The 72,089-nt window shown below is 37.4% G+C and overlaps 1 pseudogene; it reads left to right on the top strand.

Annotated features, from left to right (window-relative positions):
* The first annotated feature begins 37,122 nt into the window (after positions 1-37,122).
* Positions 37,123-49,954, top strand: LOC139362246 (histone-lysine N-methyltransferase SETMAR-like; annotated as a pseudogene).
* Positions 49,955-72,089: the final 22,135 nt, after the last annotated feature.

Below are 72,089 nucleotides of genomic sequence, written 5' to 3' on the forward strand. Positions count from 1 at the left end.
TTCTAATAATTCAAGCTACAATGAAGGAAGACTCCAAACCTCGCTGTTCTTTATGTACCTTTTAAGGAGATGAAAGTAACATCTTAAAGTCTCAGGCAGTCAGAAGAAGAGTTTGAGGTGTGCTGTCACCACATCACCTCAGCTTTTTTCAGTCAAGAGCTGTTTCAGATCTCTTCGCGGTATGTTTGGCAATACACTTAAAGGATTACTACTTAAGCTACTGATAATCTGGCTTCAAGCGATTGTCTGTCTGTCCATCCAGTGGCTTATTATTTCTTTGGTTTTCAAAAACCCAAAAATGAGTGGCCAGAAACACAACAACAATGAAAAAGGAAGAACCATAATCTCGTTTAGAGTTTTCCTCCCAACTTTCAGACAGCTATGGCATTAAGAGAAAGCTAATGTACTCTGGTTCAGTTTCGCAACACTAATTTTTAAGGTTTTTTTTCCAGGGGGATGAGGTGGGGTGAGATAGAGTGAGTGACAGGAGGTAATATGGAATGGAGTAATTTTTTTTTTTCTTTTTTAAGTATCACTCTGTCACCTAGGCTTGGGTGCAATGGCATGATCTCAGCTCACTGCAACCTCTGCCTCCCTGGTTAAAGCGATTCTTCTGCCTCAGTCTCCTGAGTAGCTGGAATTGCAGGAAACTGCCACCATGCCCAGCTAATTTTTTGTATTTTTAGTAGAGATGGGGTTTCTCATGTTGGCTAGGCTGGTCTCGAACGCCTGACCTCGTGATCCGCCTGCCTCGGCCTCCCAAAGTGCTGGGGTTACAGGTGTGGGCCACCGTGCCCGGCCAGAATGCAATAATTTTGAAATCTCCATACCCTCTTTCATGTTTTAATCTGTTCCTTTCAGTGTTTTATTTTAGGAAAGATAAATCTCTTTTTTCCAAACTTCACTTTTGAAGTTTGGTTTTGGTGGATTATCTTGATGGAACATTTCTCTCATGAGTCCAGCTAAAGACAAAACTAATTTGGATTTCTGTAAAGGTGGAGGTAATTCAAAGTAACAAACATCTTGTTGCCTTTGACTTCTTCTTCCCAAATTTCATATTTTATCTAGAATCTTATATTCTGAGGACTCGGACATTATTTTATATATATACACACAGTTTATATATAAAGTTCAGTTGACATTTATTTGAAAGTTATTTGGTCTTAAAAAAGAACTATAACATTCATTACAAATTTTAAAAATAGAAAATAAAAACAAAGAATAATTGTTCAATTCTATCATATCTAAATTTCATTTATATAGGCAGTGATACAAATATTTATTTTTCCTATTAATACTGTTAACAATTATTAAATATGTCAATACCCTAGAATTTTCTGATGCATGTTAAAATATTCTTATATTGCTATTTATACTTATATCTAATGGAGTTTTCCTATTTTTGTTTTTATAGCATTTTTGGTTGCTCTTAAGTGACTATGCACTGTATATCATATAGTTAATACATAGAACTAAATATATATGTGTATATGTTTATATATTATTAATGGTTATACATATTTTTCAATCCTAAATATTAAATATGTAAGGCAGATTCTTTATATTAGTCACTTTTTCTCCCTTTCTCAGTGCCTTAAACACAGAAGAGACTTTCAGTTATATTTGATTGATTGATTGAGCTTTTGTCTCCAGTGAGCTGTGTGGCCTTGAGTAAGTCAAGTTTCTTTTGCAGTAAAATGAAGCCAGGTCTAAAGAATTCCTAGGATTCTTTCTTGTTATTGGATTTTCTGTGGTCTGGCCTCAATTAAGGACTCAAAGTAATATAAGCCAGTTTCTGAAAAATGTATATAAATGAAATATTTCCCTAGCTAAAGATGTGGTATTTAGAAACTATAGAATATGATCCATACAGCAAAAGACAGTAGAATACAGTCTAGACCGTCAAGAAAGACTATGGAGTGTGGTGGGTTTTTTTGCACTTCAGTCACTTCCTTTCTCATTGTCCTGTATCCCCTGATAGATGTTCCCCCCAAGGTAATGACTTTTCTCCTGCTCTGCTCTGGCTCATAGGAATTGCGCATTTCCGAGCTCCTTTCAGGTGGGCCAACCCTGAGAGTGAGAGCGTCCCTCCTTTGCCACATACCTGGCCATCTGCTACTGTGTTTCATTGTGGACCTGTTCTTTGTCATGAAGCTGGGGATTTGATAATCAGAGGCGTGTCTGGGTTTTGTGGCACTGGAAGTTTATACAATTTGAGAGGCTCTCATTTAGAAAAATAATACAAAATTGGGTACAAAGGAAAACATTTATTGAAAATGAAAAAAATCTTAAATCACAAATTTTCAAAAGTTAACAAATATGGCAAACATTACAAAATCTAGAAAAATAATATAATTATTTTAATTGACTGTCACACATTTTAAATATCTTTTCCCTATACATTTGTCAGCATATTTGTTGATTGCCTCTTCATTATGATGACAATATTATGTAGAGAAAATGTAAAGATATTTTCTTTAGAGAAAATGAAAATGTAGAGAAAATGAAAAGATAATTTTGTCTTTCCTCTTGCATAATGAATCAAATTTTCTACTACTGATATTTTAGAAAAGTTTCTTTTTCACTTCACTATTTGTAATTGCTCTTATGTAAACTTATGTAAATGTTTATGGTTATGATAAACTTTTAGGCTTTTGAAATTTTCTTGTGTAGGGAGCAATCTTAAATCTCTTTGGATTGACTTTTTTTTTGGACAGGGTCTCTCTCTGTTACCCAGGCTAGAGTGCAGTAGGACAATCACGATTCACTGCAGCCTCAACCTCATGGTGATCTTCCCACCTCAGCCTACAGAGTAACTGGGACTACAAGTGTGCATCATGACGCCCAGCTGATTTTCTGTTGAGATGGGATTTCCCTATGTTGCCTAGGCTGGTCTTGAGCTCCTGGGCTCAAGCAATCCCAGGCTGCCCACCTCAGCCTCTCAAAGGCTGACATTACAGGAATGAGACAGCCTTATGTCATTCTTTATCCACATTGCTTAGAACCTCCTAAGGTAATGGGGAGGATCTCATGTGGTTAAGGGGTCCTGAAGCTTAAGCATTGTTTAGTTGTGGCAAATCCATACCTAGTGGTAACTGGCCAAGAAAAGTCTTTAGAGTTAGTTCTATGCTCAAGTTTGAACTTCACTACATTTTAGCTATATGACTTTAGAAAAATCATTTGGTTCTCTGAGCTTCAGTTTCCCCAATTCTAAAATGAGACTATTAATAGCATTAACCTTATTGGATTGTTTTGAGGATTAAAAATAATAGTGTGGGCCGGGCGCGGTGGCTCAAGCCTGTAATCCCAGCACTTTGGGAGGCCGAGACGGGCAGATCACGAGGTCAGGAGATCGAGACCATCCTGGCTAACACAGTGAAACCCCGTCTCTACTAAAAATACAAAAACTTAGCCGGGCGAGGTGGCAGGTGCCTGTAGTCCCAGCTACTCGGGAGGCTGAGGCAGGAGAATGGCGTGAACCCGGGAGGCGGAGCTTGCAGTGAGCTGAGATCCGGCCACTGCACTCCAGCCTGGGTGACAGAGCGAGACTCCGTCTCAAAAAAAAAAAAAAAAAAAAAAAAAAAAAAAAAAAATAATAATAATAATAGTGTGTCTTCCCAAACGATTAGTTTCTTCCATCATCTTCTTCACAGTATTTTCTAATCTGAATTTTAAAAAGGCTTTTTTGGAACCAGGTCTTCATGTCAAAATTAGATGGTGATTTTTAAAAGAATTATCTCATGTAGCTATTTGTGAAAAAATTTGGGGACAAAATTGAGAAGATAAAATACGTATGTTTTGCATTCCTAATATGTTCCTATAGCTTTCTCATGTATTACTTCAGCTGAAATATCGTGAGTCTCCTTGTCTACTCAATCGTAGATACACATATGAATCACTCTCAAATGATCCTATCTTTTCTTCTCACAACCAAGGTCTAACACCAACTTTAAACATAGTTAAAGCTCAGTAAGAATTCATGAATAAATGAATGAATTGTCTCCTACAATCCTGCAATAACTCTGATAGGGAGACTGACCTTGCTTTACAAGAAAGGGCTCTGATAGATCAATTCACCTGTCAATGGTAGCACAGCCAATAAGACCCAATCCAACCAAAGTCTAAGTTCATCCTCTTTCTTTTACACTTTGCATTCTTCACATTTCTTGACGCTCCTCAAGTCACTCCTTGTAGGTAGATACCTAATCCACACACTTTGGATTGGTGACTTTGAAATGCTTTTTAAATCTTTAAGGATCTCTGTCTGATATATTTCATTTATTTACAAGTCAATTATAACATAACCATAACATAAGAAAAAAACATGCATTTATATTGTGAAGATTTAGTGTGGTTTTTATAAAAACATTATCACCATTAATTTTCATTGTTAAACTGTTTTATTTAAATATCTTTCTATATATATTACTCTGCAAATTTATTTACATGAGAATTTTAATTTCTCACTTACCTCTATTGATTGAGGAATGGGCATTTTTGTTAATTGAGTATTTTGTTAATGTAGGAGTTATAATTCTACAGTTCATGCATTGCTACTTTTCTTAAAAGTATAAAGCACATTGCAATTATAGTGAATGTAAATTTGCTTTGATAATTCAGATGACTCATTGAGTTCTCTTGTATCACAGAATTTTCAGGATGAACATTGAATGCTATTGTTCTTCATATACAGAAGGTGTAGGAGATAGAGCTGACAGGAATCAAGATTGAGTTTGTGATCCAGCCTGGATTTTTTTTTTAATCACTCATGTCAGCTTGTTTATTTTTCATTTACATCCTTATCCATTAGAGAGAGAGGAGAGTAAAATTACATTTTATATATCCCTTTGGATTTTGGATAAATATGAATTACATCATTATTTTATAATTAATCTTGGTACATTCATAGGTATCTGAGGAAGTCATTAAGAAACCCAGATGCATGGAGAGTATGAGCTCCTCTGTCTCTTCGTTTCCATATATCACAGTGTCTTTGAGGGTTCCCACTCACTCCCCAACCTCCAAACATTAGGTTGCCTCTTACTTCTTCCCTTTTCTATGTACACATACTGCCCAGGTAGGCTCTTTTAATATTAACTGTGCTCTGACAAAGCTCAACTTTATCTCTTTATCTCTTTAGCTATACCCTCTCCTTGAAATGCAAACTCAATATCAAACCGTCTACTCTAGAAATCAAGTTTGGAGGTGTATCTTAAGCATTTGAAACTTAAACTGAACCCCTGATTTCTCACCTCTACTCTCCCACCCCTAATCCTCTAGAGGTCTTTCCTGTTTCAGCAAATAACAACTGCAAATATTCAGTTGCTCAAGCCCCAAATTATCTTTTGGTTTTCTTTTTCTTTCATAACCCAAATCTAGTCCACCTCTTATCCTGTGGGGCCACTTTTTGCTACAGACACCATTACCGCACTGGTCCACATGACCACCATCTGTGCCAAGATGATTGTGGTTGTCTCTCTTTTTATTTATTTTCTATTTTATTTTTTTGAGAGTCTTGCTCTGTCACCCAGACTGGCGTGCAGTGGTGCGATCATGGCTCACTGGACCCTCTACCTCCTGGGCTCAAAAGATCCTCCCACCTCAGCCTCCCAAAGTGTTGGGATTATAGTCATGAGCCACAGTTCCTGATCAGTCTCACATTTTAAAGTGTAAATCAGGTCATGCCACTCTTCTGCTCCAAACCCTCCAGAGGTTCCACCACTTGGCTCCATCTCTCATTATGCTCCAGGAATGCTGGCCCCTTACTGTTCTTTCAGTCTGTCAAGCACACTTCCTACGGGCACTTATGGTTTCCTCCGTCTGAAATTGTCTTTCCTCAGATAATAACATGGTAGGCTGGGTGCGGTGGCTCACGCCTGTAATCTCAACACTTTGGGAGGCTGAGGCGGGCAGATCGCGAGGTCAGGAGTTCTAGACCAACCTAACCAACATGGTGAAACCCCGTCTCTACTAAAAATACAAAAATTAGCCGGGTGTGGTGGTGCGCGTCTGTAATCCCAGCTACTCAGGAGGCTGAGGCAGGAGAATAGCTTGAACCCGGGAGGCGGAGGTTGTGGTGAGTCAAGATCGCACCACTGCACTCCAGCCTGAGTGACAGAGCAAGACATCACCTCAAAGAAAAAAAATAAAAAAGATAATAACATGGTGTGCTTCCTTCTTTCCTTCACTTCTCTGTTCAAATGTCACTTTATCAAGGAGGACTTAATTATCTTATACAAAACAGCAACTCCCCCAGCCTCCCAGCGAATTGTCTATGCTCCTTTCTTGTTTTACTGTCCTTTCCACTCATCAGTATCTGACATATCTATGCTTTAATTCTTTGTTTATCATTTGACTTCCCTAAGTAGAATATAAGTGGCATAAGGACAGGGACTTTATCTGCTTCTTTAGCTATAAGCTCTATCGCAAACAGTTCCAGCTATAAAGTAGACACTCAATAAACATTTATTGAATAATGGCCATCTCCCTGAATGAATTAGTAGTAAGTGACTATAAATTATGTTTTCATACTAGCATGGATATATGGGTTTTATATATTTGACTCATATAGTATCCCATAATTTAAGTTAAAATTAAAGTACAATTTAATAAGATATGAAATATAAAGGCTATAAACTTATAAAAGCCATAATTTTAAAGTTTAGTTATGGAAATTAAAATCATTTTATTTTATTACCATTACTTGAAGAGTTGTATTTAAATATCTCTTTCTGAATAAAATACCTAGGAATCCAACTTACAAGGGATGTAAAGGACCTCTTCAAGGAGAACTACAAGCCACTGCTCAATGAAATAAAAGAGGACACAAACAAATGGAATGAATGGAAGAACATTCTATGCTCATGGATAGGAAAAATCAATATCATGAAAATGGCCATACTGCCCAAGGTAGTTTCTAGATTCAATGCTATCCCCATCAAGCTACCAATGACTTTCTTCACAGAATTGGAAAAAACTACTTTAAATTTCATATGGAACCAAAAAAGAGCCCGCAGAGCCAAGACAATCCTAGGCAAAAAAACCAAAAAAACCAAAAAAACCAAAAAAACAAAAAAAAACAAAACAAAAAAAACCAAAAACGAAGCTGGAGGCATCACGCTACCTGACTTCAAACTATTCTACAATGCTACAGTAATCAAAACATCATGATACTGGGACCAAAACTGAAGTATAGACCAATGGAACAGAACAGAGGCCTCAGAAATAATACCACACATCTGCAACCATCTGATCTTTGACAAATGTGACACAAACAAGAAATGGGGGAAGGATTTCCTATTTAATAAATGGTGCTGGGAAAACTGGCTAGCCACATGTAAAGCTGAAACTGGATCCCTTCCTTAGACCTTATACAAAAATTAACTCAAGATATATTAAAGACTTAAATGTAAGACCTAAAACCATAAAAACCCTAGAAGAAAACCTAGGCAATACTATTCAGGACATAGGCATGGGCAAAGACTTCATGTCTAAAACACTAAAAGCAATGGCAACAAAAGACAAAATTGACAAATGGAATCTAATTAAAGAGCTTCTGCACAGCAAAAGAAACTATCATCAGAGTGAACAGGCAACCTACAGAATGGGAGAAAATTTTGCAATCTATCCATCTGATAAAGAGCTAATATCCAGAATCTACAAGGGAGTTAAACAAATTTACAAGAAAAAACAAACAACTCCATCAAAAAGTGGGTGAAGGATATGAACAGACACTTCTCAAAATAAGACATTTATGCAACCACTGTACATATGAAAAAATGCTCATCATCACTGGTCATCAGAGAAATGCTAATCAAAACCACAATGAGATACCATCTCACGCCAATAAGAATGGAGATCATTAAAAAGTCAGGAAACAACAGATGCTGGAGAGGATATGGAGAAACAGGAACACCTTCACACTGTTGATGGGAGTGTAAATTAGTTCAACCATTGTGGAAGACAGTGTGGTGGTCCCTCAAGGATCTAGAACTAGAAATATCATTTGACCCAGCAATCCCATTACTGCATATATACCCAAAGGATTATAAATCATGCTACTATAAAGACACATGCACACGTATATTTATTGAGGGACTATTCACAATAGCAAAGACTTGGAACTAACCCAAATGTCCATCAATAATAGACTGGATTAAGAAAATGTGGCACATATACACCATGGAATACTATGCAGCCATAAAAAAGGATGAGTTCATGTCCTTTGCAGGGACATGGATGAAGCTGAAAACCATAATTCTCAGCAAAATATCACAAGGACAGAAAACCAAACACCACATGTTCTCACTCGCAAGTGGGAGTTGAACAATGAGAACACATGGACACAGGGAGGGGAACATCACACACCGGGGCCTGTTGGGGGGTGGGGGTCTGGGGGAGGGATAGCATTAGTAGAAATACCTAATGTAAATGACGAGTTGATGGGTGCAGCAAACCAACATGGTACATGTATACATATGTAAGAAATCTGCACGTACCTTAGAACCTAAAGTATAATAATTAAAAAAATGTAAATTAATTCCTTCCTTCCTCCCTTCCTTCCTTCCTTCCCTCCCTCCCTCCCTCCCTCCCTCCCTCCTTTCCTTCCTTCCTTCCTTCCTTCCTTCCTTCCTTCCTTCCTTCCTTCCTTCCTTCCTTCCTTCCTTCCTTCCTTCCTTCCTTCTTTCCTTCCTTCCTTCTCTTCCTTTCTCTCTCTCTTTCTCTCTCTCTTTCTCTCTTTCTCTTTCTCTCTTTCTCTTTCTCTCTCTCTCTCTTTCTCTCTTTCTCTCTTTCTTTCTTTCTTTCTTTCTCTCTCTCTCTCTCTCTCTCTCTTTCTTTCTTTCTTTCTTTCTTTCTTTCTTTCTTTCTTTCTTTCTTTCTTTCTGTCTGTCTGTCTTTCGAGTTTCGCTCTTGTTGCCTAGGCTGGAGTGCAGAGGCGTGATCTCAGCTCACCCAAACCTCTGCCTCCCGGGTTCAAGCGATTCTCCTGCCTCAGCCTCTTGAGTAGCTGGGATTACAGGCATGCGCCACTACGTCCGGCTAATTTTTGTATTTTTAGTAGAGATGGAGTTTCCCCTTGTTGGCCAGGCTTGTGTTGAACTTCTGACCTCAGGTGATCCGCCCACCTTGGCCTCCCAAAGTGCTGGGATTACAGGTGTGAGCCACCTTGCCTGGCCTTAAATATGTCTTTCTATATATTTCTCCCTGCAAGGTTAGTTAAATTAAAATTGCCATTTCCTGTTTACCTGAAATGGCTGAGGATTAGTTGTTTTTGTTCATTGAATATCTCTTTGATGTAAGAATTACAATCAATCAATTCGCAGACTGCTACTTTTCTTAAGTGTATATTTGCACGTCACAGTTACAGCAAATGAAAATTTAATTTGATAATTTGGAAAATAACTTGAGCCCTCCTATTCTTCTCAATATTCATCTTAAACATGAAATGTTATTTACTTTAGGTACAACAGCAGATTGTTGAAGTAACAACATCAGTAAATAAAGTAAATATTAAAAGTAAGTTTTTTATTTAATTTTTTTTCATGCCACTTTCTGGTACAGAAAGTCCTCTTCCTTGGCCACCTCACTAAACTGATCTTTCTCCATTAAACTCTTGTGGTGTCACATTACAACTACTGTATATGATTCAATACCTCATTCTTTGGATATATTAAAGCTCAAATTACAAATGCAATGCCTCTGTTTCTGCAAAGTTTGAATATTGAATATAGCAATATGTAGCACAAGAGAGTGGTTTTGTTAAACTGGAACAAGAAACATGACAATATTTTAAAAATTTAATTAACCTTCCAAGTGTTTTTTTGGTAAATGTGTGTAGCATTATACTTCTGAAGTTTTTAAAGTTTAAACCTATACAAAGGGCCGGGAACAGTGGCTCACGCCTGTAATCCCAGCACTTTGGGAGGCAAGGCAGGCGGATCACCTGAGGTCATGAGTTCGAGACCAGCCTGGCCAGGGTGGTGAAACCTCGTCTCTACTAAAAATATAAAAATTAGCCGGGCGTTGTGGTGGGTGCCTGTAATCCTGGGAGGTGGGTGTCTCCCAGCTACTCGGGAGGCTGAGGCAGGAGAATCACTTGAACCTAGGAAGTGGAGGTTGCAGTGAGCAGAGATCGCACCACTGCACTCCAGCCTAGGCGACAAGAGTGAAACTCCATCTCAAAAAAGAAAAACAAAACAAAAACCTATACAAAGACCTTTGGGACTTTCATACCAGATAATAATGTTGTATGCTTCAGTTAAGTCTTGCATGATACCCAAATTTGGTCAATTAACAAAATTACCTGAAAAGTTTACTAAAAACACAAATTTCTGGGCTTCCCATAATGTCCTCCTCATCTCCACCAGAAATTCTGAGTCTGTCAGTCTTAATGGAGCCTACAGTCTATCTCTATATATTTCTATCTCTATCTGTACTAGGAGATATCTCTGTGTGATTTTGATGATAAACCAGATATGGTAACTCCTGACATGGAAGAGCATTTCTGGAAGTGTGTATGAAAGAACATTAGTCTCCCAAAGAGCTTTGCAGTGAATGGAGTCTGTAGTGAGATAAGATCAAGAAATGCTGTGTTCTACACATCTGGAATATTCATAGTGCATACTAACATAGCATAGGCTCTGACAAGTCCTGTAGTTTATGAAACACAAGCTTTTGCTTAACCCATAGTTTATAAAACTATGTGAACAGGGAATCCCATTTCCCCCCACAGCAGCTGTTACCCTCCTTGAAACGGAGGAGCTGGCATGCTGCTTTCAAACTTCGTTTGTTAGACAACTGACATTCATCAGGCTGTTCCCAAATAAAAGATAAATGTTTTTTATTCTTTATAGAAAATAGAAGTTTTTGAAATATTTTAATTTCTCATCCAAGCCCAAGTTTATTTGTATACTCTCTAAGGTAAAGTTCAATCATTATTATTTTCTTAAAGATTTTCAGATAATTTTTATACTTAAAAAAGGTAAGATTATTGCACTAAAGTGATCAAAATATATTTGTAATACTATATCTAGGGAATTGGCATTTTATAAGATTTTGGGGGTGAAATCCTTTCCTAGTATTTCCACTATTGGATTTACTATGAGCTCTGCAGCCTTACTCATTGTAACTTTGTTTGCTAACAGCACACTGGGCCTTACTCTACAGTCTGTTTTACATTTGTCAGCTATTCCAATAGCTTCTATGTCTTGTCTGCTGATTGCCACAAGTGTGGCAAGATGAATCCTAGGAGTATGATCCAAACCCTTCCCTGTCACTATCCTTATATTTCAAAGAAAACTGGTTTCTTTCTCTGTAGAAGAATGTTTCCAGTTTATCTGAAAGTCTGCTACTTTCACAACAAAGAGTCCAGAGATAACAGGAAGGCAATACTTAATTATTTTGGTTATTTCCTAAAGGGAGCACTCTTTCTCTCTTTCTGTTTTTCTTCCCTAGCCCCTTGGTTTTCCATTTTGGTCTTTGGCCTGGTTTCCTTTTTGGTCTGTCTTACCATCATTGTTCCTCCAAAGCCACTCTCTTGTTTTGTTTATTTACTCTTATTTCCATTTCCATTTTACATTCCCCCTTTTTTATGGGCAATCATTCTACTATATTTAATGTATATCCTTCTGAACATATGTATACTTTTAAATGTATTTTGTGGTTAATGTGTATATTTTTAAAAATTTACATAAGTGGCATTGTACTATAGTCATTCTTCTTTGCAGATGTTTTTCAGCACTCTATTTGGTGTGTCTCTTTTAGCTTCATAATGGTCACCATATTGTATGTGTTCACTCCCCCAAAGAAATACATCCACTCCCCATCATTATCAGCAACACCGTAATAAACATCCTCATGCTTTCCCACCTAGATATCTGTTGGAATTTCGGTGTGACACATACCCAAGAAAATACGTAACTCCATTGGATACTGCCAGTGCACTCTACTCCAGGCTGGCTGATGATCTCCCACCAGTAGTGCCCACCATGCATAGCCTATATCATCACATTCCTATCAACATTTGGCTTTTTATTGCTTTATGGCTTTTGCTAGTCTATAGAGTATAGATTGAAATTTCAGTGTGGTTTTAATTTGTACTTCTGATTAATAATGAGCCTGAACATCTCTTCATTTTCTTATTAGCCTTTTGGGTTTCCTCTTCTCTAAATTGCCCATGCACTGATAGCTCTTTATCCTTTTTCTATGGGATGCAGTTGATTAAATTTGAAGACTTATCTGTAGCAAAAATTAATTTCTTTATGTTGTTTATTTTTTTTCAGATTGTTGATCTTATCACTGCATTTTGCCCATTTTTATGTCAGTTTTTTTTGTTGCAACATCAATTTTTTTGCCTTAAATTTTAAAATGCCTATTTTTGTTGTCTCTTTATCTATAAATGATAATGACACAGATCTTTCCTTTTTCCCTAGTCCATAATGAAAATATCTATAGTACAACAAAAATTCTCTGTAGACACAGCAATATAAGTGAAAATATCAATGGAGATATGTTGTAGAGATCTTACGCTCTCTTTACTCTCTGCCGATCAATGGTATTAATACTAACATTCGTCCTAAAAGGAAAATAATGTAATAGAAAACCAAGGCAAGTTTTGCCTGCTCTTGCAGTGTCCATAGTGGGCATTCCATATGCGCTTGTTGAAACGGAGACCGTATAATAGTTATTTCTCTAGAAAGGTTCAGAAAGAAGAGTTGATATTCTCCCCTAAGGGAGCTGAGAGGCACCTGTGATTAGGCTCTAAGGATAACTCCTTCACCTCTCCTAAGTCATTGTGATGTATGACTGAGCAAGGCTCACAGAAATGGGATTCAAAGATGGAGAAGAAAGAAAATCAGTAATACCAGGAGCCAGCCCGCTATGATCCCATGTCTGCTTTTCTGATGTGGCAGTGCTGAAGGGAAGCATGTTCAGAGGGATTCTTCAACACTGAATCTTTCACTTCACACATGTTATTAAATTTTTGTAGAGACAGCATTTCACATAAAGTCTGTCTGGTTAGACCACACATCTACACAGAACAACTCTGAACAATCTTTAGCATTTGAGCGTCTGTGAGGATTTCTGGGGCTCATGGTATTAGCACTAATTGTTTTGTTGTTTGTTTGCTCTTAATTGTGTGAAAGATTAAGTATACAGCTTCTGTTATTCAAGGTGTTTATATATAATTGTTAGGGAAATTGAGAGGCAGAAAGATGAAGTATTTGGCAAGATTAAAAGGTGTTCATCACAAACATATCAAAGAGTAAAGGCCACAATTCCTGAACCTCACCTCTTGTTCTATTAACTAGAGGCTGCTTTCTCAGTAAGGATGAGAAGTCAGCAAGACCTTGTCGTGTTATTAAAGTATCAAACATGAAACAAGATGGAAGGTTATGAAGGTGAAATTTTCATATTTGTTCATCTTCTTTGGCTTCTTTGAGTTTCCATACTTGACTCTACAAAAACACTTGCTACCACGTAAAAGATCATTACTTTAATTTACTACTCATAGTTTTTGTTCTGAAATTCTTTCCTTTAGCAACTTTTAAGGCCTGATTTTCTCCTGATCCTCCTGACCACTGATTCTGTTGCTTTTTTCTTGTTTTCTGCCTCAGCTTCTTTTTGGGTCCAGTTTTCAATATTTCTCTTGCTTTTCCGTGCTGTGTCCCATTGTGTAGCATTACATTTAATGAAACTAAGATATTAAATACTAGTTAAATTTGACTCAGCAGCTTCTTTTGACCCTGAAAACACCAGCAAGGGAAATAATCCACAGGTATTGTCCCAGATATTCAGAAGAAATCAGATAATTTTAAATTTCAATTCAACGTTTAAAGGGCTGACAACAAATGTCAGTAGACACCTCAAAACAGAATCATTAGTTATAGGAAAATATGGAATTAAAACTACAATGAGAAACCCTTTTATATCTATTATAGAATGGCTAAATAAAAGGACAGACAATACCAAGTGTTGATGAGGATGAAAGCAAATAGAACTTTCATACATTGCTGGTGAAAAGATAACACAATACAATCACTTGAAAAACAGTTTGAAAGTTTCATATCAAGTTTAATGTATAATTACTACAAGACCCATAATTCTGCTCCTAGTTATTTACCCAAAGCAAAAAGAAAACATATGATCACACAAAGATCTTTATAATAGCCTAAAACTTTATTCATTATAAGATTAAAAGCTGAACTTCACTCAGCTTTATTCATAGTTTAAAACTAGAAGCAGCCCAGATGTTATTAACAGGAGAATGAGTAAATACATTGTGGTTTATCCATATAATAAAATATCACTTGGCAGAAAAAAAATGAACAAACTTACTAATACAATACGGATGAATCTTAAAAATATCCTGAACAAAAGAAACCAGACACAAAAACGTACATACTGTATAATTCAATTTATATGAAATTTGTGAACAAACTACTCCATGGTGATAGGAAGTAGAGCAATGATGGGAGGGGACCAGTTGCAGAGGAATTGACTTCCAAGGGTAACAGAAAACTTTTGGGGCGAAATGGCGATATTGATATTTTGACTGTGGTGGTGGTTATGTGGATGCACATGCTGACCAAAACTGATTCAAATTTAGATTTTTAAATGGGCATATTTTATGGCATGTAAATTGTGTCTCATAAAGTTATATCATATCTTATATCTCGTAAAAAATCAAATAAACTCAGTGGCCAAAGGGAAAAGAAAAACCCTTAATTAAGGGTTTGTAGGGATTTGGGGTTGCTTACAAAAGATGTCATATAAAATGTGCAGTAAATTCGACTGTTTTGTGACCAAAGTATGTTGTCTTTGAAAAGTGGAATCAACGTGATGCGTTATATGTCATTTTGTATTAGAAATTATTCAAGGCATTCTGTGAGCATAGTCTCATTTAATGTCAAAACACTCCTATGAGGTGGATATTATTAGCCTTATTTTAAAGATGGTACATTTAAAGGTAAACAGATATTTTGAGGGGGACTTATTAAATGTAGAATGTAATCAGAACATAGACAGCCCATTATATGATATTATATGTCCATATATTAACCAGTACATTCTCTTGTTTTTCCTATAAGTAGAAAAAAAGATTGATGAATCAGGTGGAACAAACCATTTATATTCTTCAGCAATATCATTTATATCTGATTATAAGAGTAACAATATTGAAAATATTTAAAACAATGTTATTATAGTTTGACATTTTTTACAGAGAATTTAGTACGTTCATTATATTTTATAATATTAACCAAAGTGAATAAATATACAATAAATGGAACCTCAGGGTTACAGTGGTAATTCAAAAGTTAATTGAAAACAATTTAAGGATATCATACCACTTAGACAAAAAGTAAAATCCTATAAAATTGTTACTTTTTTTTATCAGACCATGAAAGACTTGAGATTTCTTAACTCAGCAATGTCATCTTCAGCAATGTCATCTTCTCGTCATCGATTTTTTTTTTTTTTTTTTTTTTTGAGACGGAGTCTCGCTCTGCCGCCCAGGCTGGAGTGCAGTGGCGTGATCTCGGCTCACTGCAAGCTCCGCCTCCCGGGTTCACGCCATTCTCCTGCCTCAGCCTCCCGAGTAGCTGGGACTACAGGCACCGCCACCTCGCCCGGCTAGTTTTTTGTATTTTTTAAAGTAGAGACGGGGTTTCACCGTGTCAGCCAGGATGGTCTCGATCTCCTGATCTCGTGATCCGCCCGTCTCGGCCTCCCAAAGTGCTGGGATTACAGGCTTGAGCCACCGCGCCCGGCCCTCGTCATCGATTTATCTGTGTTCTTGACAGTAACTGCTGAACAGATTTTTAAAATAACTTTTCTATTTCTTGAATTCTTGTTACAAATAATTGTTTATTTAAAAAGAAGTTTAATGTAATAAAGATCAAGTTAATAGGTAATACAGAGGCAGTAAATTTGCATAGAACCCCAATATTGCAATATTTTGAATGCTATTCCTTACTCTCAGGGCAGCTGATATGGGAAATGTCTTTGATCTAATTTCCCATGTGGAGTCTTTGGAATCTTTGGGTTCAGTGTTCTTCTCTGGGCTGTGTACCTCACGGTCAGGCCCTTGGGGAATCACTCAAAACTGTACCGTGATAAAATAATTCTTAGTTTTTTGCTTAGCTCCTGCATTACTCTGCTATTTACTTATCACCTCAAACCAGGGACAGAAGAATGCTAACCTTTCTACAACTTTTAATGTGTATTTCCTTTACAATTCACAGTCTCAATTTCTCTGTCTCTTTGTTAGAATATGTTGAACTCACCTTCAGTTTATGTGCTCTTAAAAAGATCTCCCACCTATCCACATACAGATTCTTCCTCTCTTATTTTTTACCTTCCCATAATCTGAATAATACAAGTGTAATTTGGTCCAGTGACTTGAGAGCTAAATGAGAGACTTAGTTTGAAATAAGTATGCATAAAAAGCAGTCCTCATTTTAGTTTAAGGTTGATTATTTCTAGCTTTTTTTTTTTTTTTTGCCTATAAGTCTCCATTCATAATGGTAGTAGAATGCGAAAGGATACGATGAAAATGAAATATTTCATGAAATATGAGCTAATGATTTGGGCATTGTCTTAAAAAGATGAGCTATGTGTGGCTGTTCCATAGCTACCAAGAAAGAGCCCAGTCCATATATCACTGCCACTCAACTGTTATGTGCAGAGATCAGTGTACCAGCTGCTTTACTGGGTAGATGAGATGATAGAACTGTCCTCTCAATCAGAGGAAACAAGACATAGACGGCATTCTAGAGATGTTTGTTTCTAGTTACTGTTTCTTTGTGGAGGATAAGACTCATTAGATGAGACACATGACTTTCTTATTTGTATAGTGTGATTTCTTGCTTATCAATTTGTACCACCTGAGTGAATTGAATTTGCTGTACTGAAAAAACACAGATTGCAACAGGATTTTGCTTGTTTGTTTGTTTTAGCCAGGTTTATCAGAGCTAAAATAATAATGCATCTCATGGGTAAGCAATTCCCGTCTTTCCGATCAGGTTCAGCTGGGAGCAAACTGCAGTAGTGTGCTTGACTAGTCATTCCGCAGGTAAGCAGGCAGGATCCAAACACTAGAATTTCAGGCATCTTGTAGTTTAGAGTTTCTCATTAGGTGCTTTTTTCCCCTTGTATTCTGACTAATTAACTAGTTTTGATGTCTGACAATGTCCTTTGTGGTCAATGGGACCTATATTTTGGGAGATAGAGCTAAAACCATGCCACGAAAAGCACTTACGTATCAGCACCTAACAGTCCTATAGTGACAAACCCATTGATTTCTCTGCTTATAGCTTGTACTTCCAAATGGAGAGTCGAAAAAATAAAAAATATATATATATTTTGAGTCACTCTTGTTCCCCAGTTTGGAGTGCAATGGCATGATCTCGGCTCACTGAAACCTCCACCTCCCGAGTTCAAGCGATTCTCCTGCCTCAGTCTCCCGAGTAGCTGAGATTACAGGCGCCCGCCACCATGCCCGCTAATTTTTGTATTTTTGGTAGAGACAGGATTTCGCCATGTTGGTCAGGCCAGTCTGGAACTCCTGATCTCAAGTGATCTGCCCGCCTCGGCCTCCCAAAGTGCTGGGATTATAGGCGTGAGCCACCATGCTTGGCCAAAAAATAAAATCTTAAATAAAACTACAAAAAGTTTATGAGCATACTATTTGGGGCAAAATATGTAATGATGGCTACATTAATGTGTATTCATGTGAACAATGACTGGAAAGTTAAAGCAAAAATTAAAAATGTTTTATTAAGATGGTGAGATGGTAATGATTAAAGAATTTTAAATTTTATTGCTATATCTTTTTTTCCCATAGAGATAGTAACCTGTAAAGCCAGACTTGCAGTGACAGCCCTTTTATTTTCAGAAGTTACAATTTGATTTGATACTTGTTAACCACAATAAACAGACAAGCATTTGGTTTTATAACTGCTGATTGTTCGGCCATAGAACACTAAAGTCATGGTAGCTGGCATTTGTGTCACTGTAGCTTGTATTTGTGTTGCTATTTCAATGCTTTAGTAAAATTTCTAGCAATTTTCTGTTTACTTCAATAGCTAAATATTTTCAAGGGACTCCGATCTTCCTGATGTGACAGACTAGTTTATATATCTCTATATCTTTATGTTTTTTGATAGCTATATTTGTGTTTTTCTGTTTTAAAAAGTCAATGGTTTAAAAAAGGGAAGTATCACGAGGTCAGGAGATCGAGACCATCCTGGCTAACACAGTGAAACCCCGTCTCTACTAAAAATACAAAAACTTAGCCGGGCGAGGTGGCAGGCGCCTGTAGTCCCAGCTACTTGGGAGGCTGAGGCAGGAGAATGGCGTGAACCCGGGAGGCGAAGCTTGCAGTGAGCCGAGATCTGGCCACTGCACTCCAGCCTGGGTGACAGAGCAAGACTCTGTCTCAAAAAAAAAAAAAAAAAAAGGGAAGTATACAAGATGTGTAAGAAACACATATTATGTAATTTTTAAACACATATTATGTAATTTCTCCCTAATAGAAAGAATGCACAGTTTTTACTTTGCTTTGAATGTTCTCTGTCCTAAGATCAAGTTCTAATTTCAATTTCTCAAAGTGTTAGTCTATGACAAAATAAATTGTAGGTGACAGATTCACATATCACTTACACTCCTAATTCACCAATGAAGACCTAATATCATTGCAGACATTTAAGAGCTGTTTTGAGGAGGTAGGGAGGAGGGACACTGTTCATTAGTGTTTCCATGTTATCATCTCAGTCAGGAAGGAGAACTTGTGATCCAAAAGTGATGTTGAAAACAAGGCCCAGCCTCTTCCATGGCTTTAAGAGAGTCCAGTCTTACTAAAGTCAAAAGCTGGGTTTACTGCTGTAACCTGTGAAGGCAATAGGAGCAAAGGGCCTAGATCTAATTGGTATTTATTGCTGTCATTGTTTTGGATTCCAGACCTTTGATAAACCTTTCCCAGTGAAGCAAACCCATGGTTAACTCCGCAGCAGTGAGGAAGCTATGGAAGCAGGACTGCAATTAACCTTCACTGGGAAAACAAAACATAAAAAAACTAAAAGGAAGGCTTGGTTTTTGCAGATGCAATTTTAAATGACAGGTGGCAGGTGAAAACATTACCCTTAAAATGAGAACGTATTTTGTATTCGTACACAATAACCAGGGAAAAGACATCATCAAAAAAGGGGTAATTATTTATATTGAAGTGAAGAAAAAAAGGTACAATGTAAAAGACAAAGTAGTTATAATTAAAAAGTAGATTGCTGTAATACTGACATTCAAATATGTGTTGTCAGGTGGATTTTATTTGGGCGACAATACTTGAAGTGTACCAAAAACCTAACCCTTTCCTCAAAACTTTTTCTGGATTGTTATCTTTTAGAGGTACTGTTAAATAATAGGAAATACTATGTCCTAAGAAGCAGCAAGTTCTATGTAATTGTCAGTCGGCAAGACACTTGCTTTAAGCCTCAATTTCAGTATCTGAAAAATTCAAAGACATCTTAACAGTCTGCCAGCTGAGAGGTATGTCGCATTATATAGTGACACCATGTGGGGCTGTAAGCTTTTCAACTTGAATGCTTTTTAGCAGAGTGTCTTTGGTAATATCCTTTAAGAGACCCTGCTTAACATGTTAGTCATAACAGATGGCTGAAGAAAGTTCATTAGATGGCTGAAGAAATTTCATTAGAGGATGATTAAGGGAAATAAAAGACAAGAGAGAGGAATCAAGCTCTTAACCTAGAAAAAACAGGATTTGGAGGTGGGGTTGATGTGATTTGGACAAGGTGGTTGTATTAGAGAGAGAGTCCAGGTTAAAGTAAAGAATGGAGGAAGGAAAAAATCAGAAAGGGAGCAAAGGTAAGAAGAGGGTTATGCATGAATTAGTTAGGGAGGGATATTTAAGAGGTGGGATGAGGTATCAGAATTGATGAGTCAGCTCTGTTGGTAGGAGTGGGATTGGCCAAGCCTCCCTCCCATCTCTTACTTGTGCAGTTACCAGTGTCTGTGAGTTCTTGTGCATAGTGCTTATGGCCTGGCTAGTTCCGATAAATATAGAGGTTTATAAATTTGGAAGGCAGATCTATCTTCCCATCTTTGTTCCAAAGCATTTTCCTTTCTCAGAAGTTATGCTTTGAATTTAGTAGCTGCTATGAAGGTTGAACTCTCAAGGGAACCAAGGCAATGTTGTATGTGGGACATGGTTGAAACCTGGGCCAAGGCCCAGAAATTCTGATACTGTGAATCTCTCAGTGCCTGCCTAGAACCTTTGGGAGTTGCTGGTATTGAAGACTCTCAGCTGGAATATATTCTGCACATAAACATTTTTCATTGTGTCTGTTTCCATCAAATTACTTGTCAGGTTGGGAATATTCTGTTATTAGCCTATCCCCTGGTGTTGTAGTATTTATTCTACTTTTCTAAACCTGAAGCTATTTGTGAAATGGTATAGGGAGTGAAGCTTTCCTTCTATCTTCTCCCTTAAGTCGAGCCATGTTTTTTAAGCTTCGGAAGTTCTCGGAAACTTACCTTGGGACATTCGTTACTTGAAATTGATTTTCCATACAAGGAAAGTCCTCCTGGATCCGACCTCTATCTGTTTTTTGTCTCATTTTTACATATATACCAGCTGTTGCCAGGTGGTGAAGAAGACAGACAATGAGCTTTTGCTGGAGATAATTCAAAGCATCACTTTTCTCAACTTTTATTTCTGAACTATGTTGATATTCTCGGTGGCCACTAAGGGGAGCCACATACCCATATTCTCTCAGGCTTAACAGCTTCCTTTTATGAGAAAGGTGAGACCATATTCAGCTTGTGGCCAATACAAAATGTAAATTGCCAAATGTCCTTGGAAATAAAGCAGCAATTTAAGTTGACAAATTCATGGGTTTAAAATTTAAGCAATACTTTTATTCAACTTTTCTTGCTTCTTTCTTCAGAGGATGTGGAAACTCATGCAATAAGACTGCATCTGTCTTTAGGGAGAAATGCATACTTTCAAAGCACTGTTCTAATTTCTTTCTTTTTTGCATGTACCTCTGAGGGTAGTAGCTGTGAGGCAGTTAACACTCCAAACATATTTGTTTTGTTTAAGTCATAAGTACATGTTGTAGACATTAGAACACCCATATTCTCTGGGAAGATTAGACAAACAGCATTCATTAAAAGGCATATTTTAAATTTCATTGTCTTTGTTTTGCACCTCTTGGCTGTCTCCAAATTGAATTTATTTTTAGCTCCATCATCTAAAAACAATCTTAAGTCATAGAGTCAATGGAGTATCAATACCGTGGGAAGCAGAAAGACGAGTAATGGAGAGAAATATCCCAGTCGCTGCTACTCACATCAGTTTATAACACTGGTTATTCTGTGTACTATTTCAACACAGTGATCAAAAAACTGAGAGAGAGTGATGAGATAAGATAAAGAATGGCATACCATCTCAGGAACTGGGACTTATTTTAAGAGTCTTCTTTTGAAGAATGGGGTCAAATCTATATTTAGAAACATTAGATGTGAGATTTAAGGAGGTTGCAAACCCAGTGACTTGAGACTTTGATTAGTGTGATGCAAACAGAAGGTGAGGGCCTCTGAGACCCTTTTGCGTGATTTGCCTTGAGAAGGAACCCTCGTTTGATGAGACTGGTAGTGGTCTCTTCGTTTTCCCACAATGCACTTTACTGAGTTTCATAATCTTGTTCCTGTTTCCATTTAATCATGTTATGATCAAGTATCTCTTTGGGGAATAATAATAAAAAATGCTAGAATTTTAATCAGATTAATGCTGTACTAGATTTATGTAAACTGTGTACATTATATTTGAAGAAATAGAATCTTGGTAATAAAAAAAGTCATATCCATAATGTTTGAAACAAGGTTTAATTTTGCAAGTCAATTTTAATTAAAGAAGTGATTGGCAAACTGTTTATCATAATTATCAAGAGATTATTTTTTTCCTGCAAATCCCCTGAGTTCTAGGGAAAAAAAAGCATATTATTTTTGTGAAGAAAGAAACAGGGATGGTGAATCATTTTAGGGAAGTAGTTTGGGAGAAAACTGGCATTTGTTGAAAGTTTGTTGTGCCCCAAGCACTTCATATGCATGCATTTATTTATTCTTCCCAATAACACAATGAAAATCACACACATTTTACAGATTAGGAAACTCAAGTGCAGATGTTAAATAACATACACAAGCTTGTGCAGTGTTGGAGATATAGTTAAAATAGGTCTCTGTTCTACCAACATCTATTATTTTAAGAAAAATTATTTTTAATTTGTACCTTTTAATTTAAAGTTTTATAGTTAATTTATGTAATTTCTTACTAATTCAGAGTGATATGTTAAAGTGTAAAACAAATCCATATTGTCTACTTGTGTCAACTTACACAGGGAAGCTTGCTCTGCTATTCTTCAAAGGCTGTGCTGATTAACTGTTTAACTATCTTCCTTTTCTCCGAGCTCAGAATTTATTAAAATTCTCACTGTGAAGAAATAAGTACAGGTGTCTTTTCCAGGTGTGTAGTACTGCCTTACTGAGCTTCATGTGTATAATTAATACACATGAATATATAATCAGCTGCTTCTTCCAGTGTCAGTGTTGGATACTATTATGATTTAGAGGTGATGGAAATCATACATGAATATCAGAGAAAGAATTAGAGAAAAATGTAATTTTTATTTCTTAAAGAGCTCAAATATTCCATTGAAGCAGGTATTTACCAGATAATAGGGAGAAGAAGGTCATGGTGGAGAAGGTAGATAGGACAATAAAATCTGTTTTCATTTCAGGTATGGGAGAACTATTTATAGAAGCCAGAATACCATAGCAAATGTAATATTCTTCTTTTATTCCCTTAATGTGTTTCTTGGGTCAGCATCTTACTCTTACTTAACAAAAAGCTGTGTTTTAACTAATGATAGCTTAACAATAAGTAGACAGTAAGAGATATTTTATTAAGGAATACACATTATTATAGTTGAGAAATAATTTTAAATGACAACAAATTTTGTTTGCAACAAATTTTGTTTGCACAGTCTGCTCAATGAAATAGCCAATATGCCAACCATGTATAAAGATATATTTTAAATTAGACACAAGAAGAGGTTCAAAAGGACCTGGATAAGTTTTTCCCATGAGCATATTATTTTCCATGTCCTCCTTTCACTGTTCTAGGAACAAAATAGCCTTGAATAATTTAATCTGGCTTCCAAAGGTCAGTTATTTGCAGCCAACAGTCTAGCCTCTGAGACAGTCTACCTTATGTTTTTTTTTAAATAAGAGAAGAATTAGAAAACATATTTTCATAATGTTTGTAAATTTACTTCTACCTTACTCGAGTCAAGACAGTCCTCATTTCTTCCTAACATTTTATTTAAAAGAAAACTCAAAATTTCCTTTTTCTCTCTTGGCATACATTTACTTAAAAAAGAAAAACAAAACGACTATTTGAAAACAAGTTGCAGACATCATGACACTTGACTTCTGGATCCTTCATCATGTACCTTCTAAGAACAAACGGCTTTTTCATACATAACCACAAAATCATTATCAAACTTAAGGAAATGTATATTCAGCAATTATTTACTATCCAGTTCATTTTAAAATTTCTCCAATTTTTCCCTGATAAGAATTCCATGATGGTCTTGGGGGTTCTTTTCAAGAGCTTTGCAAAGCACTTCTCAGCAAGTCTAAGTTAGCTCCATGGAATAAGAGGCTAATACCAGCCACCGGACTCCGGAGGTTTCATATTTTTAGTGAGACCATTTCTCAACCTGCGAGCTTCCAGTGTTGAGTGGTTGCATAGATTATCCCCGCCTGGACTATATCCTATAAATATATAGGGCTTAATCAATAAGAAAGGGACTCTTTCTACTGGAACAGGCACTCAGAGGTCCTGTACGTCTAGTCTAAACTGTGAGATTATAAGAGTTACTGGGAATGCATGCACTCTGCTTCAAGTCTTTCACTCAATAAACCTTATTTTATATCTTAGTACTATGTGTCTGCGATCTCTTTTAATTGCATCCTCCAGAAACTTAAACAATTTTTTTTCCTTGTGCACAATCCAACCAAGACTCACATATTACATTTGTTTTTTATTGGTCTTTAGTCTTATTTAGAACAGTCGTTCATTTAAAAAAAATTTTTTTCCATGACAGAGCATTTTGAAGAGTCTATGACAATTTTCTCTTAGAATTTCATATATTCTAGATTTTTCTGATTACTTCCTCATGACATTATTTAACTTATTCTTCCATCTCCTATATTTCCTGTAAATTGAATGTTGAGAAACCTGATGAGATTAAATGTAAACATTTATGACAAAAAGATTTTACAGGTGATGTATACTTTGTATTACATTATATCAGGGAGCATATAATACAAAGTTATCCAACTATTAGTTATTGGCTGAGTGCTAATTGTCAGAATTGCTATTGAAAAAGGCAAACGTTTTTGCTATTGTTAATTAATATTCAACATTAGATGATATTTTGGCACTATGTGACTATCGCGGTACACACTACCTTTGACCCAATGGTTTTAACTCCTTGTAGTAATCATTGTCTGAATCCTTTATTACTTTTGGGGGTTATAAAATGATGATTCTCTAATTCTATCATTTCTTCTACATTTATTAGCTGGAATTCTTTTATAAATAAGACTGTAATTCTCTCTTTCCCACTTTTAAAAAATCACTATGGACTCATGGCTTTTTAAAATCCATTATATAATAATAAATTATTATATTTACTCTTATAGGTAGTCAAATCTCCCTAAATGGTTAACTCAGTTGGAGCCCATTCAAGCTGTTCCTTTGACCTTTAACATGATCCATGTGATAGGCAGCCTCTAGAATGGTTTTGGATAATCCCTGCTTCTTGGTATTCATGATCTTATATAAATCTTTCCCTTGAGAGTGGGCTGGACCTAGTGACTCATTTCTATCAAAAAAAGACAGGGCAAAAGTGAATAGTATGTAATGTCTAGTGTTAGGTCATAAAAAGTCTGTGGCTTCTGTCTTGCTTACCTTCTCTTACTCTCTTGCTTGCTCTCCATACTGAAAGTGAGATGCCATATTGTAAGCTTCCCTATGAGGAAGTCCACGTGGCTGCAAGACAAAAGAGGCCTTTTATCAATAGCTGGTAAGTAGCTTAAATTTTCAGTCCAACAACCATGAGGAAGCAAATATTGTCCACAGCCGTGAGTGAGCTTATAAGCAGATCCTCTTTCAGTTGAGCCTGTGGAGAGCTTCAGCCTGCCTGACAACTTCATTGCAGTCTTGTTAGAGACTGAGTCTGAGGACCCAGCCAGTTAAGCCACTCTTGTATTTTGATCCACAGAACTGTGAGATAATGTATGTTTATTGTTTTAAGCTACTAAGTTTGGGAGTAATTTCTTATGTAGCAATAAATCATTAATACAACCTCAATAGTCTTTGAGCACTTCTACTTTTTTCTAGTGCAACAAGATTTCTTGAATTCACTTTGTATTTTCCCAGAATCAAACATGAAATAAATATATTTGTTTTAAGTTCCTGTGGTTTCTTTCAGTGAAAAATGGTGTTTAGAATACAAGATCTGGGCACAAAATGTGCTCATTGCTACAGAGATGCCATTATTTCTATATTCATTAGAAATTAGAGCTAGAAAACACATATAACAAAATTGTGAACTCACACTGAAATTTCCAATTTATGTTTAATATTGCATGGTTCTTCCTGAATTTTTTTTAGTGGTACATCTTTTATCTCTTATAGTAAATATGTTGGTTCCTTAACAGCAGAGGGTTAACATTACAAGGAAGTGGAGTAGCAGATATCATAATGTGGGCAGTGATGGTATATTCTCTAGCTTTCTGGAACATTTTTTTTACATTTCTACCACTTAAGATTTATTTGTTTGATCCTGAAGGGCTTTTTGAATGTTAGAGTTTTCTTATCGAAAAATTTTTTTTTGTATTATTTTCCAACCTAAAAAATGATCCAGAAACAGTAGAATAAAAACATTGGAATAAATATGGAAAAATATAAAAGAAAATAACTCTGAGTGGTGAACTTGTGGGTATGTTTTGTTTATTTTAATAAGAAATAAATATTGAGTCCCTAATTTACAACATTTACTAAGGCACTGAAGGCTCAAAGTTTCTGTCTGGAAGAATTTATATTTTGGAGAAGGAGTTACATAAATATGCCAATATATTTGGTAGGTGATATCATAAAGAGATACCCAGCACTTTCTGAGGTTAAATGCTGCCTAAAAATAGATACTATTTTAGTAATAAAAACATAATAATTCATTTTAAAGAGAAAAAGATATAAATCTGGAGGTAAGAGGGGCAAGAGGAAATACAAATGGGAGGAAAAGGTTCTTCCTTGAATTGGGGGAGATGTCAAAGGCAAGCTAGTTTATTTCACAATTTTTATCCAATTCTTATTAATTTTAACATGAAAATTTCTCATATAAAGCTTTGCCTTTTAAGCTGTCTGCTTCAAATTAAACTAGATTTCCATTCTGCATTTTAGTGAATGACAGCATACATGTTTCTGGTCAACTGTGATGTTGTTAAGAAACATGAAGAAAAATATTGAACAATATATTCATTTTGTGATTTCCTTAGATGGTTAAGTTCTTCCTTTGTTTATATCTCCTTCTAGAAAATGATTGTTATTTAAAATTTTTTTACATGTATGTTTTAGCTAAGCTTATAGATGAAGCCTTTTACAAATTTGTACAACTGTAATTTATGATCACACTCCCGAGGAGCAAGAGTCAGGGCCTTGGAGCATTAGTCAGTTCAGTATAGTTTATAGAACCCTTTGGGGAAAAGAAAAGGAGAGGGCAGGGACACAAAGGAAAGGCAAATCAACTGGCATTTACATTCTTCATTGTTTTGTTATTGGCACTTTTGTTTAAGCTTATTCATATCAGTTTTCTTTTTTAAAATTTATTTTTCATCATTCATACTGGTTGAACTTATGATAATCCTGATGGAAGCAAAAAAGCATGCATAAAATTGCTTTGATAGAACATAAATTAAAAGTTGACATTTTAAGTCTGTTTGGTAGTCAATATGCACAATTGCAAAACTTTCATTAGTGTCATAGAAATTAATTCCAGGGAAGTGCAGTATATTCACGGCTGACAGCTCCCCATACTTCGTGGAATTCTTGCTAGGCATTGGCACATCAGGCTTTGCAGAAGTCAGCCACGTATGACTGGATGAGAGAAAGTCACTGAGGATGGATTCTCATGGGCCATTTACTTCATAAAGGACTTTAATAAAAAAAGTTTAATAAAAAAATTTACTAAGCGCTTGATTTTTCCCCCCATTTTAGTTCCATTTCTAGCTCAATCACTGGAGCCATGTCACAGCTTTTAAAGAACATGTTCCTGATTTGAAAGCTGAAATGCGAACCAACAATTTCCATCTACTGGTCACTGTAGGCACTACAGACACAAAGAAGAATAAGACAAAACCCTTGCTTTCAAGCAATTCTCAGCCTAAGCCCATCTGGGTCATTACCATAGACACAGACATCTGTTGTAGGAATGTTTTATAGGGCAGTGTCAACCAGTGAGGGCCATGGGATATCACCGGAAAATATCCATTTAGGAGACTACCTTATGGGCTATTTGGCCTTTTTTGTTCTTTGTAACACTTGAAACAAAATGAATTTATGTACTTACCGTCTTGTCATTGTCTGATAGATAACAGCAAAGTAAAGGCCATGAGGAACTAGCCTAGTTCCAAAGCCTTGTAAACAACAATCAATTTCATGTAGGTGTCCACACAAAGTGGTTGTGAGTCATGGTTAAGTGATTGTGACATGTCTGAAAGGCGAACTTATGTCACAGGAAAGAAGAGCTCTCTGGATAAATGGTTCCCTACAGTTTTGTAAAGACATCTGGAAACTTTGATCTGGGAGACACCACATCACAGAGAAATTGTTATCGTCTGAGAGCACACTGGCGATAAAAACCTTTAAATACTTATCTTAACTAAATCTTATATGTGCTCAAATTGCCACCTGTTTTGTGATCACTGGAGTTAATAGTCTGCCAGACACAAGGATAAGTGGATGTTCTAGCAGGAAAATGCATGCTTCCTCTCTGATATTTGATTTTGTTTCCAACATTCACTGAAAGTATTGTATTAATAAATTTCACTCAGGATTTTTATGTAATCCCATTGTCCTTGCATAGGATTATAGTAATAATGGAGGTCAAAAGAAGGTATTTAAGAAAGTTGTAAGGAAATGTACTCATTTACTTGACAAAGGATACAGCATTCCCCATGGTCTAGCTCCTAAGTCTCTAGTCTGAATTTTTTTGTGTACCAATATACACTTTTTTTTTATTCATCCAAACCAACCAGTTGGTGCCAGTTCTCTAATGGTCTCATTCCTCCTGATTGCTATACATGCTGTCACCTCACTGCATGTCTCTTGTGTGCTTCTTATTAAAGCCTGCAACAGCTAACATAACATTTCCAGAAAGAAAATTGTATTACTATTGGCCAAGTTCATCCCATGAGAGGCCAACATTTCTCTTTTTATCTCTGGTTCTGTTTCTTTTCTTTTCTCTTCTCTTCTTTGCCTGCACTTCTCTGGACTTTTTGGACTTACCTTGCCTGTGATCATTGGGTTCTCTGAGAAGCAAATATAGAGACTGAGTAGGAGTGCAAGAGGGAAGAATGCAGAAATGGGTGGGGAAATCATCAGATTGCGATGCCATCTGATGGAGCCCAATAGGGAGGTCAGGAGCCATGACTGCTCTCCAGAGGAGCACACGTTGGGTGGAAATAGCTGGCCCTGTGTATCACTGTTCAGTCATTGGCTGGCTCCTGCTTCTGGAAAAGAGTAACTTCTGGAGGATGTCAGTCTCGCATTTCACTCTTTGCAGCTGTGCAGCTTCTCTTTTCTTGAAGAATCTCTCTCTGCCACATCCCCCACCAGGATCGAAATTCCATGCCTGAGACACAGCAGAATCCTCAACACTTTCCACTTCTAGTTCTACCAGGGTGGATCAGGGTGGTATTTCCCCCTCTATGTATCAGGAAGGGGCCTTAGATTTTCAGAGTTCTCAGAGTTGAGATAATAAAAATAAAAAATCCCTTCTCCAGCTGATTTTAACAACCCCTCATAACATGACTTTGTTTCCCTATTTTAAAGGCTCTATCTCTTTAAAACTGTGTCTCCTCCGTCTCTAACCTATTTTGAGAAGAAAAGAAAGAGTGAGGGAGAAGAGAATGAGTCAGATCAAAGGTTACTTTCTCCTTGGAAATTTTTCCAATCATGCACCCTCCTTTCTCTGGGGTGAATTCACTTAAAAAAAAACTTATTATTAAGTTCAGGGGTACATGTGCAGGTTTGTTACATAGGTAAACTTGTGTCATGGGGGTTTGTTGTTCAGATTATTTCATCACCCAGGTATTCAGCCTAGTACCCATTAGTTATTTTTCCTGATCCTCTCCTTCCTCCCACCCTCCACTCTCTGACAGGCCCCAGTGAGTGTTGTCTGCTCTTCTATGTGTCCATGTGTTCTCATCATTTAGGTCCCACTTATAAGAAGAACATATGGTATTTGGGGATTTTATTTCTGTATTAGTTTGCTGAGAATAATAGCCTCCGGCTCCATCCATGTCCCTGCAAAGGACATGATCTCACGCTTTCTTATGGCTGCATAGTATTCCATGGTGTATATGTACCACATCAGTCTATCACTGATGGGCATTTAGGTTGATTCCATGTCTTTGCTGTTGAATTAACTGTCTTTTGACTGTACTTCCACCTGAATGTCTCCGTTATCGCATTTAGCAGGTTGTATTCTAGTAGTTGACGTTCTTGTCTGTTTCTTTGCCAGACTGTATGCTTCTCAGGTGCAGGAAAATTCATTGCCCTTCTGCCTGTCTCTAGTCTTGCAATAGATACTGCAGATTTGAACTCTGTGCAGCTGTGCCAGGCTCATTGGGATATATTTTAAGTGTTTTCATGAGATATTTCCAAACTATTAAAAAATATGGTCAGTGTTAAAAGAGCACTTTTAAAACTTTTTATAATACATGTGCATTACAAAATTTAGAAAATATTGAGCCATTTTGAGGAGAAAGTTCAACTTTTGTAACAGTACTACCTAAATATAATTAAGGTAGTTAATTATATTGTTTCATTTTCTTTGTGTTTTTTAGTGTGATTTAGAATTTGTCTGAATTGAAACATAGGAATACATATACTTTTCCACCTAATGCTACGTTAAAACACTTGCATGTTAATTTAATCACATGTAAATTCTTCAAAAATTATTTGTTTAATTATTTTTCAATTATTCAAAGTTAGGTTGTATCCAAGATTTGTTTTTCTGTATAACCTAGTACGAAATTCTTTCAATATACATCTTCATTCTTGTTTCTGCCTATTTCCTTTGGGTTAAATTGCAATATATTTGTTAATTTTTGTTCATGTTGTCTAATTATTTTCCAGAGAGTTTATACCAGTTTATCTTCCCACCAGGTGTGTGTGAGCGATTCTTCTCAATACACTCACGGCAGCACTAAATATTATCTTTAAAAAGGGACAACTTAGAAAACATAGTATTGTCTGTTTGTTTTAATCGGTATTTCTATTTATTAATAACTGGAATATTTTATTTCATATCTTAATAATTTATATGCCATCTTCTGTGAATTTTCTATTCATATCTATTTTCAGTCTAAGTTTTAGTGTCTCCATTATGAGTTTGAGTGAGTTTTTAATATAGAAAATATTATTAAATATCTGTCAGTGTGGATATAAATGATATTCTCAGTTTGAATTGTCTTACAATCTTATGCTGAGGCTTTGCTCTTCAGAGATCTTCAAATTGTACATAGGTAGTTTAGAATTTCCTAATGAGGAATATAATTTTTTCCCCCAGTTTAGAAAGCTCTTATTTATTCTGAGATCAGTTAAATAGTTGTCAATTTACATTTGGTTTCTGCTTTTATTTTTAAATTAAATTTATTTTCGTGAATGGCATTTTAAAATTGCAATCCAACTTAATCTGTTCCTAGAAGTATAATTTCCTCAGAACATTTGGATAATTCATCTGCATGCATTAGTTTGTAATGATTCATTCATATATATAGATATATATATATAATGGTTTCATTAAGTTTTTGGTCTCTGTTGTTCTGTTGATTTGTTTGTCCATTCTTGAAACAATATTTACAAACATTTTATGGGTGTTTGAAAAGAAGACATATTCTTTGTTGATGCAAGACATACATATATATGCATCTATACATTCAATATTTGTTTCAGGTCAACCCAAACACTTTTAGAAGTCAGGACATTGACATGATAGTGCTCAACAGCCAGATATAATTCAATAAAGAGAGGTGTCAATGAAGTAAGAGGAAGAGCACATATTTGGCCTAAAGACACAAATTCAAAAATTTTTTAAAAAATGATTATACGAGCCGGGCATGGTGGCTCATGCTTGTAATTTCAGCACTTTGGGAGGCCGAGGTGGGTGGATCACGAGGTCAGGAGTTTGAGACCAGCCTGACCAACATGGTGAAACCCCGTCTCTACTAAAAATACAAAAATTAGCCAGGCGTGGTGGTGGGTGTCTGTAATCCCAGCTACTTAGGAGGCTGAGGCAGGAGAATTACTTGAACCCAGGGACCGGAGGTTGCAGTGAGCAGAGATCGCACCACTGCACTCCAGCCTGGGCAACAGAATGAGACTCCTTCTCAAAAAAAAAAAAAAAAAAAAAGGATTATATGGCTATACCTCCTCACCCTTAGCTGTGTTTACTGAGTGAATTTGGCCTATTACTTCTTCATTTGGATCCTCCAATATGCCTACTTATATTGGAGGTGTGGTGGTTATTTAAAACAAATAAAACAATTGTAACTCCTTTAGTTTTCTGAGAGAGGGCAAGAATGATGTTATTCATTTTATTGGGAAAAGAGATTGGTGTAGGAGGAGAGAAGAAAGGCTGAACTTTCAAAGTTTCTATCAGTTATTCTATGTTCAACTCAAAATGTTGGGCCATTTGCTTATCAAAACATATTATCCAGACTTTGGACTTGTAGAGAACTAATGCGGTGCAAATAAATAGTGAGGTTTGAGAGTGGCAATTTGAGTGGAGGGAGAGGTTAGAGACCTTGTCTTTGTTGAGAAGTAAAATGATGAAAAGTAAAGTTTGCAATAATATGTATTTAAGTTTAAATAATATTTTAAAAATAAGTAGCCTGCAATTTGAGGGAAACAATTTTTGAGTTAAAATAATAAGAAAAAAACCCTTACAGGACTGTAAGTACATGGAAAGTGAACAAAAAAAGATAAACCAGTTAGTACCAACTTGTGTTTATTGTAGAAAACAAATGTTTGGTTCTTTGCATTACTGTAGCAGTATATAATATCTTTTGCACAGACTTGGGAGTAAATCAACTAACATTGGATTTATCATCAAGGAATGATTGCATAAGTGACAGATGAGAGCTAGCCTAAGGCACCAAACCACTTATCATATGCTACGGTGTGAATGATGGCGTCCTTCCCCAAATTCATGTTGAAACTTAATTCCCATGGTAGTATTAAAAGGTGGAACCTGTGGGTTGGTGATTAAGTCATGAGGTCTCTGCCCTCATGAATGTGATTAGGTGCTCTTATAAAAGGGGATGAGTTTGGCCCTTTTCACCCTTTTGCTTTTGGCCATGTGAGGACCAACAAGGAGGACTTCCCCAGATTCCGAATGTCAGTGCTTTGATCTTGAACTTACATCCTCCAAAACTCTGAGAAGCACATTTCTATCTTTTTATAAATTACCCAGTCTCAGGTATTTTGTTATAGCAGCACACATGAACTAAGACACCGCAATGACCATTATACAAAGACATGCCAATGAAAGGATCTGGAAGTACTGGCTTGATCTGCCTTGCCAGAGAGCTGAGCCCCAGGCTAGGGTGAAGCACTCACAGGTACCCTTGGCAAGAGATTACCTCTTGCAGTGCCTTTCACAGGAGATGTCACCATCAACAGACTGTCAGTATTAGCTAGAAGAGCAGCATAAGCCAGCATCAACCCATGGGGAGCCATGTCACATTAGATTTCCCTGAAGGAACACTGACAGGGAACTGGGAGGAGAGAAGAAAAGAAACAAAGGAAGCAAGTTTTGTTTGAGTTTCTGTTTTGGGTAAATCCAAATAAGCTGTGTCTTTAAAGAAGTGGATCTCAACTGTGTGGAATATAAACATGAAATTTTTTGTGTTTCTCTAATCACTGCTTTCAATATTTATCAAATCCTCTATTTCTTTCTTTTAAGGACCTTGCAGACGGATTTAGGATCTTTGAACACTCTTAGATTTAAAAACTCAACGCAATCAAGTTTAAAGTTCCCCTCTCATTCTTGATCTAAAGCTTTCCCATATCAAGTCACGACTTAATGCCATGTTTCAAGGGTTTTTGAGTAGGGAGATTAACTTGGCCTGTTCTTGTGCTCCCTTACCTTTACCCCTCATCCAGACTCTAACTTCTGTGTTTGGGGACAACAGGAAGAAAGAAAGTGCCAGAATGCCAATCTGCTTTACCCAGGGGTAGTTGTGCTTCTTCCTTTGTTGGCTCATGCAGGTTTATGTTGCTCTTCTGCTAATAATCGTGACAGGCTTCTCCTGATGGCATCTTCGTGTGCAGGCATTTAAAGAATTGTTCTTATGGAAGGTGTATGTGAGTTTTTTGCCCTGTCCTGTGAGAATTTCCTATGGCTCAGTTTTGTTGCAAGGAGCATCTTCTTTGGCACAAGTGCTTGTAATTCATTCCACTCAGCTCCTATCCACAGTGGTGGATCCTACAGCCTCCCCCTGCTGGAGCCCCTTTGCCTGGAGGATAGTCTCTTGGATGAGGAATTGGCAAAAAGGACTCGAGACTAGCTCCTTTTCTGGTGTCCTTGGACCTATAAGAAACTCACACACTCTTACCATCGCATATGTTAACTTAGCTGCTGTGCTGTCTTCCTCTTTCTTAGTCTGACGTCTTCTCTCTTTAATTCACAGGGAATGGTCAGCAAGTCCTAGGAGATAGATAGTATAGTCTTTCTCCAAATGCAAGGTAGTCGCTCATCTTGAAGGCAGTAAGAAATTCTATTCAGTAATCGTCAAATCCCATTCAGTAATCGTCAAATCCCTTCCTGCCACCTTGGCTTAAGGGCTGGGTAGTACCTTTTTTCCATGAAAACTATAGTCCACACAAACCCAGTGACTATAGCAACCCTTTCCTGTCTCCCTCCAGTCTTCTCCTTATATAGCTGGTTGGGGTGGACATGGATGGGGACAGGCTGGGGGTTACTTTTCACTAGATCGTGTGAGAGATATTAATCCCTAGTGCCTCACTTTAGAATGTGGTATAATAGGCGGGGCATGATGGCTCACACCTATAATCCAAGCACTTTGGGAGGCCAAGGTGGGCGGATCATCTGAGGTCAGGAGTTCAAGACTAGCTTGGCCAACATGGTGAAACCCCGTCTCTACTAAAAATACAAAAATTAGCTGGGTGTGGCGGCAGGTGTCTGTAATCCCAGCTACTTGGGAGGCTGAGGCAGGAGAATGGCTTGAACTTGGGAGGCAGAGGTTGTAGTGAGCTGAGATCGTGCCGTTGCACTCCAGCTCTTGTTGTTGGGCAACAAGAGCGAAACTCCATCTCAGAAAACAACAACAACAACAACAACAACAAAAGAATGTGGTATAATAGTGTTTCTTTGTCCTCAGGACTGAACTCTGGTCAGTTCAGTGTAATTGATGATTTTAAGTTACTAAATTATACAGTTTCATATCCATGTTGCCTCAAGTGTTTTAATCAATGTTGTTGCATGGACTAGAATAGGCAGAGTATCATGTTCCTGTGGTTTGTGTGGATCCAAGTGATGGAGTCATCTTTGCTTAGAGTCCTCTCCCTCTTCTTATCACTGCCTTGGAGGGTTTAGCTGGCTCATGTGGGAGGAACATGAGTCAACAGACTTGAATTTCATTTGCACATTAAACACAGTTTTCTTAAGATTTAGGCAGTGTTGTGCTGGTAAGCAGGCTCCTCAAACAAACATCTCACTAAAAACCACAAAGAAACCCTCAATCCCAAACCAAGCCAAAACAAAAAATCACTGAAATTTGGAGTGTTTGCCAGCTTCTATGTTGTAAATACTTTCACTCTGAGGATTTCAAACAACTGATGTGAAGTCACTGCATGGAGAGTAGGGAAGAGATCTTATAATCCACTCTTATGAACAACTATGAGCTGGCTGCAGTGCACTGTTGAGTATATGTTTATTTTGCATGACTCTATGGAGTCTGAGGGGAATTATGGTGATATTATAGCCCCCCGACATGTTTCACTCATGCTGTTTGTTGGAGTTATCTCTAATATTTAAAAAAATAAGCAAAATTTATTTTCTGAGATGATGCAGAATGGGGTAGACCTGAAAACAGATAAACAGGAAAATGTTAAGACAGAATTCATAAGGCAAGCAGGAACCAGGTAACAAGGCAAGAAGCTAGATTTACCAGGAATTTGAGTGAGAAATTTGTGGCAGTGTGGTAGCCAAAGCCTAAAGACTTCTAAGAACAGTCTGGGTATGTTTATAAGCAGTTTGCTTGTCAGCGCTGTAATCCCACTCCTCTGCCCCAAACTTTCAGTTAACTTGACTATAAACAAAAAAGGCCTTTTTGAGCTGTTGTTAGATAGATGAAGAAAAAGGTCTGTGTCCCGCATCTGGGTCTATGCAGAATGTATAAACGGGAATGAGACAGGAGGCAAGAGCTAATGAGATTCGGAGGGCAGGGACGAGGCCAGAGGGAATCTCAAGAATGAAAGACATGGAGATTCCCAGAACTTTTGGGGAGGCCATTGAACCTTTGCCAGACAAGTAATGGGGGCATTTGCCAATTTTATTTTTGACAGAAAGATGACCTTAGCTGCCATCTGGATGTTATTTATTCTACTGTTAAAAATAATTATAGTCTTATTTTTGTTTGATTTGCCAAAGGTTGAGATCTACTACTATAATTGTGTTTCTGCCATTTACACATATACTTAACAGTTTTGCTTTATAAAAATTTATGCTATACTACTTGAGGCATCCAAATTCATGGCTATTAGACCTTTTTTTTGTGGATTATCAAGGTAAAATCTCTCTTTGCTCACCCAAGAATGTGGTGTGCTTTGTAATTGTTTAGATCTTATTTTGTATCTCCCAGGCAATTTGAAAGTATTTCTTAGTAGATATTACATATTTTTTTTTCCTTAAACTTATTCTTACGTGTGACAGAGACCGCTAGTTGTCTCCCAGTATCATTTCCCCTTTTCTTTCTCGATAGTGGAAGCTCTGAATTTTAGCTGGCGTATGACCACTCAGAACAAGGGCTACATTTCACAGCCTCTCTTGCAGTTAAGCCTGGCCATATGACTGAATTTTAGACAGTGGAATATGAGTGGAGGTGGTATGAACAATTTTGAGGACTGTTTTCCAAGCAAGGGGCATGCTCTTCTCTTTCTTCTTTCTTGTAGTAAGAATGGGACACCAGGGCCAGAGCAGAAAGCTGGAGGGAGCCTGGGACCCTTGGGATATGTAAAACAGCTATTCCAGTCTTGGATTGGACCATGGGACATTTCGCATTAAACAATAACCACTGTGTGACTAAGTCACTGTTTATTTGTTGTTATTGTTGTTGTTGTATGAAGCTGGATCTAATGCTAAATTACATACTAAGTATTTTTTTAAAATCTCTTTTATTGGTGTTGTAAATGAAGTATTTTTCCCCTTTATATCTTCCAGCTGGCTATTATTGCTATGTATGAAATGTGTTGTTAGGCAATTTTGTCATTGTGAGAATGTCACAGGGTACTTACACACACCTGGATGGTATAGTCTACTATACACTTGGGCTACATAGTATAGCCTATTCCTCCTAGGCTATAAACCTAGACAGCGTGTTACTGTACTAAATATAGGCAATTAATTATAACACAGTGGTATTTGAGAGTCTAAACATAAAAAAATGGTTTAGTAAAAGTATGGTATAAAAGATTAAAAATGGTATACCTGGAGAGGTTACTTACCATGAATGGAGCTTGCAGGAATGCAAGTTATTGCAGGTGAGTCAGTGAGTGAGTGGTGAGGGAATGTGAAGGCCTAGGGCATTACTGTACACTACTGTAGACTTTATCAACCCTGGGGCGTTACTGTATACTACTGTAGACTTTATCAACACTGGGGTGTTACTGTATACTACTGTAGACTTTACCAACACTGTGCCCTTCGGCTATACTAAATCTGTAAAAAATACTCTTCTTTCTTCAATAATAAATTAACCCTAGCTTGCTTAACTTTTTAACTTTATAAACTTTTCTTTTTTTAATGTTTTGATTCCTTTGTAATAAGACTTAAAACACAAACACAGGTACAGCTGAACAAAAAATATTTTCCTGCTTTATATAATTTTCTATAAACTTTTTTTGTATTTAAAAATGTTTACTTTTGGCCGGGCGTGGTGGCTCAAGCCTGTAATCCCAGCACTTCGGGAGGCCGAGACGGGCGGATCACGAGGTCAGGAGATCGAGACCATCCTGGCTAAAACGGTGAAACCCCGTCTCTACTAAAAAATACAAAAAACTAGCCGGGTGAGGCGGCGGGCACCTGTAGTCCCAGCTACTCGGGAGGCTGAGGCAGGAGAATGGCCTGAACCCGGGAGGCGGAGCTTGCAGTGAGCTGAGATCCGGCCACTGCGCTCCAGCCTGGGGGACAGAGCAAGACTCCGTCTCAAAAAAAAAAAAAAAAAAAAAAAAAAGTTTTAGTTTTATTTTTACTTTTTACTTTTTAAGCTCTTTCGTTGATAACCAAGACAAAAACACATACACTAGCCTAGGCCTATGCAGGGTCAGGATCATCAATATCACCGTCTCCACCTCCACATCTTGTTCCACTGGAAGGTCTTCAGGTGCAATAACACACACGGAGCTGTCATCTCCTATGGTAACAATGCCTTCTTCTGGATACCTCCTGAAGGACCTGCCTGTTTTACAGTTAAATTTCTTTTTAATAAGTAGAAAGAGTATACTCTAAAATAATGATAAAGGTATAGTAAATATATAAACCAGTAACATTGTTGCTTATTATCAAGAATTATATACTGTTGATAATTATATGTGTTATACTTTTATACAACTGGTAGTACAATAGGTTTGTTTATACCAGCATCACCACAGACACATGAGTAATATGTTGTGCTGTGACGTTAGGACAGCTATGATATCACCAGGCGAAAGGAATTTTTCAGCTACATTATATTTTGGGAAGTCCATTGTTGACTGAAGCATCATTATGGGGTGCATGATTGTACTTCAATAACAAAAAAGTAAAGAAAGAAGAGTTCTTACATATTGGGAGAGCCATCAACTGTCTGGTGATCTAATGAGGCCAAAGCACCGTTGTAGGAGTAGCTGAATAAGCAAGCCGGAAGGAGAAGCAGTTATGGTGAGAAAGCAGGATACGTAAGTGTTTTTGGAGGTGGAGCCTTTGTGGTTGTAACTAAGACTAAGGTATAAATCTAGTTGTGGGTAGTTGAGTTGCATGTGGAAGCAAAGGTGACTTGGAACCAGCAGGCTAAGGAACTGAGAAAGGTGGGTTAGTGATGGGGCACTGAAGTCCTTCCGACAGATGGCAGGGTTTAACATGGAGAGGAAGATTGTGGGCCAGATGGCAAAGGCTGTGATTACTGTAACAGGAAAGCAGTGGAGAGTGTGGTAAAATCGCATGCGTCTCTCAGAGTGATTTTTATGTGACAGAGTAGGGAGTAATAATGGTCTGGAGCAAAGATACAGTCCTAAGAGCTCTGAATCCATGAAGAGATGATGAATAGATAACATTTTTCTTCTTGTATTTTTTCAGGTAGGAAATTATTTTTTATAAGTTAGATTTTTTTTGTTAGACTTTACAGTTGATAAGTTAGATTAACCTTATCATTTATAGAAATTTCTTCAAAATTGTGGCAATATCATTTCTATCATATAAACACATTTCAAATGGGAAGTTGTGAGAGGATAATTCATGGAGCTGCCAACTCACTGCCATTTCAAATGGCAAGTTTAGGTAAAATCTTTATATCAGTACATTATATAAATGTCAATAGCATGCCATTTTTAGTTTGTGCAAATGTAAGATTTTATAATATTCTCCTTCAGTATTAATGACTTGAGAGAAAGTGATGCTAATTTAATTAGACAAATTAATTATAAAACTCCAAAACCGGCCGGGCGCGGTGGCTCACGCCTGTAATCCCAGCACTTTGGGAGGCTGAGGCGGGCGGATCACGAGGTCAGGAGATCAAGACCATCCTGGCTAACACGGTGAAATCCCGTCTCTACTAAAAATACGAAAAAAAATTAGCTGGGCGTGATGGCAGGCACCTGTAGTCCCAGCTACTGGGGATGCTGAGGCAGGAGAATGGCGTGAACCCGGGGGCGGAGCTTGCAGTGAGGGGAGATCGTGCCGCTGCACTCCAGCCTGGGCGACAGAGTGAGACTCAGCCTCAAAAAAAAAAAAAAAAAAAAAAAAAAAAAATTCCAAAGCTAGTTTTTAGTTTTTATTTTTATTTTATTTTATTTTATTTTTTGAGATGAAGTCTTGCTCTTGTCACCTAGGCTGGAGTGCAATGGCATGATCTCAGCTCACTGTAACCTCTGCTTCCCGAATTCAAGCGATTCTCCTGCCTCAGCCTCCTCAGTAGCTGAGATTACAGGCCAGCGCCACCACCCTGGCTAATTTTTGTATTTTTAGTAGAGATGGGTTTTCGCCATGTTGGCCAGGCTGGTCTGGAACTCCTGACCTCGTGATCCACCTGCTTCAGCCCCCAAAGTGCTGGGATTACAGGCATGAGCCACCTGCACCCGGACACCAGTTTTTAATAAAAAGACAAATCTGGTTATTCAAAATGACTAATGTGTCAATTTCAGTGCTAGTTTAAGAGTGAAATTATTAGCCTTGCAAAGCTTTCCATCACAGCTGTTTTCCTTTATTTGATTCTATTGTTGCCTGTTAGGCCTTAAAAAAACAAGGAACAGAAAATTCTAAGACAGATGGCAACCATGTATTTTATAGTTTATTTTAAAAGTACAACCCACAACATCTGACATAATCTGGAACCAGTGTTCAGAAAATAATTTTGACTTGATGTTTAGTGTAGACCCAGTTGGAAATGATAATGGTATAAATGGAGTCTAGACAAACACTAAGGCGAGCATTGTGCTTTTGTGGCTGCATTTGAAGAGTTTCCTAAGGTTTTATTTTACTTTTTAGTTAAGTTCTTCCTTTGTATCGACACTCTATTATGTTTCAATTTAGTCTTTGTGCTTGCATTTGTTTTCTTTCCATCAGACATCTACACTTGCCCCCATTTCTCATGAGATCATACTTTATTTTATAGGTCTAGCAATACTGCAAGGTCAAGATTCCTGTTATTTCCAAATAAGATATAATGTATTAAAATTTGACATATGTACCTTCTTAAGATAATCAGCAAATATATTAAGATATTTAAATACCTACCTGCTTCAAAGGTTAAATATTAATAAAATGCATGTTTTTACTAGAATTATCATGAGAAATTCAGATATATCCAGACATTCCATAGACTATCATTTTGATATTTTGAGGTTTAAAGCTTTCTATTGATGTTCTAGAAAATGTGGAGATCTTGCACATAAAAGAAGGGCTGAGTTCCTCATTATTCTTAGAAAAAGTAGCAATACTAAAAGGAAGAAATTCAGTTAGAATTTCAGCAAATATGTATGTGTGTTAAATTAACATTGTTCACCTAGCAAATATATATATCACATATTATGTGTATATGTTTTCATATTTTAAATTGTTTTTAGAGAATATGTATTGAATTTTTATTATATTTCAGTTACTACTTAGGCATCAGATGTTAACAAAGCAGACAAAATTCCACATAAGTGAGAGAGATAATAATTTCAAAATAAATGTAAAAATAACTTAATTTTAGAAAAAGATAAAATTCAGGTGAAGACAGACAATAAGCAAATAAATAGATGTCTAAATAGTGTAATTTTAGAAAATCACAAATACTGAGCCAAAGAAATAGTATAGTAATAAAACAGAGGATGACTAATAGGGAGGGTTAGGAACACATTAGATACATTATTTCTTCATTTCAAAATTATAAAATGAAATCTGTGATATTTCCTGCATAAAATTTTAAACTTTAAAGATCTTTTGTCTCTGTGATTGATATAAAAGTACAAGTCCCTTTCATTTGTTCTCTTCTAATTATTATTATTTGTAGTCCTTACCTAGAATTTTACATTTGCAACTTATACACTAATTTTTTTTCTTATGTACCCATCTTGAATTGCTTGGTAGGGGACAGCCAAATCCATATTCACCATTTGATGCATGAGAGGGTATATTAGTCTGTTCTCACGCTGCTAATGGAGACATACCCGAGACTGAGTAATTTACAAAAGAAAGGGGTTTAATTGACTTGCAGTCCCACATTGGTGGGGAGGCCTCACAATCGTGGCGGAAGGTGAAGGAGGAGCAAAGTCATGTCTTACATGACGGCAGGCAACAGAGTGTGTGCAGGGGAACTGCCCTTTATAAAACCATCAGATCTTGTGAGACTTATTCACTGTCATGAGAACAGCATAGGAAAGACCCACCGCCATGATTTAATTACCTCCCACCAGGTCCTTTCCATGACATGTGGAAATTACGGCAGCTACAATTCAAGTTGAGATTTGGGTGGGGACACAGCCAAATCACATCAAATGGTGTAAAGGAAATATAACTAACGTTGAATTTTCAGGTATGTAGAAAACAGTATGGTATATAGACCTGTATGAGATTTGCATTTTAAATTCCCCCTTTTATTTATAAATTTTCATTAAAACTACTTTGGTCTCAGTAGCCTCATCAGCAAAATAAAGACAGAAGACTTTCTAATTTGAAGAATGATTGTTGTATAGTAAAATCAATTCGGGAAGTTCTAGTAATTTTGATTCTGTGAATCAAAATTAATAATTCGTGCTGTAGATAATAATACCTTCTGTGTTGAGATTTCAAAATTTGCAAGTACCACTGTAGCAAATACTCCTTTTTTTTTTTTTTGGTCTGGAAGAATTATTGAATTACTTTAATGAAATTTTTTCTTGTTTCTTTATAGATAACATAGTGAACTTGTTTGTGTCTTGTTTCTAAACTACCGTCAAATTTATTTTTTCACTCTTGCTATTTCCAAACTTTTATTTTCTGGCAAAGAACCATAACCTTCAGCTTTCTTTACTTTTTAAATTAGTACTAGCCTTTTTTTTTTTTTTTTTCCTGCTGAGAGGAGCTGCATTTCCCAAAGAAATAAACTGCTCTAGTGACACTATAAGCAAAATAAATGAAGAGGAAAAAGGACAAGATGGTGTCCTCTTAGTGATTCCATTTTTCTTCCAGTGACCCTCCTTCACAATGCTCACAAACCGTCCACTGATGGCTTTTTTCACAAACTTTGCCAGGATCAATACTAAGCTTGGTAGCCATCAATTTGTGTTTCTTCTGTTTTTTTTTAAATATATTTTTTTTCAGATAAGGCATTTCTTCATCTCTAGCGTTCACTGATAGAGGTATTACAGTCTTATTTGCAAGTTATTTAAGTGTCCTGGGTTGTAATACATTGGGGTCAAGAGCCTAGGAAACAACTAGTCCAGCCAAGTACTTCCTGTTGCAGGGTCACCTTCATTGTTGAAAGTGGGCATATTCCACAGAACAGGGATATGTTTATCCTCTGAGTGTTGTGGTTGTTCTAAGCTAAATTCATCATTCTCTTAGGCTTACATCCCATACATGTGTTCATTCGAATTGAAAATAGCTCTTCTATTGCAGGAGAAAAAAGTGTGAATACAATTGTATTTTAACCATCCTCTAGGCTGTGATCTTTGCTAATGTCAATTGCTATGGAACCCAAAGACCTGGAAACCAAGTAGTACAGAAATGATATCTACTAATTCTACATTCATGAAGCTTCTTTTGTTTACCATCTTAGTGAATACACTAAGGAGTATAACTGAAGGACACTTCTGAGCTGAGGCAGCTCTGAACTATAAATGTGATCTTCTGCAAAACCTTTGATAACCCCATCCTACCTCAAATTCATGGCCTAATGGAGTTTATAATTCAGCACAATCCACAAAGTTACTATTTTTTTACTTTGAAAGGTTGTGTTGTGGAAAATATGATGCAAACCCCCTGTTTGTTGATCTCTTGTATTACCACATAGGACAGAATATAGCTTGCTTGTTTAGTACCTTTTCATAGGGTTATCATTTTTCTAATCTTTTAGTAAAGTTAGTTGATTAAATTTACCACACTAATATAAATAAATCAAGAATCTGTCCACCACCAAGGGGGAGGACATTAATAAATTTTTTATGATTAAAATTACCATCAGTGAAGTAAAGTCATCTCTCTCTTTACCAAAATGCCATTGCTTCCATCCTCTCCTTGAGGTAATGCAGTGGCTTTTTGCAATGATTGATTTGGGCCATTAATGACAAGCCCAAGTAGGTTTTAGTTCATCCATCTTCCTTTAGCCCAGACAAAAATGCTACTACAAATAAACATCATGTCTGAGTGATTTTTGACAGAAAGAACAACAGAAAGCCTCCTGGCCTATTATATATTTGTCCCTTCCTCTGTGATAGAGCTCCAAGAAAGGCCTCTGAGCCCATGAATTTGGAATGTCCTAAAAATGTAACTGTGAGATAATTTTTGGGGGTTGCTAACTTGACACTTGGTAATGTTGGTGTAGTTTTAGGAGTGCCTAGGGCTATCTTGGGTATTAGCAAAGAATGGCATAGAAACACAAACCTTAAATACAAACAGTACACACAGGTGCTTGAGTGTATTTCTGCAAGATGTCCTTGCATGTTGACTTGCAAAATGACAAAAATCAGAAAAATTTTGCTGAAGGGATAATACATTTCTGATCACAGTGCTGTTTTCAAGTCTTCCTCATCCTGGCTGTGATTCTTGAAGAAAACTATTGACAAATACATGATAAACACATCTGACAGAAACAACTTAAGCATGTCTTGAAAACAAGCCTGTATGACAGATGCACCTGAATGTGTGTTCCAAGCCAGGGAGTCTGGAAGTGACCAACCTGGCAATACATTCCTTTTCTGTGAGGAACGTCTGAGCCCCGACTCGTCCTGTGGAATACTGGTCATACAAGACATGAAGGCCTTGAATTTAGTGTTGAATGAAGGTTGTCAGGTGGAGGTCGATAGGGAAAGGGTGCTCAGGGAAAATGTTATATAAACTGCATGCCTTTGCAAGTGGTTGTGGCTCTCCTGTTCAGCCTGCTGCCACTGGACTCTCTCCCCTGTATGTAAGACACCAGCAAAACCCACGTCTTGTGCACTGGCTCTGGGTCTCTTATTCGGCCTCTTGAACCTGGTACCATACCCATTGGAGTTGATAGGGGTTTAACAGGACAGGAAGATGTAATTTTTTTTAGTTTATATTTTAAAGAAGATGTGGCTTTAAGTGGCAGCTGAGTTGGCATTAGATTCACAGTCAGATTCTCCTGACCACACTGCACTGAACGCTCCATGTTCCTGCTTTTCCTTTAATTATCTTGGTGATTCTGTTCTTGTCTCTGCAGGAAGGTATTAATTATCCCCTACTAGTAATTTCTGAGCTTCTGAAAGCAAAAACACTCAAAGCAGATTTGGGAGTAATTTGAGAAACTCCCTCATGAGAGTGGAAATCCAGTGACTTTATTAGCAGGACTAAAATTATTAGAACAATTCTGTGCAATCTGCTGTACTTCTGTGAGGTAAACATTTTTTCCTCCTAATCCTCTTATTCTTATTGTATAAAGGAATAACAATTTTTCTTTTTAAGTTGAATCAATTTGCTCTTAGTCATATAAAGTTGGAACTAAAGTCGAAGTCTGGCTAGAAATTGCAAGATGTTTCTAACCTGTGAAAAGTCAACGGTGACACTCTTGGTACATTTGAATGTCATGAAACTACTACAAAGAAAGACTGGTGTCTGGATTCATTTTTGGTGCAACATTTCTCAAGCTCTTTCTCTGCTATCACTCCCTGCCTGCATTTTCTGAAGTTTCCAAAAAGAGGCCACTCCTAAGAAGTATGAGTCTTGAATTGCTTGTCATAGAATATAGCATCCTGCTGATATAGATAAGGGCTTTGAAAAGGGAGTAAATAATTATTATTAAAAATCCCAAAGGAAAAAAAATCAGTTCTGAACTGTCATACATTAAGTATATACTGACAAGCAATGCAGCTATCTTATAAATTACATAAATATAAGACTATTATATTACCTTTAATTCAGGCTTTTACTTCCCCCACTTAAAAGAATCAGTCTGAGGAAATGGAATCACTATTTATTAAAATCTTTATTAATTGATTCTTAGAAGGGTGATTGACCACTAAAGTTCTCCTATCTTGTCTCTTCCTGAGAAAACGGATAGGAAATTTTACAAAGAACAGGCTATATAGTCATTAAAATCGTTTCTCCAGCCAGGGCAAGAAAACTTTCCTGTCTCCCAACCTTCAGTTTTTCCTTGTAGAGTAATTGGCATCCACTGTCATTGTTCTAGCTTGATCCCTCCCTGTGTTTTCTGTGGACTTTCATAAGAATATTCTAAATGACTCACTGACTTCAGTTTACCTTCATTTCACTTCATGCCATTCTGCCAGAATGTCTCCCTAAAGGATAACTCCAACCAGGTCACTCTGTTGCTCAATATCTATTATCCAGTGAATCTAAGGCAAACATCGTAAGCTGACTCACAGAGCCTTCTATGATCCAGGCCTATCAGATTGTGATAAATGGTTAATTGCCTTTTCAAGTATATGACATTTCTACCTAAATATTGGAAATTGTTCAGCTACAATCATATCACTTACTTCCACAGTGTATTATTTCACTAGATCAGTTATGTCTTTCTGTGATATATATACTGGTAAATGTAAATAAAAGTCATTATTTAACTTTTTCAAAATATACCAAAACCTTGGCATGAAACTGCATCAACTAGATTCTGGCACAGTTGATCCATATGGCCAGCAATTCTACTCCATAGGTATGTGTCTGACAAAGTCGAACACTTATACCAACGAAAAGAGATGTATAAGAATATTCGAAGCAGTGTTATTTGTAATACTTTAATGCCAAGGTAATTTCACAGCTACTGATAGAATTCATAGATCCTAAGTTGCTCATAAAAGTAATTGTCTTTCAATAGTAAATGTCTACTAATGGTAAAATAGAAATAAATATAGCTTGATATATTTATAAAATGGATTACTATATAGTGATAAAAATGGCTAAATTATTGCACATGCAACAGCATGATTGCATTTTATAAGTATAGCATTGAGTGAAAGAAGCCAGAAATTTTTAAAAATATATGTTTTAATTTATATAAAGTTCAAAAATAGGAAGTAGTGGTAGAAGTTAAGATTGGTGGGTACATTTTGAGGTAGTGAGAGTAGTGATTGGCAGGTAGCAAGAAGGTTGCTTCTGGGTTGCTTGTGATAATTTTCTAATTTTTGTGCTGGGTGATGGTTGCATGGGTTTGTTCATTTTTTAATAAGTGATTGTACTGTTCATTTATATATACTTTTCTAAATCAAGATTGTTTTTTAAATCAAATGTTTTGTTAACATAAACTATTTATTGAAAATGTCCTGATTTCTATCTCTAGGAATCATGTTTTACCCAGGATGTCAAAGATAAACTAGAGTTTCAATCTTGCTATCTTAACAAGAGCAGAGGGAGAACAAAGAATAAAACAAGAAAATAAAGCTGACTATATTAAAAGAACAGAGGTATGTCCTTAAGAGAAAACCTCCATCCTCAAAGACTTAAGAGAAAGTAGAGTGGAAAATAGGATATCAAAATGCAGTATAAATTGAAAACAGTGGGAATAAAAGAAACATATCCAGGATTAAGCTCTCTTAAAGAGGGGCCAAAAAAAGTCACAAGAGGAGTATATATTTGAGTTGTTATTGATCAGAAACTATGACTTTTTCCCAGAGAAATTTATCAGAGGAATAGGATGAAGATCATGGAGAGCAAACTAGAATGACTTTCCAGATAGTAAGATCCAGGAGATTAATGTAAAATGGTCCCTTAAATCTGCCAACACATTTCCTAGACCCTGTATTTTCTGTAAATGATATGTCATAAGACTATATGGTTATCGATTTGGGAGAAGATAACTTGAAGGGCCAATGTAAGATTCTGAAAGAATATCCAAATGAGTTCAACAGTACGGCAGATGACTCTGCAGGCTGTGCCTTGTGGGAACATAACTAAAAATTGTGAAATTCAAGGGAATGTGCAACAGTGAAGAGGCTTATCAGTCAGCAACCTGGTAGAATAAGAATAGATGAAGTTGGACTAGATCTTGGTTGGATGAGAGAATGAGCCTGAATGAAATTATCTGACTCTGAAATGATGGTAGATAAAAATTATATGAACAACAGATGCTTTGGGAAGACAGTGATCATTGCTTTCATAATTGCTACAATATGGGATTTCACAAGATGAAATCTAAATTATTAAATTAGAAAAACACAATGTGTTCACCAGAATGCAAAGGAAGATAGGATAGAGGGCTCGTAAAACTAACAAGTAGCATTGGCCTTACTTGTAGAAGGCCAAAAAAGAGTCGACAAAGAAGTCAGAACTGTTATAAACTCAGCTGAAATGTATGGTAGTAGTATTTCAATGGTGGCTGCACATTAGAATCAGTTGGAGAAGTTAAAAAATATTGAGACCTGGGCCTCTCCACAAACCAATTTTGCTAGAATATATGGTGATGGGGTCCTGGAAATAGCCTCGTTGCAGTGCTCCCCAGGTGATTCTAATGTCTATCAGGTGGAGAACCAATAGAGTAAGAGATCAGGAGAGAATAATAATTAAGGCTCTTCTTAGTGGCAAGTGAAAAACAGTTCATGCCTCACAAGGCACTAGGGGTCACAAACTTCAGAGGCATTAGTAAATATTCAGTAGAATCTTCAGATAAAGGTTCTTCTAAGGCTGCTTTTCCACCTGAAAAAAAATATATAGATATATTGGAGATGGGTGGATGGATTGATTGGATATATGCCTATGGGTTTCACAGGCATATATGGGAAGCTGACCGGGGAAGCTGACAACACAGGCCCAGAGGGTAATTAAAAGGTTCTAAATAAGCTAGATTTGGGCAAAGGGTGAAGGCTCTTCAAATAAGGCATACTGTCTGGGTTTACTACCAATGTAACATTCTATGCAAAAAGACAAGACTTTCCAATGCTACAATCTGAGAGAGGTGACAAAATCTTAAGAGATAATTTTCCCTTAGAAATAAACCCATTAGGTTGGTGCAAATGTAACTGTGGTTTATGCATTGTTGGAATTTGCTGTTTGATCCTGGAATACATTCTTAAATAAATGTGGTTATATTATACATCATTTTAATGGGCATTTCTCACTTTATTTATTTATTTTTTGCTAATGACTTATTACTTGCTGTTTATTTTAGACTATGGAAATGATGTTAGACAAAAAACAAATTCAAGCAATTTTCTTATTTGAGTTCAAAGTGGGTCGTAAGGCAGTGAAGACAACTGGCCACATCAACAACACATTTGGCCCAGGAACTGCTAACAAATGTACAGTGCAGTGGTGGTTCAAGAAGTTTTGCAATGGAGACAAGATCCTTGAAGATGAGGAGCATAGTGGCTGGCCATCAGAAGTCGACAAAGACCAAATGAAAGCAATTATCAAAGCTGATCCTCTTACAACTACTTAAGAAGTTGCCAAAGAACTCAATGTCGATCGTTTTACAGTAGTTCGGCATTTGAAGCAAACAGGAAAGGTGAAACAGCTCAACTCATAAGTTGAGGGAAAATTAAAAAAAATCATTATTTCAAAGTGTCATCTTCTCTTATTCTACACAACAATGAACCATTTCTTTTCTTTTTTTTTTTTGAGACGGAGTCTCGCTGTGTCTCCCAGGCTGGAGTGCAGTGGCGTGATCTCGGCTCACTGCAAACTCCGCCTCCCGGGTTCACGCCATTCTCCCGCCTCAGCCTCCCAAGTAGCTGAGACTACAGGCGCCCGCCACCACGCCCGGCTAGTTTTTTGTATTTTTTTTTTAGTAGAAACGGGGTTTCACCATGTTAGCCAGGATAGTCTCGATCTCCTGACCTCGTGATCCACCCGCCTCGGCCTCCCAAAGTGCTGGGATTACAGGCTTGAGCCACCGCGCCCGGCCCAATGAACCATTTCTTGATTGGTTTGTGATGTGTGACAAAAAGTGGATTTTACATGACCACTGGCGATGACCACCTCAGTGGCTGGACCGAGAAGATCCAAAGCACTTCCCAAACCCAAACTTGGTCACTGTTTGGTGGTCTGCTGCTGGTCCGATCCACTACAGCTTTCTGAATCCTGGTGAAATCATTATATCTGAGAAGTATGCTCAGCAAATCCATGAGGTGCACCGAATACCACAATGTCTGCAACCAGCACTGGTCAATAGAAAGGGCTCAGTTCTTCTCCACAGCAACGTGCTACCACATGTTACACAACCAATGCTTCAAAAGTTGAATGAATTGGGCTACAAAATTTCGCCTCATCCACCATATTCACATGCTCTCTTGCCAACTGACTACCACTTCTTCCAGCATCTCGACAATTTTTTTTTTTTGCAGGGAAAACGCTTCCACAACCAGCAGGATGCAGAAAATGCTTTCCAAGAGTTTGTCAAATCCTCAAGCACAGATTTTTACGCTACAGGAATAAACAAACTTATTTCCCATTGGCGAAAATGTGTTGATTTTAATTGTTCCTATTGTGATTAATAACGATGCATTTGAGCCTAGTTATAATGATTTAAAATACATGGTCTAAAACCGCAATTACTTTTGCACCAACATAATAATTAGCCTCTATGAGCCAGGCATGGTGGCACACGCTTGTAATCCCAGCTACTCTGGAGGCTGAGGCAGGAGAATTGCTTGAATTCAGGAAGCAGACATTGCAGGGAGCTGAGATCACGTCACTGAACTCCAGTCTGGGTGACGAGGGAGACTGCATCTCAAAGCAAAAACAAAAACATAATAATTAGCCTCTAAAAGGGAAGTTTCTTGCAACTGAAGTTAAGCTTGGGTTTTAATAATGGGCAGAATAGACTGCCATCTGGCTGTGGCTGAAACTAGGGAGCTTGGGGTATTGTAGATACAACAGCCTCTACTTGGGAAGAGTCCCTCAGTGGGTAGGTGGCCCAGTTTTTCTTAGAGCAAGAAAGTAAAATGAACACTCAGAGATGGAGTTGAGGATAGAGAAGTTGTTGCTGATAATAAACAGAAGTTTAAGAGGACACATAAGAAAATGCTATGTTTCTTAACAGATAAACCATTGGCAATTTAAGTGAGATCTTTTTTACAGTGCGGAAGCTCTCCAGGATAAGGAAGGACATTTAGTATCTCTGGTTTCTGCACCAAAATGCCAGTAGAACCACAAATGGGACCCACTGGGAGAATCAGTTAGGACTGAGGGCTTCAGTCAGATTAGAGGGTCTACATAGCTTAGAGGATAAGATCTGGGAATGAAAGCTGCCTAAGAACGTGGGGTGGCTTGCACTCCCAGTGATGGGATTACGTGAACTAGGGACATAGTGCATGTTGGCATTAGCTTTAATGGTCTTGCAGGAAGAGTAAATGGTCAGATCTAATGACATTCTACTTTGGTGGGTGGTTTCTTAGAAAATTTGCATTGTGGAAGCAGGGAGTTTTATGTGGTAGGAGAGAGGTGGTCTCATTGGGACCGCGTGTTAGTCCGTTCTTATGCTGCTATAAGGACATACCTGAGACTGGGTAATTTATAAAGGGAAGAGGTTTAACTGTCTCACAGTTCCACAGGGCTGAGGAGCCCTCAGGAAATTTACAATTATGGTGGAAGGGGAAGCAAACAATGATAGGGGCAGCAATGAGAGGGAAAAGCCCCTTATAAAACCATGAGATCTCTTAAAAACTCACTATCAGGAGAACAACATGGAGGTAACAACCCGCACAATTTACCTCCCACTGGATCCCTCCCATGGCAACTGAAGATTATGGGAACTACAGTTCAAGATGAGATTTGGGTGGGCACATAGACAAACCATATCAGACCATGTGGCACTCTGAGTTCCCTATCCTTGTGTGGGCAGTGCTGAGGCAAGGGAACAAGATCTTATGTGGAACACTTGGAGCTTTATGGTTTCTCGGCCAAACAAGCCTTCTGCAGATGATTTCAAGGCTAAGAATATGCCTTAGATTCTGTATGAGGGAGTTGAAGCTAGTGGTACCAGGGGGAAATCTAAACCTTATTTCTTATACCAACCAATTAAGTAGAAAACTGTATGACTATACTCATGGCTGCCACAAAGACATTCGATAAAACCTAAACAATTATTTGTTATATAAAACTCTAACTGAAAGGAAGAGAAGGACAAGTTTATTTATCTGCACCAGGAAGTGAGAAAATAAATGGTACAATGTTAAGTTATTTCCATAAAAATTAGAAAAATATTCTGGAATATCCACTTTTACCCCTGTAAAAACATTTTAGAGGTGTTAACTAACGCAATAAAAAATAAAACAATGTAAACGTTGGATAGATTTGTATCTTTTAGATGACAAAAACCCAAAAGGATTTTCCTTAAAACTCCTAACTTTAAAATGAAAAATCGGAAGATCAGCTGAATTTTAAAAATCCAACTTGTAAAAATCTATAGAAATTCTTGAATTAGAAAAAAAAATAATTTAGGCTGGGAACGCTGACTCATGCCTATAATCCCAGCACTTTGTGAGGCCCAGGGAGAGGATCATTTGAGTTCAGGAGTTTGAGACCAGCCTGGGCAACATAGTAAGTCCCCATTTGTACAAAAATTTAAAAATTAGGCATGGTGGCATGTGCCTGTAGTCCCAGCTACTTGGGAGCCTGAGGTGGGAGGATCACTTGAGTCTTGTAAATTGAGACAGCAGTGAGCTGTGACTATATCACTGCACTCCAGCTTGGCTGACAGAATGAGACCCTGTCTCAGAAAAGAGAAAAAAGCTATTTAAAAATGGAAGCAGAAAAATATCTCATTTGAAGTAGTGATAAAATAAATTTGATAAGCAAGATATTTTCTTTACAAAAATAACAAATTATTGGAGGGCATTATAGAAAGTCTAAACAAACACGCAGGCATGATATCTTTCCCGGGGAAGAGACTTAATCTTGTAAAAACATTAAATTTCATTAATATATTATGTCAATTAGTATTCTAGTGGAGTAGCATTTTTATTCATTGGAATGTGATAAAGTCAGATTTCATATTTAAGTATTATCTGAGAATAGGTATGCCAATTTGAAAAAGTATAGAGTCCTTGATTTACCAGGTATTAACTGTTACCATAACTCCATAATTCAACTGGTTGTTCATCTAATTTTGTAGCCAGCATCCCTGAAATTTCAGCAGCCAAACACAGTTCATACTCATGTAACACGTGGTAGAAGTGGGAGACCTTTTCTAGCAGTCACTCAGTGATATGCTGTATCAACCAGGAGACAGAAACCACATCAGTTATTGGAAGAGGGAAAATGTAATATAAAGATTTATTAAGTAGGGGGGTTAACTACTAAATTGTGGAGAAAATTCTAAAGAACAGAAGAATTGGGGAGCAGTCACTCCTTGTAGGACTGAGGCAGAGTACCCAGGGAAAGAATAGACTTGAAGACCCAACCCCACTCAAGACTGACAACTGGAGCTCTTTGTGATGTGTCCCTTGGAGGTGGAAAAGTTTGCTATCACTGGCTGGGACTGATAAGCAGAAAGCTGATCACTGTGGTGCTAGCAAGACTCTCTGAGAAGCTGCCTGCTGGTGTGTCTAGGGAAGTTGCTGGAGGGTGAATGCCACCAGGTGCCATGTGCTCCAAGAATCAACAGGAAGGGCCAGGCACAGTGACTCACACCTGTAAACTCAGCACTTTGGGAGACTGAGGGGGGCAGGTCACTTGTGTTCAGGTGTTCCTGACCAGCCTGGGCAACATGGCAAAACACTCTCTCTACATATATATATATATCTCCGGCGTGGTGACATGCACCTGTAGACCCAGCTACTTGGGAGGTTGAGGTGGGAGGAACACTTGAGCCTGGAAGGTTGAGGATGCAGTGAGCCATGATTGTGCCACTGTACTTCAGCCTGGGTGACAGAGTGAGCTGTTGTCTCCAATCAATCAATCAATCAATCAAACGATTCAAAAGGAAAAATCACCTCAGAAGGAGTAAGAGAAATCCCTTCCCCTTCAAGTGTCCCTCTAACACCTTCCACTGACTAAGGTTAATCTGTTGTTTAATCTTGTGCCACCTGACAAAGGAGAAATGTTTATAGGCTCTAGTTCCAGTGTAATGAAGCAGGGCAAAGAAGGCAGATTTAAGCCGAGAGGCAATACCTTGATAAAGTGGCACAGCTGTGTTCCTTCTGTCTTGGCGCTCTTCCTTCTGAAAGTTTTCTCTAACATAAAGTTTATGGCAAAAAGATGGAGAAGCCTCACTTTTCCTAAACTTCCACGGAAAGTAGACACTAATCATGTGGCCTTCCCTAAATGCAAGAAGAATAAGGAGTGTCTTCTAGTGATGTACCCAGGAAAAAGGGGATATTGATGAATATTCAGATATTGATGAATAATCGTCATCTCTACCACACACTATAATCAAAGCTGTGTTACTGGCCCAGGAAAAGATAAATCAGATCAGGCAAATAGAATAAAGCATAGACCAATATATGTTAAATAGACCAACTTTGAGATTGAAGATAAACATCCACTGGCTCTTTGACAATCTACCTTATAGTAATAAATAAAAGCTCCATTCTATAAACAAATATATAAAAGGGTATTTATTGCAGATTTTTTTGTAGTAATTAGACAAACACAAACGAAAAAGCCAAGGAGTGTTCATGAATAATTAAATAGTTGGATCAATTATGGTATTTCATATTAGAGAATATATTTTTAAATGAAAATGAATTAGATCTATATCTATGACCAGGAGGAATGTTCATAATATAGGTGAGAAATGCATTGTGGATGGTACAATCCCATTTACATCTAAGAATCTTATGTACCTGTACGCTTGTATGTATTTGTATGCTCAAGAAGAAGAATATTAACACTGGTTATCCAGTGTGGGAGTGAAGGGAAAAGGGGTGAAATCATTAACTCTTCCTACATTTTAGCTTGTTTCCTTGGATGCGATTAGCATGAATTTCTTCTCTAAGACAAAATAATAAAATGTGAGGTGAAAGAGTTCAGCTTTATCTACATTACACAATCAAACAAATGTCTTAGGTCTGGAAATCCTGGTAACAACAAGCTTCCTCCTCGCAATGTTGACTGAAACAAATTTGAACTAAGTAGTTACTTTGGTTTGCTTAAACTTAGTCTTATCTCATCTGTCCACCCTCTTTGAACACTTGCAAAAGAGAACTGCTTTTAATGGTTAGATGGCATTGCAAGCATAGTAGCATTGGAGTGATAACATTTTTGCTGAAAGAATGTGTTGATATATTTATACTGAAGGTATAGGGAGGCAATGTAAGTTTCAGTATGGCTAGTGTGTAATATTCAGCTTATGCTAATATTTAGCAATTATAAACACATGTATAGTTTATATATCTCAAAAATATACAAGAGGTAGAGTCTATTAAATAATTAAAAATATAAAAGTCAATATATAATCCAGTGCCTCTCACACTTTTCCCTTAAAATAACCTCAGAGCAGAATGAACATGTACACATCGTAGTGGGAAAAAATTCAACCTAAAGGGCTCCCTTCCTGTATACAATTTTTTTGAACTCTCATGTTTTCTCTATTAAAAAATTAATGTGAAGTTTGCATTCTACTTCATATTATATTCAAGTTTGCCTTATAAATTTAAAGTTTTAAATTATGTACAAGTTAAATAACGCATATCTGACTCCACCCCTACCCTACTCCCCCAACAAGTTAAGATATTCCAGGAAAATGCACAATGTTTATAGTGCAGCTTTAGTAGCTCAGAAAAACAATTGCCTGATGGCAAATGTATCTCAGTGCAAAGAGAGAGGCACCTGAAACCAGGTAACTGTAAAGTGGTCCAGGAAGAACTGAGATTTTTTTTTTTTTTTTTTTTTTTCTGAGATGGAGTTTTGCTCTTGTCGTCCAGGATGGAGGGCAGTGGAGAGATTTCGGCTTTACTGCAACCTCTGCCTCCTGGGTTCAAGCGATTATCCTGCCTCAGCCTCCCAAGTAGCTGGGATTACAGGCACCCGTCACCATGCCTGGCTAATTTTTTTTTTTTTTAGTAGAGATGGGGTTTCACCATGTTGGCCAGGCTGGTCTTGAACTCCTGACTTCAGGTGATCCACCTGCTTCGGCCTCCCAAAGTGCTGGGATTACAGGCATGAGCCACCGCTCTTGGCCAGAAATGAGGTAATCTAATTTCTCACTTTCACTATGTTCTTGGAGATGTTCCTTATGGGACAGGAAACAACTTTCTCTTTGGCATTTGTAGCAGAAACTGACTAGATGCTTATCAATTTCATTTTCTCTTCCGGGGCGAACAGAGGGCTATGTTTACCAGCTTGCTTTGCTGGTGGGTTGGAAGTGTGGGATCAGGTTCTGGCCAGTGAAATGTTCATGGAGGACTTGAACTTTATTTACAGACCTGGTCATAAAATTATCCTGTATGATTTTCCTCACTCTTAATATTTTTGTTGGTTCAATGCAGAGAAGCCTGTGGATTACTCTGAGGAATTTGTGCTAAATAGTGGTACAGTGAGATGAAAACAACCAGGATCCTGAATAACCACGTGGAAGGATGCTAAATGAACACTTGAGATTGCCCCGATTAATATGCATATATACACCCTCTTATAGCAGTCTTTGCAGCAATCCTAAAAGGATAGAGTTTTTACAGGTGGAGAAATTAAGAGATTAAGCACTTGTTCAATTTTCCATAGCTAAGTGGTAGAACTAGAAATTAAAATTAGTTTTTCTAATTCTGAAGTAACTTCCACAATATAGTGGCTTACCTACAGCATTTCAAGTGAGTAAGGACTCTTGATATTTAAATTTGCTATTGGTTATGCTTACTGGGAAACTTGGCTAGTGTACAGGGACAGGCTCTTAAAAGTGTAGTGCTACCAAGCAGGTGTGAACAAATTTTCCCATATGTTGATTAAAACTATCTTCTGGTAGCATGTTGGGGTTTAAATTTTTTTTTCTTACTGTAGTAAAATACACATAACATAAAGTTTACCATGTTAACCATTTTTAAGTGTATGGTTCAGTACCATTAAGTAAATTCACACTGTTCTGCAACTATCACCACCATCCATCTCTAGAATATTTTTCATCTTCCCAAACTGGAAGTCTGTAACATTATAATCCCCATTTTCCCCTCTCTCCAGCTGCTGGCAACCACCATTCTACTTTTTGTCTTTATAATTTGACTTATTCTGGGTACCTCATACATGTGTAATCATAAGCTATGTGTTCTCTTGTGACTGGCTTACCTCACTTAGAATGTCTTCAAATTTTATCCACATTGTATCATGCGGTAGAATTTGACTCCTTATTAAGGCTGAATAATATTCTATAGTATGTATATCTCACATTTAATCTATTCATTTCTCAATAGACATTTGGGTTGGTTTTGACTATTGCAAATAATGCTGCTATAAACATGGCTGTGCAAATACCTGTTCAAGTGTCTGCTTTAAATTATTTTGGATATGTATTTGGAAGTAGATTGCTGAATCATATAGTAATTCAATTTTAAATTTTTTGAGGAACTCCATACTGTTTTCCCTAACAGCTCTTCCATTTTGCATTCTAATCAGCAGTGTACAAGGGTTCCAGTTTCTCTACTTCATATCAACATTACTTACCTTCTGTTTTTCTTTCCTTTATTTTTCTTTTTGAAAAATCAATAGTAGCCATCCTAATGAATGTGAAGTGGTATCTGATTGTGGTTTTGGTTTGCATTTCCGTAATGAGTAGTGATGTTGACCATCTTATTATGTGCTTATTGGCCCTTTGTATATCTTCTTTGGAGAAATATTTACCCATTTTAAAATCAGGTTTCTTTTGTTGTTGTTGAGTTGTAGAAATTCTTTCTAAATTCAGGATATTAACCCCTTATCAGATGTATAATTTGCAAATGTTCAGTGCGCTTATTGCCTTTTCACTTTGTTGATAGTAACCTTTGATACACAAAGTTTAAATTTTGATGTTCAACTTATCTACTATTTTTCTTTTGTTGCTTGTGCTTACTGCCACATCCAGGAAATCATTGCAAAATCTAATGTCATGAAGTCTTTCCTCTGTGTTTTCCTCTAAAAGTGCTTCAGGTCTTACATTTAACTCTTTGCTTCATTTTAAATTAATTTTTGTACTTGGTGTGAGGCAAGGGGCGAACTTCATTATTTCACGTGTGGATATCCCATTTTCCCAGCACCAATTTTTCAAAAGACTATTCTTTCCCTAATGAATGGTCTTGGCACCCTTGTCAAAAATTGTTTGACCACATAAATAAAGGCTTATTTCTGTTTTTTTTTTTTTTTAATCTTATTCCATTCGTCTATATGTCTGTTGTTATATTAGTACCACACTGATTTGATTATTGTAGCTTTGTAGTATGTTTTGAAATCAGGAAGTGTAAGACCTCCAACTTGTTCTTTTTCAAGATTATTTCACCTATTTGGGATGCATCGAAATTTCATATGAGTAATAACTTAGATTTTAACAGTTATAAATTTAGATCTAATCTAGGTGTTCTTCCAAACACCAATACTATTCTGAGAAAATAGTATTGAGAAAAATATCTTGACTTTTCATCAGCTTTAATGATAAGCTGTGGGAAAATATCTAAAGATCTAAACTATAGAGACTTAGAACCTGCACACAAGAAATAACCAAGAAACATGAGCTGTTTATTACTCCAGAGTCTCTATTACTATAAATACTGTTTGTAGCACAGCTATTTTTTTTTTTTTTTGAGACGGGGTCTCGCTCTGTCGCCCAGGCTGGAGTGCAGTGGCCAGATCTCAGCTCACTGCAAGCTCCGCCTCCCGGGTTTATGCCATTCGCCTGCCTCAGCCTCACAAGTAGCTGGGACTACAGGCGCCCGCCACCTCGCCCAGCTAGTTTTTTGTATTTTTTAGTAGAGAGGGGGTTTCACCGGGTTAGCCAGGATGGTCTCGATCTCCTGACCTCGTGATCCGCCCATCTCGGCCTCCCAAAGTGCTGGGATTACAGGCTTGAGCCACTGCGCCTGGCCCTATTTTATTTTTTCCTTTTTAAAAATAGGCCCCTGTTTCACTGCCAACTGATATTTGTTCCGTATAGATCCTTAATAGATAGGCATGCCTTTCCTAACAGATTAGGGCTGAAGGAGTCAATTACTCTTACTTTAATCTCTCTTTGAAGGAATGACTTTTATACTGAATGCTTAATATGAAATGTTGATTTGCTTCTTGTATTAGTTTTCTATGCTGTGTAGCAAATTACCATGAATCAACAGCTTAACGCAACACATACATGTTATCTCAGTTTCCCTGTGTCAGGAATCTGGGCATGGTTACCTGGGTCCTCTGCTCAGAGTCTCACAAATCTGCAGTTAGAATTTTCACCAGACTGCAATCTCCTTTGGAGCTCAGAGTCTTCCAAGACCATGTGGTTATTGGCAGAATCCAGCTCCTTATGTTTGTAGGACAGAGGCCTCTGTTTTCTTACTGTCAGCAGCAAGCTGCCCTCAGTTCTAGAGGCCACCTCAGTGCCCTGCCACATGGCTCTCTTACAACACAGCAGCTTCCTTCCGAAGGTCGAGGCTAGTAGGATAATCTCTTTTTCTTCAGTCCACTAAGGCATTGTCTTGTATAATGTAACACATCAGGGAATGACGGTCCCATCACTTTGCTCACAGGACATAATCTCATCAAGACCTATCATTCCATCATATTCATGGCTCCAGACTGCACTTGAGTAGATTATAAACAGTGTGTTCACCAGGAGACAGGAATCTTGCCACCATCTTAAAATTCTGCCCACCAAACTTCTCTTGAGTTGAGCTTATTAAACAAAACCATGCCAGCCCACATAGGGGGGAAGACAGTACTAAAATAATCAGAAATCAAGTCATAGTTAGTAGGGGATTTAAAAACAAAATATTATATTGATTATGTAAAAGTAATCTAAGCTGTTTTTAATTCTAATATTTTATGACTGCTAAATGTAATTACCCAACAGGTTCTTCCGGCCCTCTGCACAGACAAAACAAGTTCACTGAGATCCATAGAGAAAGAGTTTAATTAAATTGAGGCCAGCCACAGGAGAACTGGATTTACTACTCATATCAGTCTCTCTAAAGGCTGGGAGGGTTAGGGTTTTTATGGACAATTTGATGAGCATGGGGCTTGGGAATGGGTGCTGCCAATTGGTTGGGGGTGAAATCGTAAGGGTGCAGAAAATGGTCCTTGTGTGTTGAGTCCTCCTCTGGGTGATGCCACAGGACTGGTTGAGTCATGAGTCACGGTCAGGACAGGGTCCCTTGGTTGCCAGAATGCAAATATCTGAGAAAAATACCTCAATAATACCAATCTCAAGTTCTATAACAGTGATATTATCTATAGAAGCAATTGGGGAAGTCACAGATCTTGTGACCCCTGGCACGTAACTTCTGAGCAGTAGGGATTATAGAAACAACTCCTATATCTTAGCAGAGTGGAGGCCTCCCTCATAATTCTAATCTGTGGCCTTTCATCAGTTTTACAAAGTTGGTTTAGTTTTGGGAAGCGCTATTATCGTCCTTGTTTAAGTGTAAACTAAATTAATTCCTCCCAAAGTTAGCTTGGCCTATGCCCAGGAATGACCAAGGACAGCTTGGAAGTCAGAAGCAAGATGGAGTCAACTGTAAGTGATTTGTCTTGTCATAATTTTGCAAAAGTGTTTTCATAGGAAAGAAATAATAATAAGTCACATGTCTAGACACTTATATCTACTTTCTTATTTAATATTCATAAATCTAAGTGGTTAAGATAGAATTTGAACCAGATCTAACTCTAAAATGTCATTCTTCCCGTTATAGCATTTGAGCACTTAAGTACATATATGCGTGTCTGTGTGTGTATACTTTCTATACTCTCTCTCTCTATATATATATCTATATTATATAAAGATATATATTATATATACATAATATATAGATCTATATTATAGTTTATAATAGCTATATATGTTATATTATGTATCCTATAATCTATAGATTATATCTATATTATATATAGATACTATGTATATAGATATATATTATATATAGAGAGAGAGAAAGAGAAGAGAGACAGAGAGAGAGAACAACATACTGTGAAACTTATTTTAATTATGAGGTATATATTTGAAATACTGAAATACTACAAATCAATTCCCTTTTGGGCAAGTAGTTATATTACAAGTAGGGAGGCTTGAGGCTAAAAAAGATTGAAGCCATCTTTTCCAAAGGGCTACAATACTTAGAATGTAGAATCTTGTGCCCCTGCTACCCTGCCTCACATTACTTTGTGACCCTCTTTGTATTTCAATACATAATTAATAATAGGACTGAACTGGAACTAATGGGAGAAAAGGAAGCTAAAATGACAGTGTTCCAAGTTAAAGGTGGATCAATAAAGGCTTTTGCTGAAGCAGTTGATGGAGCTTCAGAAGTGCAATCTTCAAACCTGACTGCCAAGTGACCTCCTCTCAATGCATCCCTCAGTTTATCTCCAGCTCTTCAGCCCCTGGGCAGTATTTACAGGCAAACCAAAACAAAATGAGTGTTCTTGATTTTTCAAGTATGGATACGTTTAGATGATTCTTTGAAATTTGTTCTTATCGGTTTCTATTGATAAAATTTTTTAAGAGGAAAAGCAACTTAAGTAAAGATTTTGGTATCAATCTTCTTCTGCATGTAACATTTATGTCAGTCTAAAGAGAAGAAATCATTTGGAGGGCTTGTCTTAAAAGGCTAGATAGGAACCCCATGCCATTTGGTGCTAGGCTCCATTGACAGATTTACTGCCTTCTCAGAGGAGCTGCGGCCACAAAGTGATGGCAGTGGCAGGTGAGGGCTGCAGCTAAGAGGATTCCCATGGTCCATGCACGTGTGTAACTTGCGGCATCCAGGGTCACGGAGGGTCAGGTCTGCGTTTACAGTTAGGGTTTGTTGGGGGGTAAAATGTTATTTTTCTTCTATCCCTCAAGGTAAAAAACTCTTCTCTTTGCTCGGTTAGGAGACTTTCCAAAGTAACCAAACCAAGCCAAACATTGGTGTTTTAGAAATAGTACAATGGTTATGCCTTTCTGTAGCATGGAAGGAGAAAAAAAAAGAATCACAAATGAAAAATGACAAAAAATAAATAAAATAACCTTTTTACCCACCATGTTAAATAAAAAGCACTCAATGCAAGCTAATGTCAGTTAAGGCATGAACATGATGAGAATTGGTAAGCATTTTCCTGTCTCCTGTCTGCAAATAGCACTGATAATAAAACAGAATATAATATGTGGAATTTCAATCTTACCCTGTTTATATGAATCAACCTTGAATTTGAAAAACATGCAGGGTAATTGATCGGGACCTACTGCTAAAGTGCAATAATGCTATCTAAATTTATTAAAGATTGTAAATGTATCCAGTCCAGAGGAAAAAGGACTATTTCAGGAAATAGTCAAGGGAGTCTTGGACAGAGGAATTTTATATAATATCAGAGAGTCCAATACTGGAACTAATGCCCCAGGACAAAGAGAATTCTGTACGAACAGTACTGGAAAGCCATGAACAGTACTGGAAAGCACTTCCTTCAGTATTTTTGGCATTCTGCAAATTCCCACATTCTACTGACTCTTCCTAGAGAGAAAAACATTTTAACTCAATTAATAAGGGAGTATCCCTCCCCTCATCCACTATTAAAAACATGTCTTCTATATTTAAAATTGGTAGTTGAAGAGCTAGCGAAGGAGAAAATTCTTATAAAGATGTATTGTGTACTCAAATTTGCTGGTAACAATTCTGTTACAAACACATGTCTTAAAGCCAGTTTCTTTATTTTAATAACAATTGCTAGAGTACATAATCCTCTACGGCAGCGACCCGGTATCACTCATTTCTGTCCACAATACCCAGCATAGAGCCTGGATCCAGCCCTGTAAGTGCTCAGAGTATATCAGGTCTGTGTTTAAAAGGAAACTATCAGGCATTCGTGCCAATGCTTTTGTTCTTTTGAGTCAAGGACTCTTAATGCCATCCTCATTTTGTGGCCCACTTAAAATGTTTATGTTTTCTTTGATGTATTCTGGAAGAGCAACAGAACTAATTTTGCTCACTGATAGGTGGATGTGTTTGTGGTGGGGATAGTTTTGAAATCACTTGATAATGACATTGAACTGCCACCAGGGATGGGGGTTTACATCCCTGAGTTAAAGCACGCAGTTAACCTTCATGTGTAACAATGGTAGTGTGTAGGCTGGTAGAATAGATGAGGGTGATACCACAAGTTGATGAGTTATGAGGAAACTCCTAGACACAGAAAAAGACCCAGACTTGAAGCTTTTAGGGAAACTCAACTAATGGGTCTCTTGTTTTGTATTTGTACTAAAATGAAAAAAAAAAAAACCCAAAAAACTCTAATAAAGCACTTTTCACACTATGTTGTAATTATCTGTGTGAATCTGTCTCCCTTAGTAGTGTGTGAGGTTCACAAAGTTAGGTAACATGTCTAATATTTTTACCCAGTGTGTATTGGAAAAACATATGGGTGTGGTTTTACTTATATAATTTTATAAGCATATATTTTATATAATACACATAGATAATTGTATTTTTTTTCTTTTGTGCTTAGTAGAATAATGTTCAGCATGATGGGCACCTTGAACAATTAAATGAAAATAAATTCAAGATTAACTGTCCAAGAGCTTTAAGAGATTTTGAGACTGAGGTAATGAGCCATAAAGGTTTTTAATCCAGTCTTTTTAGTGTTTTTTGGGATGTCTATGGACCTATATTTGCTTCCACTCTGAAAAAAGAATGGGAAAAATAAACACATTATTCATTGTGAATGACTTCATTAATACAAAGGAGGAATGGACCTTAAAGTCATGTATATATCTTAATGTGATAAGGCTTGAACTATGTTCCATTTTATATATCATGGAAGAAAACAGTTCATGACATCACCACATCAGCTACTTCCCTCCCCACCACACATGCAAAAAGAACTAAAGATTTAGGGCATCGTAGGAGAGTGCAGAAGATCTGACTAGGATACACCTGCTCCTTAACAGCCTTCTTGTTCTTCAATAAGAAGTTAAGCTTGTTTGAGCATATGTCTTTCAGAACCTGAGAATATGGAGTGGAAGTATCACGAGACTTTGCCTTATCTCACTTAGGACTTGCAGAGAATAGAGTCCCCATTCTTTATTGCACTAAGACAATGGTTCAGTGGCTTTGGTGCTTTATCTTTTTGTCTTGAGCAAATTTGTTAAGTATTTCCCAAGATGTATTTTCTTATCACATTACATTAGGTAGTTTTTCATTATCAAACAGTTTATTTGAGATTTCATCAAGTTACAAGTTGCTTATTTTACCCATGTTAGGGATAAGTTGAATGGAATGTTCATAATATACATAGTTGGAATCACAACATATACTTTTTGCTAGAATTGTAAATTACTTATGCATTTGCAATAAATGTAAATATTTTATAATAAGCCTGGGTGTATATTAAGTTTGGAAATTCAACAAGATCGCTGTCAGTAATTTATAGTTTTCATGGTTATTAAATATGACAGGCAGCCAAAACTTTAATTATTTTGCATAGGAGGGATACTGTGTGAATTTTGTAATCTAGTTCTCTGTAGTTCATAGCTACATAGCACCCCTATCCACTTACCCATGGAAAAACTAGTTTCTGAGTCCATTTATTGTCCCTAATTATGTCAATGGTTTATATCAGTTTTCCAGCAAGACATCAAACAAAGGTAAATGGAGACTCTTCTCTACATCTATTTATTCGAAAGCTTTTGAGAGGGCTATTGAAGGACTTGTTGGAAAAGGTGTTAATGAATTTAAGATATTTATTTTAGGAAGCTCATATGCATTCATATTGTCAGCACAGCAACCTGTAGTATAACTTACATTTTCAATCATGCTAGCTAGTGCTGTCAGAAACAATGCTGTGTAGTTCTCAATACTATCTGATCTATCTTTACTATACACAAATACCTCATAACATTTTTCTAGTAAGCCAGAAGATTAATAAGAAAACTGACTCAGAAGGTGATATCAGGCTCTGGCCGAAAGCATGTCGTACGTTTGGTTTTGACAAGTAGGTCTGCAGTAGAAATATATTAACACAGCACTGCGTCTTAATGGAGGAAGAAAGAAACTTTGGTCTTTTAAAATGTTCTAAGGTTTTCATGTTGTAGAATAATGATTTGTGGTCAAATTGAACAAAGTAGAGCGGTCTTTCTTGGATGCCGACTTGAACCCCCAGGATATTTTTAAGACACAAGGGACATCGTGAAAGGATCACTTTAACAGAACTTCTTTGTCAAGGGTCCATTTAAGAAGGTAAAGTGCGCTATTCTGAGTGACACACGAAGAAAAGAGTAAGTTTGGCATTACCATGGAAGATAAGTGTGTTTACATGCTACGAATAATTTTATTTTTAAAGTTCTTTATTTTCTTTCGCTCTTGAAAATAAGCTTATCTCAGAAAGAAATAAACTTCCAATGTTCTTGAAAGTTTTAAATTAAATTTTAAAATTTTGTCCAAACAGCAGTCTTAACACTATAATTTTTGTGTTTTTATATTTAATAGTAGTGAACTAGCTGGAGGGAATGGAATTACAATTAACCACCACTACCAAAGCTTGCCATCCCTCAATTAACTTTGTGTAAAGGGATACTGCTATTTACCAAATATTTCTATTGGGAATGGAATCCAAATTATCCTTGATCAAAACTTACTTGGTAAGATTTAAAAAGCAAAAACAAGAATAAAGTCAAATTCCCAAATAAAGAATTGATTGCTACTAGAAAGCCAACATTTGGGGACTTTAAAATGAATTGTGTGTCTGAGGCACTCCCCTCTTTGAATTTGTTGAGCACAGCAGTGTCTGGTGGAAAAATTGTCACCACATCACGTCCATGCCTCCTGTGGTAATCGCTGTGGTAGTCTGAGATGTTCTGCGTACTGAGGCCGCATCTATGTTCAGCCTTGCCACAGTCTTAAGCAATGGGTTGTATTTTATTTCAGAAGACTTGTTTCTCCAGTGAACTATTTAATAGCTACCTTGGCACCTAGTACTAAAGTAATGCTATTTATTTATGTTTGTATAGTATTTTAGAGAAGTCATTCTCAAAGTATGGCTCCTGGTCCAGCAGCATCAACATCACCAGGCAACTTGTTATAATGAAAATTTCTAGGCACCACCCAAGACCTACTGAATTAGAAACTCTAAAGGTGGGGCACAGCCATCTGCATTTTAACAAGCCTTCCAGGTGATTCTGAGGCACACTAGAGTTTGACAGTACTGCCTTAGAATTTTCAAAGTGCTTTTGTTTTGGTGTTAGGTAGTAGGGTACTGAGTCTGTTTTTCAGAGGAACCTAAGGTTTACAGAAGTCAATTGATGTGCTCAAGCTCAGTCAGATCTAAGTAACAGAATCTGGACTTGAACCATGTTCTCTTAATTCCAAATCGTCCCATTTTTTCCATCCGATACTTGCCACCCTGTCTTGTCAAAATAACTCAAACTACGAGCACGGGGGTTTGGGGAACAGACCCAGGCTCCCGCCACACAATGTCAGAATGGGGAATATTGTCTGAGTTTTAGGAGTAACTTGCTTAAAGGGGCAAGATTATTTTGCTACTCTTTAGTTGGCAGTCAGGAAAGTGAGTCTTAACATAGCTGTGATTCCTGTCAAGTCCAAGAAATCAAGTCATGTTCCTGGGGACACTAGATGTGGACAGTAGCTTTCTAGTGATATGTCTACTACATTGATTGTGTTATCCATGACCACATTCAAGATTTTCTTATTGAGGGATGATGGGGTATTTATAGCTCTATACTGTAAGTGTGAACTTACTTAAACTGGGTTAATAAGACACAAAGTGCAGATAGTTCAATTGAAACAACTAATTTATGATATATAACATTTATTTGGAAAAACTGGTCACGATTTGCTTTCTATGTTGATGCCACTTTGAAAACAATCTTGACAATTTCTCATTATAGTTAAGTTCCCCTGACTCTTCTTTCCTTTGGATTTTTTCAAGGAAAGAAAGCCTTAAACACTAATGAGAAAGGTAATTAAATCCCTCTGTTTATAAAACATCAATCTGTATAAAAGTGCTTCCAAAAAACCTCTAAATCCCAGCACTTTGGGAGGTTGGGGCGGGTGGATCACGAGGTCAAGAGATCGAGCCCATCCTGGTCAACATGGTGAAACCCCGTCTCTACTAAAAATACAAAAATTAGCCGGGCGTGGTGGCGTACCAGTAGTCCCAGCTACTTGGGAGGCTGAGGCAGGAGAATCGCTTGAACCCGGGAGGCGGAGCTTGCAGTGAGCGGAGATAGTGCCACCGCACTCCAGTCTGGCGAGAGAGCAAGACTCTGTCTCAAAAACAAAACAAAACAACAAAAAAAGAAACAAACCTCTAAATTATGCTCATGTACTAGTCCCTCACTATTTTGCTTCTGTAATATATATGTGTATATATACATATATATGCATATATACATATATATATATTCGAGATGGAGTCTTGGTCTGTCACACAGGCTGGAGTGTAGTGGCATGATCTCTGCTCACGGCAACCTCCACCTCCCAGGTTCAAGTGATTCTCCCACCTCAGCCTCCTGAGTAGCTGAGATTACAGGCATGCAGCACCGCACCCAGCTAATTTTTGTATTTTTAGTAGACACGGGGTTTCACCATGTTGGCCAGGCTGGTCTCCAACTCCTGACCTTGTGATCCACCCTCCTCTGTCTCCCAAAGTGTTGGGATTACAGGCATAAGCCACCGCACCTGGCCGATAATAGATATCTTTTGAAATGTGAAATAATTAATTCCTGTGTTGAGGTACTGAGAATCTGTGACTTCTAAAAAATCAGAGAAGCCCTGTAGAAAGTTAGAGAGCCATCCACAAGACCTCTCAGTTCTGACAACAACTCCAGAGTTCAGGGCTTCCTAAGACCACATTCAGGTTTGAGAGTTCACTGGAAGGACTCAGAACTCACTGAAAACAGTTTCACTCACATTTACAGTTTATTACAGGGAAAGGATACAGACACAAATCAGCCAGGGGAAGAGTTGCATGTGGCAGAATCCAAGAAGGTTCCAACCAGGAGCTTTCAGTTACCTTTCCTCATGGAGTCATGGACAGTGTTGCTTTTCTGGCAGTGAAACATGACAATACACAGTGAGTACTGCCAACCAGGGAGTTCACCTGAGCTTTGTGATCATACTTTTTAGTGGGGCCCAATCATGTAGCTGACTGTCTGAGTGTCTGGTCTTAAGTCTTCAGCCTCTTTGGAGGTAGAGTGGTTACTACATGGCAGAAAGCCCCTATCATAAGTCATGTTGTTAGAATGTCTGGTGTGCAAAGTCACTCTTCCTAGAGAACACCTCCCAGGAGACAAGGGCAAAGGCTAGACTTCTCTTTGGGTAAGGTTAGTTCTTTTATACACACTCTGAAATTTAACTAGCTTGAGTGACTGAATATCTCATCCTTTTCTTTCTCTCACTCCCTGGTAAGGAGGGATGTTGCTTCTGATCATTCAGGGAGTATCACAAAATGTGTGTTTATTGCCTCATCTTAAATAGTTATCACATTTTGATGATAATTTGCAATGTTTTATCAGTGAGGAAATGGTGAAGTGTGGCAGCTTAGGTTCAGCTTTTAGGCACATGTTCAAATGCAAGTAAGTGTTCCGGCTCTTATGCAGAAGTTGGTGGCCCAACAGTCATTAACCCCAGAGCTTCTCTTTGCCTTCCATATATTACACTGGCTTTGCCCTTAAACATCAACATTGCTTCCTTTTCCCCCCTAATGATTATCTCCCACCTTCTCTGCACTCCCCACCACTGGGTTAATTAACTAATATTGATTAGAAAATAATGCATCCAAATAATTTGTATTTTCTTTTTGGTCAAAATGGGCTTGGTTAATGACTTTACTTGATTTGCTTTTTTGTTTGTTTTTTGAGAGGGAATCTCGCTCTGTAGCCCAGGCTGGAGTGCAGTGGCACTATCTCGGCTCACTGCAAGCTCCGCCTCCCAGGTTCATGCCTTAGCCTCCCCAGCAGCTGGGACTACAGGCACGTGCCACCATGCCTGGCTAATTTTTTGTATTTTTAGTAGAGACGGGGTTTCACCATGTTAGCCATGATGGTCTAGATCTCCTGACCTCCTGATCCGCCTGCCTCGGCCTCCCAAAGTGCTGGGATTACAGGCGTGAACAACTTTACTTGAAATTATTAGTGCCGACTTATCAGAATGGAAAGTTTTTGCCTTACCTGGTTTCACTCACTCATTTATTGAGAATTTAATTTCCTGTGATGTACCAGGTACCGATATGCACGCAAATATTCATGCACTATATCTCCTCCTTACAGTAGGGAGCTTTGTAAACTGCACATGACCTCTTTTCATTTTCTGCTGTCCACCTGCTTGTGTTCTGTTCGTCTTCTGCAGTGGGTAGAAGTACTGGGAAGGTGAACATATAGACACAAAGAGGTCCCTAAATGATCTGTTCGGCTCCTTTTCAATTACCATTGAGAACTGCTGTTAGAAGTTTACAATATAAAGGAACAGACAGAGAAAATAATAACAACCTTGCAGGTGAAATACTAATAGAGGTGTGTTACTAAATACATTACAATGTTTGGCTAACATTGTTGGAGTTAGAGAGGCAAGGTAGAGGAATGGATTCTCTGTTGGATTCCCCAGTAGGTAACAGATTTTCAGGAAAGCTAGTTTAAAAGAGAATGGAAAGTGTGTGTGTAGTGGGGAGATGTATTCGGTTAGTTTTAAAGCTGACTTTTATTTGTTTTTGGTCCTATGAGTTGATGCTTGTCCAACACAAGTCATAGGTCGTATTCATGATTAAATTGATTGATGAGTTACTGATAGGGATGGCTATTCTAACCATGGACTCACATATAGATTCAAAGGAGAATAAAGTTAGATAGCTTTACAATAGTAGAAATTTTAAAAATGCAGTCATTAATTATGTAACGCCACACAAAGGCATTTTACTGTAAGCAAAAAAAATAAGCCTTTTCTTTTTCATTAAAAAGAAATCTATATAGATGTAGCCTGGAGAGGATGAAAGTGTCAGTTTTCACATTTAAGGATTTGTACTTTATGAGCCTTGATATGTTAATGCCTCCTCTGGGGTTCTTTCGGATGAGCACATTGCACAGGTGGCCTACTGAATTTATAGACACAATAACTGAACTGGAGAAAAAAGAGGCCAGAGCATTTGTGGCACATTGGACACAGCTGGCTTGGTCCCTTAAGAGCCGACATGAGTTTTATGTGACAGAGCCACTTACTGAGTCAGGAGACACTCCTTTTCCTGGGATCCCGACCTGCTGCTTTTTTCTCTTCCCTCCCTTTAGTAGAGACCAAGGCAAGCTCTGAGAGCTGCTTTGTCAAACTATGAAATGAGGAAATTAATTTATCATAATTTATAATGTTCTGAAGGTCTTTGAAATGAACATCTGTTAAATGCAACTTCTCTTTGTAATATTCTAAAACTCGAGTGAGTTAAACAATTAAGGGGCTGGGAAACTTGAAAATATTAAAGTGCCTGTGTCTGAAAGAAGTTTAAATATGCCAGAGAACCGGCTTTTGTAAATTAAAGTGGTTATTTTATCATCTAAATTATAAACACTGCATATACACTTGCCGTATTCGTCAGGGTGGGTATGAAGTGTTTGACTGGAATTTCCTCAAGATTATTGGCATAGTTATTGCCAAACATTGTTGAAAATAGAAAAGAAAAATGATTTCTCTGTCTCTGTCTCTCTCTGTCTCTGTCTCTGTCTCTCTCTCTCTCTCTCTCACACACACACACACACACACACAATATTAAACTTAAAAGATGCAGAGTTCGTTATTAACAAATACTTCTACAGATTCCCCTGCCAGTTTCAACTAATACTGTAGCAAAAATGGAGGCCCTTTTCAACACCACTATTTCAAGTAAGGGGTATAGGTCCTGGAAAGATAGGAAAAGAGAGAAGAAATCATGAGAGAAATGGTAAAGGTTAGAGAGGGTGTGATTTATAAAGCAAGAGTCAATGAGAAATAGGGCATGATAGAGAGAAAAGAGGAAAAAATATTGTTTTCCTTACCTTTACATATTACTTATGGGCAATACATTATTTTTTGTTTTTCCTCTATTATTTCCCCCTGGGTTCAAATTTGTAGCCAGACTCTGTGCCCTCAGGGGAAGGTGGCTTAGATGCAAAAAGTAGAAGCTATTTGTAAGCCGTCTGTGTTTATGGATTTTGTTTTCTAGAAGCTTGAACACTGAGGAGAGAGGCTGCAGTGCAAGCATTACTTGAGGCTGAGGTGGCCCTGGAAGCCATGAGCTCCCCATGGGGAGGTTAAAACTCCTTACAACGGAACGTCCAAGAGGTTGGCCCTGGACACTGGTCCTGAGCCTCAGGTTTCCAGCCTTAGCCAAGACTCCCTTGTGCCACCTGTGGTACACAGCAGGATTTCAGGGCCCGATGTGAGCTTGGACAAAGGTTATCTCTGTATCAAGCCATTCAGAGAGAAGTCCAGAAGAGGCTTCTTAAAGTACTGGCATTACACTATGCTGTATTACCTTTGTAATACCCACATGGAGTAAGGGAAAAAATTCCCTGCCTTCCAATGGCATGGGGCTCCAACAAGGGTTTGTAGTTTCACATTCTTCTCTGCCTGCTACATTTGCTTTGTGGGCTTGAAGTCTCCTTTTTCAATAACTCTTCGGCATTTCCTTGCCCATCTTCCCCAGTTTTGTTGTCTCATTTCTAGCAAAGAAAAATATTCACAGATATTGTTATGTCTGTATGTATATATGTATTCAGTTACTTTTAACTTCATCTATTCCCACAAAGGACTTTAGATAATGTAGGAAATTTGCTTAGGAATATTATCAATATAATAATAGTATCGTTTCCACATTGAAAAATCAAACATAGGTATAAATAATTGTGAACCAATGGATTTGAGACAAGAGCTAAATTTAAATTTATCCATTGTTTAAGACAAAAGGCCTATTAAAATCTTAAGAATATACAAAAGGCTGTGGGTTGGCTATTTGATATTTTCATGAGCCTATATAGTGCAGTAGCTAATGAACTTGGGCTCTGAGGTCAGACATACCTGAGATTCAGTTCCAGCTTTTCTTAATTATAACTGTACGATATTGGGCAATTTTCTTTATTTTTTTTCATCTGCTCTACAGGGTTGTTGTGAGGATTGACTGTAAATGTGGGTAAAGCACTGAAGAGTGGCTGGCACAGACTTGATGTTTAATGTTTAATAATATTGTTTAGTATGCTTGCTACTAAAGAGTCCTGCTTTCAAAAATTTAGGATATGCACATGTGAGGCAAACAATTGTTATGCTCATAGCAAGTCATGATCCTGGGTTCATTTCAGTCAGACTCCTAAGAATCTCTAGCAGAACACAGTTTAGTATTATTACTGTGTGTACTCAGAAAAATAATCCTATATATACTTCTTTGATATGTTTCTATAATTCAAATTATCTATTATTTCAGATTGATACTTCTCTCACCTGCAATGAAAAATGAGATATTCTTATAGAAGAAAAACACATCAGCATGACATGTTTTGGCTTGCTTTGTCTGAAAGTAGTAGTGAAT

Source organism: Macaca nemestrina, chromosome 3, assembly GCF_043159975.1.
Source record: "Macaca nemestrina isolate mMacNem1 chromosome 3, mMacNem.hap1, whole genome shotgun sequence".
Classification (NCBI taxonomy): domain Eukaryota; kingdom Metazoa; phylum Chordata; class Mammalia; order Primates; family Cercopithecidae; genus Macaca; species Macaca nemestrina.